Source organism: Aquarana catesbeiana, linkage group LG10, assembly GCF_042186555.1.
Source record: "Aquarana catesbeiana isolate 2022-GZ linkage group LG10, ASM4218655v1, whole genome shotgun sequence".
In the NCBI taxonomy this organism is placed as follows: domain Eukaryota; kingdom Metazoa; phylum Chordata; class Amphibia; order Anura; family Ranidae; genus Aquarana; species Aquarana catesbeiana.
The window spans coordinates 46,026,459-46,098,547 of record NC_133333.1 but is presented as its reverse complement, the minus strand read 5'-3'; the positions used below and the strand labels follow the sequence as shown (position 1 = coordinate 46,098,547).

At 42.5% G+C, this 72,089-nt stretch overlaps 1 protein-coding gene across 1 annotated transcript; it reads right to left on the bottom strand.

Moving 5' to 3' along the window:
- Positions 1–15,876: 15,876 nt before the first annotated feature.
- CBLC (Cbl proto-oncogene C) lies at positions 15,877–70,437 on the bottom strand. Its single transcript, XM_073602130.1, has 10 exons — positions 69,797–70,437; positions 56,784–56,930; positions 53,751–53,907; positions 50,854–50,975; positions 38,575–38,709; positions 37,083–37,170; positions 31,131–31,262; positions 28,470–28,559; positions 18,739–18,792; positions 15,877–18,572 (listed from the first exon to the last, which is right to left on the bottom strand). The coding sequence occupies exons 1-10, from the start codon at positions 70,081–70,083 to the stop codon at positions 18,348–18,350; spliced, it is 1,437 nt and encodes a 478-aa protein (XP_073458231.1). The 5' UTR covers positions 70,084–70,437; the 3' UTR covers positions 15,877–18,347.
- Between the last annotated feature and the right edge of the window lie 1,652 nt (positions 70,438–72,089).

Genomic DNA, 72,089 nt, shown 5'->3' with positions numbered 1-72,089 from the left:
CAGGCTGCCATTTTGCTGAAGCACAGAGCCCCTGAGCAGCAGTAAATCTTTAGGATGTCAGCAGATCGGCCTCTATTTTTCAGCACTGTCCCGAAAATGTAGAGAGCAACTAAGCATGTGCAGAGCAGGGTGACACAGTGTATTACATGTCATCTGCTTGTGTTGGTTGTTTTTTCAAGTCTAGCGCAGCCTCTACCAGGGAATTCTAGAGCACTTCATGCTTCCATCTGCTGACCAGCTTTATGGAGATGCTGATTTCATTTTCCAGCAAGACTTGGCACAGGCCGACACTGCCAAAAGTACCAATACCTGGTTTAATGATCATGGTATCACTGTGCTTGATTGGCCAGCAAACTCACCTGACCTAAACCCCATAGAGAATCTGTGGGCTATTATCAAGAGGAAGATGAGAGACACCAGACCCAACAATGCACACAAACTGAAGGCCGCTAATAAAGCAACCTGGGCTTCCATCACACCTCAGCAGTGCCACAGGCTGATCGCCTCCATGCCACACCACGTTGATGCAGTAATTCATGCAAAAGGATCCCCGACCAAGTATTGAGTGCATTCTATACTGTACATGGACATACTTTATATTAAGCCAACATTTCTGTAAAAAATCCTTTCTTTTTTTTATTGGTTTTATGTAATATTCTAATTTTCTGAGATACTGAATTTTGGGTTTTCACTAGCTGTAAGCCATAATCATCAAAATAAAAATAAAAAAATGCTTGAAAAATATCACTGTATGTAACTCATCTATATAAATATGAGTTTCACTTTTGAATTGAATTTACTGATATAAATTAACTTTTTGATGATATTAAAATTTTTTGAGATGCATCTGTAGTTCTTTTCATACAATGCACCCCATTGGTAAAGAAGTCTAATCATACATTTTTTTTTTTTTTTTTTTTTAGCAATGAAGCTTTTTCATCAGTGAGCTGTATAGTAAACACAACTCATTCAATGAGAAGATAAATTATAAACATGTTGGGTGATTCACCATTTTTATGCTAATTTCAGAGAACGGGTTTATTAATAAACAGCAAAACCTATTCATTCAGCTAAATCAATGTAAAAAAAATAGGGCTGCGAAAATTAACGATTAATTCCTCGATTAATCGTTAATTTTTTTTTTTGATTTTTTTGATGGATCAAAATTTTTTGGATCGGTAGGCTGCCTGCCCTGGGGCCGCTTTGGGCCAAGCTGTGGCTGCAGCGCTCCGCTCCCTCCTCCTCCACTATATGTCATACACAGTCTGAGGGCATCTCCCGCTGTGTCTCGGAGCTGAGTGAGAAAACTTTGGCCGCGCTGTGAGAAAAGTCCTCACGCAGTGTTCTGTCTATCACACGAGCTGATCTAGGAAGAGGGCGGTACTCACAGCGCGGCCAAAGTTTTCACACGCAGCTCAGAGATACACAGCGGGAGATGCCTGCAGACTGTGTAATCCAAGCACAGGCACTGACTACAGTGAGGCTGCGAATATGGGCATGGTGAGACAGCATTATGGGCATGTTGAGGCTACGATTATAGGCATGGCGAGGCTGCGATTATGGGCACGGCGAGGCTGCGATTATGGGCATGGCAAGGCTGCGATTATGGGCACGGCAAGGCTGCGATTATGGGCACGGCAAGGCTGCGATTATGGGCACGGCGAGGCTGCGATTATGGGCACGGCGAGGCTGCGATTATGGGCACGGCGAGGCTGCGATTATGGGCACAGTGAGACTGCATTATGGGAACGGTGAGGCTGCGATTATGGGCACGGTAAGGCTGAGATTATGACATGTGACGTCCTAGCCATTCCCCACTATGTCCGGCTTCGGCCATTGCCATAACAACGGTGCTACATCAGCTAAAAGTAGTTGGATCTGTATGTGCATTATAATTAATCGAAATTAGTCGATTAATCGATTAAAAAAAATTTGAATTAAAATTTTCGTGTTCGATTAATCAGTAACAGGCCTAAAAAAAAAAAAAATAGCAAAATACAACATATATATATATTTCTGTTTATTAGATAAGAGTAAAATGAAGTCCAAATAGAAAATTGAAAAATGTAGAGACGGCAACATAAGCATGCACCCATGCATATGCATGCTTAACAAAACTGTATAGATTGAAGCATGATGCTAAACAGATTGGAAAATGGATTTAGGGTTTACATACACTGGGTGTGCAGTTAATGGCCCAAAGTGGTACATACAAATCTCTTGTTTGCTGGTTTGATGTCACTAAGGTTCATGATGATCTCTTGTGGCGGGTTACAGAACTTTACACGTGCTGTTTTGCCCCTGCTTTGGTTTTTGAATAAGCCAGTAGCATGCTGTTCAGTGTAAGTAAAAGTCTGCACAAAGATGTGCATATAAACACCAGGATTTATTAAGTTAGTGGTGCAATAACATCGATATTACAAGACAGCAGCAAGCTAGGCCTGTCTTACTCTGCAGCTTATTTAAGCCTTGCAGTATTTAATCAATATACTGTAACAGGAAATTCCCGCTCTCCATCCATTCCTCTGGGATGGCGTCTATCTAATGTAAATATCTATAAACTAAACACGCACTCGCAGTCGTTGTTTTATCTAGCGCTAGCTACACATACATTTCTTGCATTTTTTTCTCACCTGATTTAACCATTTTAAAACCATAATGTTTTTTTTTTTTTTAATATAGTATACAGTGGCAGTAGTAAGCAATCAAAAAAGGGTTATTTTTCTAACCATTTTATGCAAAAGTGGAAGTAAACATTTAAATTCACAGCTGAATGATAGTGTATTTTTTTGGCAGGTAAAATACTTTTATTTTGTTCATCTGGTCTTCTAATTGTCAGGGATGGGCTCAGCCTTTCCTTCTCTGAGCTGGCTGCTCAGCTGTCGGTTGATTGTCAGCTTCAATCTCTCCACAGTTACTCAGTTGTTGATGATTTTCTGCTTGTCAGTCCTGCCTACTTAAGCCATCCAGTTCAGAGGATCTCTGCCTTTGTCAACATCACAGAAACTATCTCCTGTGTCCCTGTTCAAGACTTGCTTTGCTGACATCCCTTCTGGCTCCAGATCCTGCTTGCTGTTCCACTACATTGATCCCTGACTTCTGGCTTGGCTGACTATCTGTTCAGGTTACTGAACTTTGGCTATGTTTTGACTACGTTTGTTGTTTTTACTTTTATTATTAAACAAGTGTGATTTAACTGTACTTCTGTCTCAGCCTGATTGCATGGTTTCTGACACTAATCCAGATAGCACTGTCAGGTCGTGGCTCAACCTTTCTCTGCTGCCTGCAATTTTTAAGCAATCTAGCATGCTCAAGGACTGCTTCAGCCTGTGAATGGATAGTGAAGTAACAGAAACACACTGATAAAGTCATCCTGTACTCTCTCTGCCTATCAGCCAGCTGCAGTGGCGGCTGGTGCTCAAGCCGGTGGAGGGGGCAAACAAACCACCCGACCCCATGGGACTCCTCCCATGGCTGGGAGGAGAAGCAGGAAGACAATAGCTAATATTATTAAACAGGGTGTATATAGCGCCAACAGTTTGCGCAGCGCTTTACAACATGAGGGCAGACAGTACAATTACAATACAATTCAATACAGGGGGGATCAGAGGGCCCTGCTCTTTAGAGCTTGCAATCTAGAAGGGAGGGTCAAGTGGAACAAAAGGTAACAGCTGTAGATGATCAGATAGAGAAAATGAAAATACATTTGTTAGGTGGGGGTAGCAGAGGCTTCTCTGAAGAGAAGGGTTTTCAGGGATCGTCTAAAAGCTAATAGAGTAGGAGATAATCGGACAGATTGGGGTAGGGCATTCCATAGGATTGGAGAGGCTCTGGAAAAGTCCTGGAGGCGAGCATGGGAGGAGGTGACAAGGGAGCTAGAGAGAAGGAGGTCTTGAGACGAATGAAGAGAACAATTAGGATGGTATTTTGAGACTAGGTCAGTGATGTAGCTGGGGGCAGAGTTGTGGATGGCTTTGTAAGTAGTTGTTAGTATTTTGAATTCATTTCATTGGGTAAGCGGAAGACAGTGAAGGGATTGACAGAGAGGAGTAGCAGACACAAAGCGATTGGTAAGGCGGATGAGTCTGGCAATATTAATTTGCTATTGTCACACAACCCTTTTTTTAAGCCAAATAGAGCCTCAGGCTCTAATCATGTGCTTCAAAAAAAAAACCCCATTGGAATCCATGCATTCGGTGCCCTGCATGTAGATTAGGGGCCACGGGTGCATGTATTAGGGGGGGACGGCGCTCCTGCACCCCGAATGGAGCGGCCGCCACTGGCCAGCTCCCTGTGAACTGCGCATAGTAGTAAAGCCTGATCATTTCCCAGTCTGAATTTTGATTTTCATGGAACTACAAGAGGCATGTCTTAAAACATATTGATTTACTATATTAAAATACATTTGTGAATGATTTTAATAAATTATCTGCTCATTCTTTGAAGCAGGGGGTCTCCAAATTTTTCATGAGGGCCACATTGTATATTGATGATTTTTTGTGTAGCACTACCCCCTTGATGGCCGCTGGATTTTTTTGGGTTCCTGTAGTTTGCACAGCCAGGCAACACACATTTTTCACTCGCAGGCAGTGACCAGAAACAGCCCATGGGCTTGTGTGGTTTTTTTTTTTTTTTTTTTTAATGTATTAGGGAATTCAACTTGGATAGAGTAAAAGGGGGTTATAGGATGCCTACTTGACTTGAAGAACAACAAAATGAGGAAGACTTCCTTGTTTAGCACTCTGCAAACAATAGATATCTGACTGTGTTCCCTCTGGAACAGCAACAAGATTTATCAAGGGTAATCCCCTGCTAGAAGCTACAGTGCCTTGAAAAAGTATTCATACCCCTTGACATTTTCCACATTTTGTCATGTTACAACCAAAAACGTAAATGTATTTTATTGGGATTTTATGTGATCGACCAACACAAAGTGGCACATAATTGAGAAGTGGAAGGAAAATGATAAATGGTTTTCAAAGATTTTTTACAAATAAATATCTGAAAAGTGTGGTGTGCATTTGTATTCAGCCCCCCTGAGTCAATACTTTGCAGCGAAAGTAGGTTCTACAATCGTAGCTGCAAGGCTTTTTAGGTATGTTTCTACCAGCTTTGCATACCTGATATTTTTGTCCATTCTTCTTTGACAGAGCTTGAGCTATTTTGCAGATTGGATGGAGCGCATCTGGACATTGGGAGGAGCTCCCTCTACACAGCAGCACTTCAGCCATCCATCTTCCACTCAACTCTCCAACTGGTCAGGCTCAATACTTATGGGCTGGTTCAGCCACCTTGCCAGGCCTCCTGCCTGGGGATTGGCCAGATTCCAATAAATATTCAGATCAGCATCTCCTGGCCTCCGCCCACTAACTTCTAGAAACTTCTCCAAGCTTCTAGAACCAGGGGAAGGTATCACAGGCCTGACCTAAAGTAAACCCTCTCCTTCTAACAAGCCTCTATCTACACTACGCAACTATGTAGACAAGAGGGCGCTACAGTATTCTTTGCAAAGTGAAGAATTGTCTCATTAACTAAGCTCTGGAGCAGCAGCACTTGCAAAGTGCACAGTCTATTTGGCTTTAGTATATCCACCCCACTGTTGCATTGGCAATGGGCGCTGTTTTTGGGGTCACTATTGTTAAATATAATGAGCCATTTGTGGAAAGAATAAACAGGGTACGACCCATGTGAGGCACTCTTACCCAGAACATCGTAGTTCATCAGATCTAAAAAGTCTAATGTTCTGCTTCCACGATACAAATATTTTGTCTGCTAGTTACTGATCTGTTAATGCTTACAGACCAGCAACCAATTTACAGAGATTTACCTTCATAGCTATGAAACCCCTAATGCTGCCAAGGCAGAGTATGTGGGTGTAAAGCAAATCATTGAGGAGAGCTCTCATAGCCACAAATATCATTCATCTTCAACATTTTCCACACCTGCTGCTATAAAGAAATGTAGCGCTAACATGATGTATGCTCTGTGATAAGTGCAAAGGGAAAAAGGAAAACAAATGCGGGGAATAGACCCAAATGGAGACAATTGATCCCAAAGTGAAAAGTCCAAGATAGGTGAATAAATGAACAAAGTCCAAAGGAAGAGCGTGATGATGAAGGGTCAATCTTCTATCGTGCAAATGACCTTATGGGACTTCAACGGTGGTGGATCCAAGAGATGAAAAAGATGAGGTACTCTTACCATTTTTCCACACCTGCATAAAACTTTTGCACAGTACTGTTTATTGAGATTGCTTTCAGAAATAGAAGTGTTAATAGTTTATTTTTATCAGTTAACAAAATGGACAGTAAATGAACAGAAGATAAATACAAATCAAATCTATCTTTGGGGTGACCACCCTTTGCCTTCAAAATGGCATCAAATCTAGGTAAACTTGCACACAGATTTTGAGGGAACCCAGCGGTTGGTTGTTCCAAACACCTTGAAGAACGAATCACAGATCTGTGGATGTAGGTTGCCTAAAATCCTTCTGTCTTTTCATGTAATCCCAGACAGACTCCATGATGATGAGATCAGGGCTCTGTGGGGGGCTAAACCATCACTTCCAGGACTACTTGTTCTCCTTTACACTGAAGATAGTTCTTAATAACGTTGGCTGCATGTTTGGGGTCAATCACACTCCTCCCTGATGGTATGACATAATGGATAAATATCTGCCTATATTTCTCAGCATTGAGGACACCATTGATCTTGACCAAATCTCCAACTCAATTTGCAGAAATGCAGCCCCAGATTTGCAAGGAACCTCCACCATGCTTCACTGTTGCCTGCAGACACTCATTATTGTACCGCCCTTTACCAAACAAACTGCCTTCTTCTATGGCCAAATATTTGGCACTTTCATTAGCCCAGAGCACCTGATGCCAGTCAATTTCCTGTACCTCAGTTCTTATGTTTTCGTGCACAGGACGTGGAAAAAGGGCAAAGCTCCTCAACCATGCATGAAAACATGGGCACTAAAGCCCCATACACACTTTTAGATTTTCTGCATATTTTTGTCTTCAGAATTACCAAAACCATATAATATGAGGTCAAACCTTAATGCCGCGTACACACGATCGGACCTCTCGTCAGAAAAAAAGATATGATGGCTTTTCTGACGGGATTCCGCTCAAGCTTGCCTTGCATACACACGGTCACACAAAAGTTCGCTGAATTTCCGACCGTCAAGAATGTGGTGACGTACAACACTATGACGAGCCAAGACAATGAAGTTCAATGCTTCCGAGCATGCGTCGAATTGTTTCTGAGCATGCGTAGGAATTTTGCGCGTCGGAATTGCTACAGACAATCACATTTTCGGATAGAAACTTTTTCCGACCGAAAAATTGAGAACATGTGCTCAATCTTTTGCTGGCTGGAATTCGGCCAGCAAAAGTCCGATGGAGTATACACACGGTCGCATTTTCCAACAAAAAGCTCTCATCGGTCTTTTGCTGGCTGAATTTCCGATCGTGTGTACGCGGCATTAGAGTTTCAATTTGTATTCAATCAGGCAAATTTTTTTTTTTATGCATCATAGGATAATGCCCAACTTGGCAGGAATTACTCTGCTACCCCTTTGAAGCCCCCCCCCCATACTTACCTGAGCCTCGATCCAGCTATGTTGCAGGAGAGTCTCGGTTGCCCGGAACTCTCCCTCCTCATTGATTGACAGCAGCAGGAGCCAATGGCGCTGTGCTGCTATCTCAGCCAAAGTTAGTGAGCCAATGAGGAGAGAGATGGAGCTGGGCCAAACCCCGGCTCCGTGTCTGAATGGACACATAGAGCAGCGGCTCGGCTCAGGTGCCCCCAATAGCAAGCTGCTTGCTGTGGGGGCACTTGGCAGGAGGGAGGGGCCTGGAGTGCCGGCAGGGAATCGAGACGAGGACGATCTGGGCTGCTCCGTGCAAAACCACTGCTCAGAACATGTAAGAATATGTTTGTTATTTTTAAGTGATACTAAAGCAGTGGTTCTCAACCTGGGGGTTGAATGACCATTTGCCAGGGGTCACCGAATCCTGGGCTGTTCCTGAAGCCTACACCACTCTCCCAGACTTTTCGCGGCCGCCCAGCTGGGCTGTTCCTGGAGCCCGTGGTCGCCCACCCAGCCTCTTCGCAGCCGCCCATTCAGTTCGCGGCATGGCTGGGAGTCAGAGACTAGAAGTCAGCTGACTGGTGAAGAATGTGAAGTGGGAGGGGCTGGAGGAGACCCTATCTCCTGATTTCGGCATAGGTGTCACTGCTGCGAGACACCACAGAGACGCAGTGAGTAACACTACCTGTGAATATAGTTGCCATTAAAAGTCCCCACTACAGTTCTCAGATCAGCAGATGACCTTGATCAGGAGCACCTAAGTTGGATGACTCCCCCGAGCACTGCCACTGATCCCAACTCCACACCCGCATTGCCACTGATCCCAACTCCACACCCGCATTGCCACTCATCCCAACTCCACACCAGCACTGCCACTCATCCCAACTCCACACCAGCACTGCCACTCATCCCAACTCCCCCCACCAAGGAGTAAGAGAAGGAATAAAAATATAGAATGCATGGAAGGGAGCGTAAAAGAGGGGGAGGAACGAAGAGAAAGAATCAGAGATAGAACAAGAAAGAAGGCTAGAGAGAGAGAGATGGGGGGGGGGGGAATTAGGATAGTGAGGGATACAAGGAAAAGAAAGAGAACAAAGAGAAAGAGTGGTACATCCTAAAATGTACCATAAGGGGTTTTAATACTGTACGAGTGGTAGGGAATCAGGGAGCGCTAAATGTCCATGGGTTAGGGGCCCAAATTACTTGTCTTGCCTTGGTTGCTGACACACCCACACTACGAAAATAATTTTACTGTTAGGGGTCCCCACAACTTGGGAAATTTTATCCAGGGGTCATGACACTAGTAAGGTTGAGAACCACTGTACTAAAGTGACAGTTTTTTTTTAATTTAATCTGCCCTGTTTTAGATGGGCTTTGGTGGAGGACAAGTGGGTGAGTTAGTCATGTTTTGGGCCCCACCAACAAGTTAGCCTTAGACAGTACAACATTAGAGTCCTTCAATTAATTTCTGGTAAGACTACTACCAATACAGAGTTTGTATTATCCACTTATTTGCATGTTTTTTCTCACACAAACCAAATATATACTAGAAATGTTATTGACCCCAAAATGTGGACAAATATGTATGACTGCGGTAAGGACATTATTAGTCCCTGCCCCAACCGCGCTTACGGTCTGACGGGAATAATCCAGTGTGTTTTCTGTAAAGTGTGGTGGAAATAGTCAGCACTTAGAAATTGTAATAAACAGTTTTACTCATTTTTAATTTTAGCTACCAACGTATCTTACTATTTGCCGCAGTGGACTTATTGATCGTTAATGCACAGCCATGTTTCCTGCCTCAGCAGGCATAGCTTCCAGCTAATGGCTGTACAAAATGAGCCGTGTCAGAAAACAACATGCTCAGGTAACTAGAAAAGCTTTTAATATACACACTTGTTCTACAGTGCCGCAAATAAAAGACATTTAATCTTACTCAGCTATTTAATGCTATCTTCAAACAATATAAAAGTCTGACATCTGTTGTGTTGTCAGTGACTATAAATTAACAAATGAGCTGTATGGCATGCCATGAAGTCATAGTGACTAATACCTGGCTTGTGAGTTCACAGGCCGGTAACCTTTGGAAAGAAAGTTTAAAGTAGAATTATGGGCAAAACGTTTTTTTTCATTTTGGATAGAGCAAGGGAGGGTTATAACCCCCGTTAGTTAATGTTTTGCCATCTGTGCCCCTTTGGAGAGATTTGCCTTCACTTCCTGTCCCATCGCCAAAACAGGAAGTGAGAAGAAATCCCTGCAAATTAAGGGAATACTTCAGGGACCCACAGGTCACCAGAACTAGTGTCCCCATTGGAAGATTTTTCCTCTATTACTTTTCTTTGGACAACCCAAAATTTTGGATTTTCTTCTCTTCACCATTCGCATTGGAAGTAAGACAAATAAAGAGGATGAATCTCCCTAACATGGGGGCACAGATCGTAATAAAAACTGACAGGTGTTTTAACCCCTTTCCACTCTGTCCAACATTAAAGAAATTGTTTTGCCTTTAGTTATACTTAGCCTTGCTCTCTGGGATGCACAAATCCATCACAGAGAAAAGCTAAACTTGCCAAGAATTTGTGGCAGTGTTGAATTGTAAGTCTGTTAACTTGCTTCACATTTTCACTGGCAAGTTGTACACTTGCAGAGCACATGAAGCACAAGTTCTAGTTGACACTTTTCCAATTTGTAGCAGATTTGCGTGGCAAGTCCTAGCAAGAGCAAAGTTGCAGTGGTGAGTCTACAGTAAGATTTCTGCAAGTCTACAGCATGAAAATTCAGTCACAGTGACCCCCTGTGGTGGGATGACTATTACACAACATAACTGAACCAGAACTTGCAGCAGACTTGCAGAATGTTTGCAAAGAAAGTTAATCTGGAGTCATGCAATTGTGCAACAAACTTGTGAAGCCTGGCAAGTCTAGCAATAGCTTAGCAAGTCATTTTTAAACTTGAAGCACAATTGCTTACTATCTGGGATATTTAGAATGTAGATTTTGATGCTCAGATCTGGCAATCATAAGCCTGCAGGTTCACATATTTGGCACTGGATGTTGCCAGAATGGAAGATTTTAAACAGCATAAAGGATGTGTAATTGGCTGAATGATCAGACAGAGGATAGCTATAACTTCACATTTACTAAATTGGTACATATTAGGAAGCCGTCCCCGCCGGCAGAAGACAATGGCCCAATGTCTGTGTTAATGGTGGAATCAAGCAAATTTCTTTCCTGCAACCTGTGGTTGCAGGAAAGAAATTTGCTCCGTGTATAGCCTGCCTAAGTCTCTGTTATTCTAGAGCTCCATAGAGACTGTGCTGTGCTGGAACGTAATGCCTTGAAGGAGCCACAAAAATCTGGCTTTGATGCACAGCCTTTATAATTGGTATAACATTGCTCTGTACTGGATGCATATTCTTTGTCTTTCAGACCCTCTTTGCATTGTTAATCCTAATCTGCACAAATTTAGTCATTATCTCTTGCGGCTTTAGCAGTCGCTTGTGATAAACGCAAGAAAACTGGGCAGGCTCGTTTACCCAAGTTGATTGATCGACCCACTGGGTACATTCAGTCTGCCTATTAATGGTTGGAATCTCCGCCGATTTTAACCATGTATGGCCAGCCTAAAAGAAAACCACTACTTACATTAACAGTACAGTTCATAAAAAACTACTTGCACTTATCCTCACAGACAGTATCCTACACAGTAAAGTCCATGTTAGGTCTAGCAACACAGGGGAGCACCTGGAAGGGTCTCAGGGCTGGTAACACAGGAGAATGGCTGTAGGATTCTCTGGGATGGTAACACGCAAGCAACTTGAGGAGTCTTCGCATACCTCCTAACTTTTCTGAGATGGGAAAGAGGGACACCCTTTAGCACAAAGCGTGTGTAAAAATGACAAACCCTCTGCTATGCCTTCAGTAATGTGGCCCATGAAGAATTAATAAGCAAAGAATAACTTGCTAAATAGAAAACAGCTTTTTTTATTATCACATTGTTGCTTTAAAAAGCCAGTATAAAGGAAACATGGTAATAAAAAGGTTTGTATGAAAGATTTAGTGTAGTGTAACATGTTTTGGAAGTAAATGTTTTTTAGGGCTGGTAACACAGTGGCTGGAAGTGTCTCAAGGCTGGTACCACAGATGGACGGCTGGAGATGCAGGGCCATTGCATTTGAAGCAAAGTACTGTGGTAGCATTGAGAGCAGTGCCCCCCTCAATAACTGAGGCTGGGTTCACACTGTTGTGAATTGGATGTTGGTTTCCCTGCATCCAATTTGCATAGCAGGAGATTGTGACCGGCTCTCAATGAAGCCAGTTCACACATCTTTGCAGCGGGTCCGGTGTGAATTGCGCAGGAGCCCTGTGCGTCTTTTGGTCCATTTCAGATCTGAATTCAGCCAAATATTAGGGCTGAAATCGGACCTGAAACAGTGAATGGAGACGCACTGGACTCCTGCTGTGAGCTACTGCGTTCTCCAGTGTGAACCCAGCCTTAGTCTTCCATAGTAGCTGTGAACCCAGCCTTAGTCTTCCATAGAAGCTGTATGCTATTGGGCTCCTGCCTGGCTTCCCACACACCAGCACTAAGAGCAAAGGACCATATACATGGCTGTGGATTGCATGCCCAGCTGCTTGTGCCTAACCAGGTGCAGTCTTTCTGAGCACCCAAGGATGGGGAACAGTAGAGGGGAACTCTACTATAACAATAATGTGGCTTGTTGTAGAGAGGCAATGTCAAGATAAAAAACTGAGCTCAGCCATCTAGGGATTTTGTGTTTCTAAATCGCCTTTCAAGCCTTGAATATGCCAGTCAGTACTGTTTTCCAGAGCAGCCTGTATTTCTCCTGAGGTTACTTGTGGGTTTTTCTTTGTATCCCGAACAGTTCCTGTGGCAGTTGAGGCTGCAATCTTTCTTGGTCTACCTGACCTTGGCTTTGTATCAAAAGAGCCCCTAATTTTCCACTTCTTAATAAGTGATTAAACAGTACTGACTGGCATGTTCAAGGCTTTGGATATCTTTTTATATTCTTTTCCATCTTTGTAAAGTTTCATTACCTTGTTACGCAGGTATTTTGACTGTTCTTTTCTACCTCCTCATGGCTCAGTGTCTGGCCTGCTTAGTGTATCCATGTGAGAGCTAACAAACACATTGACTATTTGTATACAGACACTAATTGTGATTTAAAAAGCCACAAATGTGGGAAATTAACCTTTTAATTGCCATTTTAACTTGTGTGCGCCACCAGAATCCACCAGAATTGTGCGCCACCACAATCCAGGGTATGTAAACTTTTGATCAGGGCCATTTGGGTGATTTCTGTTTATTATTATGATTTTAAAAAGTATCCAAAAAACTATATAATAATAAATGGCTTCATGTAGTTGCTATCCTTAAATAAAAGACTGATATATATCAGTTTTTTTGGCATGATCAGATACTTTTGGCATTCAACTGTAATATATATACATACAGTATCTCACAAAATTGAGTACACCCCTTACATTTTTGTAAATATTTTATTATATCTTTTCATGCGACAACACTTAAGAAATGACACTTTGCTACAATGTAAAGTACTGAGTGTGCAGCTTGTATAACAGTGTAAATTTGCTGTCCCCTCAAAATAACTCAACACACAGCCATTATTGTCTATACCGCTGGCAACAAAAGTGAGTACACCCCTAAGTGAAAATGTCCAAATTGGGCCCAATTAGCCATTTTCCCTTCCTGGTGTCATGTGACTCGTTAGTGTTACAAGGTCTCAGGTGTGTTAAATTTGGTGTTATCACTCTCTCTCTGTCATACTAGTCACTGGAAGTTCAACATGGCACCTCATGGCAAAGAACTCTCTGAGGATCTGAAAAAAAAATGTTGCTCTTCATAAAGATGGCCTAGGCTATAAGAAGATTGCCAAGACCCTGAAACTGAGATGCAGCACAACCATACAGCGGTTTAACAGGACAGGTTCCACTCAACAGGTCTCACCATGGTCGACCAAAGAATTTGAGTGCACAAGCTCAGCGTCATATCCAGAGGTTGTCTTTGGAAAATAGACATATGAGTGCCATCAGCATTGCTGCAGAGGTTGAAGGGGTGAGGGGTTAGCCTGTCAGTGCTCAGACCACACGCCACATACTGCATCAAATTGGCCTGCATGGCTGTCATCCCAGAAAGAAGCCTCTTCTAAAGATGATGCTAAGGAAAGCCTGCAAACAGTTTGCTGAAGAAAAGCAGACTAAGGACATGGATTACTGGAACCATGTCCTGTGGTCTGATGAGACCAAAATAAACTTATTTGGTTCAGATGGTGCCAAGCGTGTGTGGCGGCAACCAGGTGAGGAGTACAAAAACCAGTGTGTCTTGCCTACAGTCAAGCATGGTGGTGGGAGTATCATGGTCTGGGACTGCATGAGTGCTGCCGGCACTGGGGAGCTACAGTTCATTGAGTGAACCATGAATGCCAACATGTACTGTGACATACTGAAGCAGAGCATGATGCCCTCCCTTCAGAGACTGGGCCGCAAGGCAGTATTCCAACATAACAACCCCAAACACACCTCCAAGACAACCACTGCCTTGCTAAAGAAGCTGAGTGTAAAGGAGATGGACTGGTCAAGCATGTCTTCAGACCTAAACTCTATTGAGCATCTGTGGGGCATCCTCAAATGGAAGGTGGAGGAGCGCAAGGTCTCTAAGATCCTCCAGCTCCATGATGTTGTCATGGAGGAATGGAAAAGGACTCCAGTGGCAACCTGTGAAGCTCTGGTGAACTCCATGCCCAAGAGGGTTAAGGTAGTGCTGGAAAATAATGGTGGCCACACAAAATATTGACACTTTGGGCCCATTTTGGACATTTTCACTTAGGAGTGTACTCACTTTTGTTGCCAGCAGTTTAGACATTAATGGCTATGTGTTGAGTTATTTTGAGGGAACAGCAAATTTACATTGCTACAATATAAAGTAGTGAGTGTACAGCTTGTATAACAAAGTGTAATTTCTTCAGTGTTGTCACATGAAAAGATATAATCAAATATTTACATAAATGTGAGGGGTGTACTCACTTTTGTGAGATACCGTATATATACATACAGTATATACACACACATTAGATAACATGCCTTTTACTACACCTCCCTCTGGTGGTACATGTAGAATATTGCAGCATTGCAGTTTGCAATGGTTAATGACTTATCAGATTTGGCTCATTCACAGCTTTGTCATTTCCTGCATGTGGAAACCTTAGTGAGTGCAATAGCCCGTTGTCAGGAAGTTTATTCTCCACATTTATACATACAATATAAATGCATTACATCACTCCATAATGCATAAAGAAAGCAGATCCACCTACATCTGTCCTTTCCCCCAAAACAGTGTACAATCTAATGCCCCTACCTGATTCATTCAAACACATGGCCAGTTTTACAAGACACCAGTTAAGTAACAATATTTCATGAGTAAAATGAGTTATGGAATGAAAACTGATCAAAAATAATGATTACATACATGCAGATAGTATGCCTGGTATGATTCAGCTTTAATTCCAGCACTTGCAAGGCAAAAATCCAAAAACGGAGTCTATGCAATTACTATTTTGGTATAATCTTAAAAACAAAAGGTCACTGAATTTTAACCTTTCCAAGTACCCCCAATGCCACTAGAGTGGTACATGTGGCTGGCGTCAATTTTGTTTGTTGGGAAGTTGTTTGGAGCTTATTAAGTGGCTTATGAAATATGGGGTAGAATAATAGGGATAAAACTTTTTTGTGTAAGGGAGTTTAACAAGACTCATGGCCACTCATTAAAATTAGAAGAAAAGAAATTTAACCTTAAACTACATAGAGGGTTCTTTACTGTTAGAGCGGCAAGGATGTGAAATTCCCTTCCACAGGTGGTGGTCTCAGCAGGGGGGCATCGATAGTTTCAAGAAACTATTAGATAAGCACCTGAACGACTGAAACATACAGGGATATACACTGAAATACTGACATATAATCACACACAGGTTGGACTTGATGGACTTGTGACTTTTTTCGACCTCGCCTACTATGTAACTAAGAAGCACTGGCGATACCATGGGGAGATTTATTCCTGATTACAGCCCATAATGACCCCAGTGAATTCTGCTTCTTCAACATGATTGCTGTCATTCCTGATCCGTATTTGTTATGGTGAGTGCAGAAGTGGCCACAATTTGCTAGCTCTTGATTTTGAGCCATGGCATTTATTGTGTTACCAGACACATTTTTTTTTGACAAACAGATTCTAAAGCACAGCGATGAGTAGACACAACAGTATTTATTATCTATATGTCATTAGACTTACAAAAAACAAACAAGGAACTTTTTTTAAAATGAGCATCCAATTGACAGCTGCCCTTGAAGTTTATGCTACTTGTGGAGCGATCCATTTTGACGGAAGAAATACTCTCACTGGCAAAACTGGGTGGGCATGCGAGGTTGGATTGTTCCTGGATGTAGCACTTCCTTTAGTTTGTAAAGATTAATGATGGCCCCAAGGTAAAATGTATTCCTTATTCTTGTGTTCTCTTTTTTCCTTCTACCTTCTAGCAGTTTTTAGTGCAAATTTATTGTGTGTAGATAACACAAAAAAGTGACTGTTATAAAAAAAAGTTTGGGTAATACATTCTTTTTTGTTATGCGGAAGTTTTTTGTCATATCATATGATCACAATGAAGTTCACAGTTTGACTCTGGTTTACATTAAAGGGTAAGACCAGTTAAACAAGAAAATATATATATAGAAACGACTATACCTGCCAAAAGGTTTGTAGGGTAATTTACATATCCTTGCTGTGCTAAGCATAAGGATCATAATAATACTTTTCAGAGCCTGTAGATCTGCAGACTGCCACTGCTCTACCACCTGCAGACTGTGCCACTGCTCTACCAACTGCAGACTGTGCCACTGCTCTACCAACTGCAGACTGTGCCACTGCTCTACCAACTGCAGACTGTGCCACTGCTCTACCACCTGCAGACTGTGAAACTGCTCTACCGACTGCAGACTGTGCCACTGCTCTACCAACTGCAGACTGTGCCACTGCTCTACCACCTGCAGACTTTGAAACTGCTCTACCGACTGCAGACTGTGCCACTGCTCTACCGACTGCAGACTGTGCCACTGCTCTACCGACTGCAGACTGTGCCACTGCTCTACCGACTGCAGACTGTGCCACTGCTCTACCGACTGCAGACTGTGCCACTGCTCTACCGACTGCGGACTGTGCCACTGCTCTACCGACTGCAGACTGTGAAACTGCTCTGCCTTCTGCAGATTTTGTGCTACTGCTGTACCTCCTGCCTGTTTTTTTTGCTCGTTACTTGCCCTACTCCAACTCAGCTTATAAAGAATCCACCTCTGAAAAATGTAATGACACTGCTTCTAAGGAAATAAAAATAGTTCTGAATGAATATTCGAACACAACCAGCACATGAAGCTTATATCCAAAAGTCTAAATTTTTCTTTTTATTTCATCAATAACATGCATTGTTCCATCTTTATTCTATGTCTCAGGTCACCATCCTTTGTTACACATGAAGATGGAGTAAAGTAGTATGCCACATGTTCTGCCTGGTCATAATTATGCAATGAGTAGGGAGAGAGGGGCGCCCGGTGTTCTGAATAAGGAAACTCTTAGGTCCCTTTCACACTGACGGACCGATCGGGTCCACCTGTCCATTTGGCAAGCAGACCAGATCTGACCGTCCATTGCTCTCTATGGAGCAGTGGATTTTTAATGGATATGCGTCTGTTCACACCTGCCGGCATCCGATCGGATCCTGTCTGCTAAAAATAGACTAATGGGAATTTCCCATCCATCTGGTGGATCAGATGAGAATAAGATAGCCCACTGTTGGAAATGGACAGATAGTCCATAGCCATCTGTGTCCACGTCTGCTCTGCATCAGTGGAGCGGACATGGACCTGTCATCTGCCTGGTCAGTGGGGATCAACAGGGAGATCCCCTGCTGAGTGGGCAGATCCGCTGGTGGACTCCGCCAGTGTGAAAGGGTGAAAAGAAGGAAAATATGTATATGTTTTGCTTGCAATAAACAATTATATTCTTCATTAAGAGTTTCCTTATTCTGGACACCGAACGCTCCTCTCGCCCTATACACTAAATATGCTCCTTCCTTAATGCGTTCCTCTCTCCCTACTCAAGTATCTCTTCAGCTGAAGCAACAGCTCTGTTGCACCACTAAGGTAGCAGCCCACATCTCCAAAGAGAGATCATCACCATCATTCACCCGTGTAACCACCCAATATCTATCAAGAACCGTTCTACTGGTCCAAGCATGGTCTCTAGCTCTAACTAATAATGATGTAATAGAAAAGTTTTTTTTAGACTTTTGGATACTTGTGCTGGTTACTATTGCATAGAGAAAAATGATGGAGAAACCCTTCTTATAGTGAGACTGATAGTTTTAAAGAATACACAAGTGAACTAAACTGTAATATTTGATTGTATTAGAAATGAGCGGATCTTGTTTAGAATGTGGGCCCTGTAGCTTTTATCATAACCCCTTCTTACAGCTAGTATCATTGAAAACCTCTCTAAGTGTAGGAATAATATGCAAAGGCTGAATATTTCATAACTAAAGCTGTGCTGTTTGGTGTCATATTGACATTGTCTCTTTGGGGATTGATTCAACAGGAACACTCCTGATTTTCAAACATATTCTCAAAAAAAAAGCATATTCTGTAGATTCACACCATCCATGATTGGGTTAATTATGGCTTCCATTGATAACATCTCTTGCATTAATCCTCCGAGACATTTGAAGTAAAGGGGGAAGAGGTGGCAAAGGAGGCGCTGATGGATTTGTAGAATGGCGGAAGGATGGAGGTGCAGGAGGTGGAGGGAGTGGTCGGTTTCTAATCCAGTCCACTTCTTCTTCATCGATGAAGGATTCAGATATTGTGCTGGCCAAGTCAGCAGAGGCAGCACACTCCTAACACAAGACAACGTCACATTATAATGCCATATATGGAGTCACCAGTTCACACATAAGGAAGGACAGTCTTCTATGTGGTCAGACAACAGGACACAGCACTGCAGAGACAGGACAAAGAAAGACAGCCGAACAACGGACGCGAGTCACAGTGATCATTACTCACTTCATGAGGTGGTGGCTTCTGAAGGGTCTGGGGGCTTGAGGTCTGCGTTTGATGCTGAAAGGTAAATAGAGTGGCATGAGGAAAATCAGATCTATAATAGCTTACAGTGTACGGCAGAGAATATTCCCAAGCAGGTTTTTCAGGTGAAATTTCTAAAAACAGCCCAACACTGGTTCAAAGCCAGCCAAACCTGCTCTAGCAAAAGCATTTGACACAGTTCCCCATAAACGTTTACTGTACAAAATAAGGATCTGTTGGCATGGACCATAGAGTGAGTATATAGATTGGACTCACCCTTGTAGCCAGTTTTCAGAGGGTGGTGATAAATGGGGAGTACTCGGAATGGTCAGAGGCGGGTAGTGGGGTCCCCCAGGGTTCTGTGCTGGGACCAATCCTACAGTGGGGACAGAAAGTATTCCGACCCCCTTAAATTTTTCACTCTTTGTTATATTGCAGCTATTTGATAAAACCATTTAAGTTAATTTGTCTCTCCAGAGATGCTCAATTGGGTTTAAGTCAGGGCTCTGGCTGGACCATTCAAGAACAGTCACGGAGTTGTTGTGAAGCCACTCCTTCATTATTTTAGCTGTGTTCTTAAGGTCATTGTTTTGTTGGAGGGTAAACTTTCGGCCCAGTCTGAGGTCCTGAGCACTCTGGAGAAGGTTTTCGTCCAGGATATCCCTGTACTTGGCCGCATTCATCTTTCCCTCGATTGCAACCAGTCGTCCTGTCCCTGCAGCTGAAAAACACCCCCACAGTATGATGCTTCCATCACCATGCTTCACTGTTGGGACTGTATTGGACAGGTGATGAGCAGTGCCTGGTTTTCTCCAGAATACCGCTTAGAATTAGGGCCAAAAAGTTCTATCTTGGTCTCATCAGACCAGAGAATCTTATTTCTCACCGTCTTCAGGTGTTTTTTTTAGCAAACTCCATGCGGGCTTTCATGTGTCTCATGTGTCTTGCACTGAGGGAGAGGCTTCCGTCGGGCCACTTTGCCATAAAGCCCCGACTGGTGGAGGGCTGCAGTGATGGTTGACTTTCTACAACTTTCTCCCATCAACCGACTGCATCTCTGATCTTTGGGTTCTTCTTTACCTCCCTCACCAAGGCTCTTCTCCCCTGATAGCTCAATTTGGGACGACCAGAACCCTCCCTAGAGCTGGCCGTCCGGCCAAACATCTTCCATTTAAGGATTATGGAGGCCACTGTGCTCTTAGGAACCTTAAGTGCAGCAGAAATTTTTTTGTAACATTGGCCAGATCTGTGCCTTGCCACAATTCTGTCTCTGAGCTCTTCAGGTAGTTCCTTTGACCTCATGATTCTCATTTGCTCTGACATGCACTGTGAGCTGTAAGGTCTTATATAGACAGGTGTGTGGCTTTCCTAATCAAGTCCAATCAGTATAATCAAATACAGCTGGACTCAAATGAAGGTGTAGAACCATCTCAAGGATGATCAGAAGAAATGGACAGCTCCTGAGTTAAATATATGAGTGTCACAGCAAAGGGTCTGAACACTTAGAATTGTTGATATTTTTGCAGATTTATCAAAAAAGAAAAACTGAAATATCACATGATCCTGTTTTTTTCTGTCAATATGGGGTGCTGTGTGTACATTGAGGAAAAAATGAACAAATGATTTTAGCAAATGGCTGCAATATAACAAAGAGTGAAAAATGTAAGGGGGTCTCAATACTTTCCGTCCCCATTGTATTTATTTTGTTCATAAACGACCTGGAGGATGCATTTGCAGATGATACTAAGCTAAGCAGGGCAATAAGTTCTCTGCAGGATGTGGAAACCTTTCAAGAAGATCTGAACAAATTAATAGGGTGGGCAACTACATTTGCAAATGAGGTTTAATGTAGAAAAATGTAAAATAATGCATTTGGGAGGCAAAAATATGAATGCAATCTATTCACTGGGGGGAGAACCTCTGGGGGAATCTAGGATGGAAAAGGACCTGGGGGTCCTAGTAGATGATAGGCTCAGCAATGGCATGCAATGCCAAGCTGCTGCTAACAAAGCAAACAGAATATTGGCATGCATTAAAAAGGGATCAACTCCAGAGATAAAACGATAATTCTCCCGCTCTACAAGACTCTGGTCCGCCCGCACCTGGAGTATGCTGTCCGGTTCTGGGCACCAGTCCTCAGGAAGGATGTACTGGAAATGGAGCGAGTACAAAGAAGGGCAACTAAGCTAATAAAGGGTCTGGAGAATATTCGTTATGAGGAAAGGTTGCGAGCACTGATTTTATTCTCTCTGGAGAAGAGACGCTTGAGAGGGGATATGATTTCAATTTATAAATACCATACTGGTGACTCACAATAGAGATAAAACTTTTTCGCGGAAGTGAGATTAACAAGACTCATGGCCACTCATTAAAATTAGAAGAAAAGAGGTTTAACCTTAAACTACGTAGATTGTTCTTTACTGTAAGAGCGGCAAGGATGTGGAATTCCCTTCCATAGGCGGTGGTCTCACCGGGGAGCATCGATGGTTTCAAAAACTATTGGATAAGCACCTGAACGACCGCAATATATGGGGATATACAATGTAATACTGACATATAATCACACACATAGGTTGGACTTGTATAAAAATCCAAAAAGAAAGCGCCTCTTAGGTATAAAGGATTTATTCACATGCTAAAAACATAGTAAACACTTACATTGAGGTGGATAATGTGCTGCTTCCATAAAGAACTTGTCCCGGTGTCTCTCAATAATTCCTAGTGATCAGGGGGAGCCTAGATGGACGCCGTGCGGGTGGCCGCGGACCTCCGCTCGGAAGCACCGGCTGTATGAGCGGTGTAGTGGAGAAGTCACTTCCGCGTTCCAGCAGATCACATGGGAGATGACGTCACTCGGGCAGTTCAGATTAGCTGGGGACCACTACGCGTTTCTGAGCATGCGCGAAGCTCGTAACGGGCATGCGCGCTCCTTTTTCAAGTGTATTGTGGGAGAAGCTAACCAGGAAGCTAAATAACTCTAGGGTAATGATAAGAGCCAATCATGACCAAGGAGGTGAGGGGATAACAGTATTAGGAACGAATTCTCTATGGATTACAAACTTAATGAGTAAATTGATAATGTTGATAGAGTATTTTGACAAAACAAAAATATGAAATCAGAATATTAGATAATCCAAAGTAATTATATATTATGATAATAGGTGAAGATCATAATTGAAAAATATGACTAAAAATAAAAATAAGAATAAAATTCATAAAAATAATAATATGTGGATAAAATAATATAGATGATAAATAAAATAATAATGTATATAAATATGATCCGGCATGAAGGAAATTCTTGTCTAAAATGGGCTAGGATACTGAATACAAAAATTATATGTATGTCCCTATATATATCATTATTATTGGGACTAAAAGTGTAAATACAAGTGTATACAATACAAGAAGTAACAAATGTGCATATATGTATACACACATAACACACATGTATACACACACATGCACATACATATACGTACGTACATGCTTATACGCATGCGCACATATATAAGGGAAAGGGCCTCAGTATGTTAATAGGCTGATAACAACAAATATATATTAGTAACAATATAATAGGCAGCAGGACACTCTTAATTCTTATTATATTTATAACAGTAATGTGAGAAAAGAGGACCTCAGTATGTTGATGGGTTAATAGCAATAAAATAATAAACAGTAATAAATACTGTTGATAAATATGTAAAAGAAAAGATCTCCCCTAGAGGTCTTAGAATTCTCAAAACTTGTTCCTTTTTAGACACCGCTCATACCAAAGAATGGGAAAATTTAGCAGAATTTTGCACCACTAAATGGCTAGGAATTATTATCAGTCAGAGGAATTTAAAATATAACGAGATAGTACATCAGATACAGATGCTGACATCAGAAATCTCCTCTTTTAATCTCAAAATCCCTCCTACCTGGTTAGAGACACTCAAAAAGAACACCAAAAATAAAGAAAACAACTTGTTAAAGACTAAGATAGGTAAATTTCGTAGGGATCTAGATGACTATAGATTAAATAAAATATTCTCTTGGAAACAAAATGACAATATACCCGCCTTGATGTCTTTAATACCTCATCCTACTAAAGTGTTTCCCAACACTATAGGCGACACTGGTTCTTATTCACCTTACAAGGCGCCCCCAGCCAGAGGCACTCAGCATAATAATATTAATGGTAATAAGAATAACTATAACAATAATAAAAAAATGTTCACTTCACGCAAACCTTCCCACCCCAATGTAGGTTCTACACATGACCCTAAACGTAAACCTTCCCACCCCAATGTAGGTTCTACACATGACCCTAAACTTTTACCTAAACCCCCTAGATTGTCAGAACATGATACTTCTCATGTACCATCAGCAGTTAAAAGGGGTATCTCTTCTATTACCTCTCAGTCTTCAACATCTTTGATAACATCACCTCTGGTTTCAGCTTCTATACCCACCGAGAATAAAAATCCTGTCAAACATGCTACGTCTACATTATCTACCATTAAGACAACCAGCCCTTCTTCCACTAAAATTGATTTTGCGCATACATCCTCCATCCCTGATGCCCACACTACCAGCTCCAATAAATCTAGTCTCCTATTAGGAGATTTTCAGAGGGGTGAAATAGCCTCACATTCTAAAGCTATTACTTTCGCTTCTCCTTTTTTAGAGAAAGGCCCATATCAAAAACAACGTCAAAAAAGAAAATACACAGACGAGGATGTAGAGGAGGACGCAATAAATCCAAAATCCCACACAAAACAACAGAAACGATAAAACTTTTTAACTTATCGTCACATACATTATCCTCTGACGAAATTTCCTTACTCAGTAAAGGGCTCACTTTTTCACCTACTACACCTCCCAACTCTTTTCTTTTGTTCAAAGATCTGAACAAATTTGTAAGGAACCTCACTTTAAAAAGATATTTTAATATTCAATCTATCAAGAATGGACCTGTTGAAAGTACCGTTCCCACTAATACATCTGCAGCTACCTCTGGTGATAATATGGTTAACACATCTGATAGTTCCATTAGCATCTATGATTCTGACTTAGAATTAGACCCTATGGCCAGTGGTTTAGACCTTGAATTACTCACTCAACACTTTGATTGTTCACCTCCTGTTAAACATACCAATTTTAAACCTAAATCTGCTTTTTATCCCATGAGATCTAAAGGACCCTATATTGAGACTTTTTATAAAGTTGTATACTCTGATCTACAGAAATTATGTGAACATAATGAGAATACATACAAATATCGCCCTCACAATCTCACTCCCGGAGAGAAGGCCGCACTCCACTCTCTGTCTAATAATCCCGATGTCATTATCAAAACGGCCGATAAGGGAGGGGGAATCGTTATTATAGATCGGACGTCCTATATTATGGAGGCATCTAGGTTACTGTCAGACTGCATTACATACAAGAAACTTACTTCCGATCCTTTACCCCAGTTCAAAGTTGAAGCAGATATCTTAGTTCACTCTGCATTATCAGATGGTATTATCACTAAACTTGAAGCCTCTTTTCTAAGAAAAGATTTTTATAATACACCTTATTTTTATTATTTACCTAAAGTGCATAAAAATCCCCTTAATCCTCCCGGTAGACCCATTGTTGCCTCCATGGATAGCATTACTAGCGGCTTTTCCCAATATGTAGATTTATTTCTGCAGCCTCTAGCACAGAATCTCCCTTCATATATTCGAGATTCAATACACCTCATGGAATTGTTGGCACCCTACAGCTGGCAAGATAGTTACTTTTGGCTCTCTTTGGATGTTAATTCCTTATACACGTCCATTCCTCACCAGATAGGCTTAATGGCGGTACAACACTTTCTTTCTTTAGACTCCAACATCAACGGCAAACAAGCTGTATTTATCTCTGAAGCCACGTCATTTTGTTTAAGTCATAATTATTTTCATTTTAATGATGATTTCTACCTACAGACCCATGGCACAGCCATGGGCACTAATTTTGCCCCTTCTTACGCCAACCTTACCATGGGTCTGTGGGAAGAAAAATACATATGGAACAATAATCCCTTTGCTCGACACATTATATTTTTTGGCAGATTGATAGATGACATTATAGTCATTTGGGATGGCCCACCATCGTCTATGGAATGTTTCGTTTCGCATTGTAATACCAATGACTTTGGTCTTTCATTTACATTTGAATATAATAATGAAAGTCTCCCTTTCCTTGATTTAGAATTATTTCATGATGCCAATTCCATTTTTTCCCGCAATTATACGAAACCGACATCAGGTAATTCGTATCTGCATTTTACCAGCTGTCATCATCCACAGTGGATAAATAACATACCAAAGGGCCAATTTTGTAGATTGAGGCAGAACTGCACCAGGGAATCAGATTACATTGCACAGAGTATACATCTTAAAGATAAATTTTTAGAAAAGGGGTTTCCTGAAAAACTGGTTGACCAAGCTCATGCCATTTACCTCCCGGGAAAAAAACCCAAAACAACCAAACAGACTGATCAGGGTACGGTTCGCTTTATTACTAGGTATCACAATAAACATAGAAGAATGGAATCTATACTCCTTAAACATTGGGGTATTCTTAAACAGGACCCTTTTCTTCTTAACGACCTCGGTGATAAACTGACGGTTACCTATAGAAGGGCCCCAACATTAAAAAATAAATTAGCACCTAGTAAATTGAAAACCAACAAACCAGAGAGCCCACTCTGCCTGATTCCACTCACGGGTATGTATAGATGCAATAAGGCCTTATGTAAAACCTGTACTTTCGTTAGACATGGCCAACGAAGTTTCCAACATAAGGATAAAACATACCAACTAGAAGGCTTTTATAACTGCTCTACAGATTACGTTGTGTATTGTCTCACATGCCCCTGTAAATTACTGTACGTTGGACGCACTATTTGTCCTTTGCGACAACGGTTCGGCAAACATCGCCGTTTTATAGAACAAGGCTGTGATGAACACAGCGTTCCCAGACATTTCCTTGAATGTCACCAGAAATCCACTGTCGGCCTACAGGTTTGGGTAATTGAGTCTATTCCACGAAAATTATCCGAGGCTGAACGTTTTTCCAAACTTTGTGAGCGTGAAACTTTTTGGATTTTTATTTTAGATACTTTAGCACCTAACGGGTTAAATGAGGAACTGGAGGTCAACACCATCTTATAGAACGTATCCTTTTATCTAAATATACTTACTAAAATTACCTTTATCAGGCCATCAAAATATAATATATTTTAATTTAGGGTGTTCTGCGGCATATTATACGGAATGGAATGTTAATATTAATTTTTATTTATTACTGTTTATTATTTTATTGCTATTAACCCATCAACATACTGAGGTCCTCTTTTCTCACATTACTGTTTTAATTCTTATTATATTTATGAGTGTCCTGCTGCCTATTATATTGTTACTAATATATATTTGTTGTTATCAGCCTATTAACATACTGAGGCCCTTTCCCTTATATATGTGCGCATGCGTATACGCATGTACGTACGTATATGTGTGTGTATACATGTGTGTTATGTGTGTATACATATATGCACATTTGTTACTTCTTGTATTGTATACACTTGTATTTACACTTTTAGTCCCAATAATAATGATATATATAGGGACATACATATAATTTTTGTATTCGGTATCCTAGCCCATTTTAGACAAGAATTTCCTTCATGCCGGATCATATTTATATACATTATTATTTTATTTATCATCATCTATATTATTTTATCCACATATTATTATTTTTATGAATTTTATTCTTCTTTTTATATTTAGTCATATTTTTCAATTATGATCTTCACCTATTATCATAATATATAATTACTTTGTATTATCTAATATTCTGATTTCATATTTTTGTTTTGTCAAAATACTCTATCAACATTATCAATTTACTCATTAAGTTTGTAATCCATAGAGAATTCGTTCCTAATACTGTTATCCCCTCCCCTCCTTGGTCATGATTGGCTCTTATCATTACCCTAGAGTTATTTAGCTTCCTGGTTAGCTTCTCCCACAATACACTTGAAAAAGGAGCGCGCATGCCCGTTACGAGCTTCGCGCATGCTCAGAAACGCGTAGTGGTCCCCAGCTAATCTGAACTGCCCGAGTGACGTCATCTCCCATGTGATCCGCTGGAACGCGGAAGTGACTTCTCCACTACACCGCTCATACAGCCGGTGCTTCCGAGCGGAGGTCCGCGGCCACCCGCATGGCGTCCATCTAGGCTCCCCCTGATCACTAGGAATTATTGAGAGACACTGGGACAAGTTCTTTATGGAAGCAGCACATTATCCACCTCAATGTAAGTGTTTACTATGTTTTTAGCATGTGAATAAATCCTTTATACCTAAGAGGCGCTTTCTTTTTGGTTTTTTATGCATATATGGAGGATCGACTTCACTCAACAGGAAGCAGCCCTTGGTATCCTGGAGAAATAGATTTCCCTGATTTTTATTGATTCACGGATTACAGACTTTACTGTGGAACTATTTATTGACTATTTCTGTTATTTTATATTCACGGACTTTAGCGCGATTACATCATATGTTTTACTATAGGTTGGACTTGTGTCTCTTTTCAACCTCGCCTACTAGAAAATATGCGTTTAAATTTCTAGGTAAAGGATTGCTCAATAAGACCTCTGTTAGCTTGTGTAAGGTTGCAATCTTTACCAGGTCAAAAGCAGAAGTAGGCTGCTTTCTCTTTTATGTTGCTGTGTATACCAACTACCATTAGAAACCACATAAAAGTTTTTCTATCTCTTGATCTTTTTCAGTTCCCCACTCTTAAAATTAACACTTGTAACAACATTTTTGTTGACTAAATTAATACTGTCGACTATTTTAGTTGACTAAAATACGACTAAAACTAAAACAAATGAGATGACTAAAATACGGCTTTTGACTAAAATGCCATTTTAGTTTTAGAGTATGACTAAAACTAAATTGAAATTTGACGTCAAAATTAACACTGGTCTGTAGTGCATATTCAAACCTTAATACCATAAATAACAGATTTTTCACTCCAGCAGTATGATGAATTTGGAAATCGTAGAAAAATGCTTAAATGATGCATTACAATTTAACCACATCCATTCGATTTTAGACCACTAAAATTAGTTTTAGTCAACTAAATACGACTAAAACTAAAACAATTGCAGAAGACTAAAATGGGACTAAAACTAATTTTAGTTTTAGTCCCATTTTAGTCTAATGCCCCATACACACGATCAGAATTTCCGTCGGAAAAACCTTGGATGGTTTTTCCAACGGAATTCCAGTCAAGCTTGCTTTGCATACACACGGTCACACAAAAGTTCTCTGAAATTTCGACAATCAAGAATGCGGTGACGTACAACACTACGACGAGCCGAGAACATGAAGTTCAATGCTTTCGAGCATGCGTAAAAATTTTGTGTGTCGGAATTGCTACAAACGATCGGAATTTCCGATAGGAACTTTGTCCGTTGGAAAAATAGAGAACCTGCTCTCAATCTTTTGCTGGCAGAAATCCCCCAGCAAAAGTCAGATGGAGCATACAAAAGGTCAGAATTTCCCACCAAAAGCTCACATCGCACTTTTGCTGGCGGAATTTCCGATCGTGTGTACGGGGCATTAGACTTTTGACTAAAATGGCAATTGAGATTTGCTGCCAAAATTAACACTGCTTGTTACCCACCTCTTCTTCTGGCTTTGGTCGTGACGCAATGTGGACCTTCTCTTTGCCTGTGATTTGACAACGGCAGAATGGACATGTGTTTTCATTTTTCTGCAGAGAATAAAATACTGTTAGGGAATGGTGGGAAATAAAATTCCAGAACTTTGTATCATGGGCGTACAGGTGTCCTGTGCCATTTAGAACCCTGGCAAAGTTGCACAGTGGCATGGTGAACAACTTCTAGTATTAATGTCCACCCTCACCTAGTACCTGGAGTATTGCTCACTCCTAGGTGAAGAGAGATAGGCTATTTGTCTGACTTTTGGAGTATTGCAGCAGACAGAAAACTTCTGGTATAAAATTTGGTCTACATTAGGGGTTGAGCAGCACACAAAGCTGTCTGTGAGTTTCTAAGGCCAGTATTGAAGGGTTTTTGATCACTTCAGAATTGCATCTCTTCCAGGTCAATGCATCACTGTTAATTTAAAATCATGGAGGGCAAGAAACCACTTGGTGATCCTTTGAGTTTGTATCCTTATTTTGTGGCATTTAGCTAAAGGGGGCATTTTCTTAATGGGCCTGCCCTTTAAGCTCAAGTAAGTAATATCTGAGCCCCTCCAATGCCCACTTTGTTCTTTTGTAGAAAGAGTGTCTTGCAAAAGTTTCCCCAGCTAGCTGACACAAGACCACACCCAGGCCTACTTTCAAAGCAGCTGTTTGCACCACAAAATCTTCACGAAAGCCTGGTGCTATTACTACTGGTTCCTGGGGAAAAGCATGCTTGAACTGGCAGACTGCTGCTTCTGTCTCAGGATACTAGGGTTTTGCAGATGAGGTTTTTTCCATTTGTGAGAACTGCCAAGGGGGTGGTTAAGCTAGTAAAGATGGGAATAAACCTCCTGCGCAATAAACCTTCCTCCCAAAGAAGGAGTGTAACTTTTTTGTGAGTGGACAGAGCCTTTTTTGGATGATTTTCATCTATTTTAGCTAGGGTCTTATGGTGCATTTGCCTACCACATACCTCAAACAGTGGGTTTCTTCCAGTCCACTCACACTTTTCTAACGGTTTACCATGAACCCTGCCTTTTATTGGGGAACCGGAACTATTTAAACGTTTTTTAATAGGCTTTCCCAGTCTTGGCTAAAAAATGATGGCATCTAGATTAGCCCCTTAAAATGTCTTATAGGAATCTCAGGGCACTTTTTCTTTAGCCTTTTTGGAGAGTGCAATTTGTCAGGGAGCCTTTGTAAAATTAGGAGTGGTGATATATCCGGCCAGACCTAACCTTTCAATTAATTTGTCCACCCAGGGTATTGAATATACTCTATATTCAACTTGGAGACTTAGTTATTTTCTTTAAAATCTTTACAGAATCGCCAGATTCCATTTAGCTTGGGGACTGGCACTATAAGGCTTAACCATCCACTGGAGGTCTCCTCAATGATCCCAAGATCTAACATATTTTTAATCTCTGATGCTATGATTTCCTGGTGGGCTTACAGAATTTGTTAAGGCTTGATGTTGACACACGTGTTAGAGTCTATAAGAATATCATGCTCAGTTACATTGGTTGGCAAACTTGAATAATTCCTGATTTTTCTGCAAAAATTCCAGGAACTGTTTGTGAGTGGGAGAGAGTCTTTGCTATTGTCAGTTGTTTTTCTGTGTGTTGAGATGCTCCTGAACTGTCCTGCCCACTGTCAAAGCCTTTGCTTCCATGGTTTGATCAGGTTAACGTAATAGGCTTGGTAGGGCTTTCTCTTCATGGGCTGGTAGACCTTATAGTTAACACTTCCTACCTTTTCAACTCATAGTGTCCCTGCCATTTTGGTGTAAACTTGCTCCCAACAGTTTTAACCTATTAATCAAAGTTCTTGTATTGGTGCAAACTATCTGACCCCGGAGGATTGGTTGTACAATCAGCTTTGAGTCGCTTGCATAACCCACAAATGCTCCCCGAGTATGGGCATAAATTGTGTAATATTTTTCACTATGCTCCGATAGGGCATTATCTCTTGTTTCTGTGGTACTTTTACCACAATCAGTAATCCATGAGGGTGTCACCCAAAAACCAAAGTGAGAACTCCATGTACACCTGGGGAACCTCCTGTACGGCAAATGAAAAATGAGGCAGTAAACCATCCCAGTTATCACCATCTTTCAATCACAGTATTGGGCATCCTCTTTGTGGTTGAACCTTTCAACAAACCCATCAGTTTGGAGATGATATACCAAGGTCTGCAACTGCCTAATTTTATATAATTTGCACAGTTCTTTCATACCCTTGGACATAATTGGGGTCCCTTGATAAGTCAGAATTTGAGGTGGGAGCCCTGTTCTCATGAACATTTGAAACAACCCTGGTGAAAATACTTGGAGGCAGTTCCTTTAAAAAATACTTCATCCAAGGTTCTAAGTGGCATAGTCAAGAACTACTAAAATATATTGCTATCCCCAGAGGCTATGGGATCATATGGTTCTCTTATAGTCTGAATCAGTATCAGCAGACTCCGTATATGTGGTGTCAGGTTTGCTATTTGACAGGTTGAAACAGACTCACAGAAGGCCTTGATCCTCTTCTACCACCTCAGGCCAGTAAACATGTTGCAAAACCCATTCCTTAGTTTTAGCAACCCCAAGATGACCCCAAGCACATGAGCATGAGATTGTGGTTGCATTACCTGCCAGGACGTTAGACACTTGTCACACAGTAAGTGGCCACAAGGCTCTATCCGCATATTCTTTTCATTGTCCGCACAGATTTTGCACTGTTCGAAGGTGGAATCCATGTCTGAATACAATTCCCACTGTTCCTGCATGGACAGCACAGAAAGCTTTTACATTTCAGTTGGCTTGCTGAATTTAATGTGTAGGAAAGAACTCAGTATAAGGTTAAAGGCTTAAAGCAGTGTTATACGTATATAATGCAACTAAAAAAAAGTTTTTCATTTTTTTAGCCAGGTGAATATGTAATATATATATATATATATATATATATATATATATATATATATATATCAAATCCCTATTTCCGCCAGGGATTTGGATTTCCTAACTATTTCACACTTAAAGCGGATGTAAACCCTCACATATACCCAGTGAAGTGAACAGCTTCAGATGATACACAGGGATGAAACAAATCTCCCTACCTAAGCTTTACATGTATGTCTGCTGTCTTCAGCTTTATTTATCCTTTAGAAAGTGCAAATCGGTTTACAGATTTTCTCTTCCTGTTCAACACTACTGTGAAGTCTGGGCACACAGCCAAGACAGCTGGATGAGCTCAGACATGTTCGCAAGTCCATGTGCCCGCGTCCGCCAGGAAGCTGACATAGCACAACGCTAATCGCAGGCAGTCGCAGATTGGGAAATGCCTCACTGCTTCGTATTAGCGCTGCGAAATGTCAGCTTCTTGGCGGACGCGGGCACGTGGACTTGCGAACGCGCCTGAGCTCATCCTTAATTGGAGGAAAGGCACACGCTCCCAAAACACATTGCCTTCTCACAGCAGAGCTCTGCACATTCCTTCCTTTCTTTGCCAAACTGTCTGCTAATCTATTTAAAGCAACCTCACACAACACACATTTCAGGCTGGTTTTATCTCCTGTGTTGGAGAACTTGTTAGAAGTTATCAGGCTGATTACAGAGCAAGAGAAAGCCACGGGACTCTGTGCTTTAGGGAGAGATAAGAAAACACTACAGATATATGTGCCCAGCTCAAATTTCATGAATCAGGGTTTACATCCACTTTAAAGTCTTACTAAACCCAGGAACCTGCATTCACTATATCTGGTCTCCCACAGTACACAGAACATGGGAATGCAATTATTTTAGTAAATATACACATGCACCCTCCCCAAAAAAACTCTCAAGCAATACACACCAAATTGAGCATGTGCAGAGTGCCTCCAAGGCGTAGTAATATCAGGAGATAGATTGAGGACTGTGTAAAAAAGGGAGGATCAGAGAAGACAGGATCAAACAGCCGTTTTGCACAATGCGAAGGATTAACCCCTTAGGTTCCACAGGGAGTATAACAAGCATGCTTTACTGCATATACAGACTGATTTTACTGTTGTGGGTTTAGTAACAATTTTTAAGCTAAATGTAACTGCTTTGCCTAAAAAGACTATGTAATATAATCTTCAGCTACTGAACACTTCAAAAACAAACAGCTGAATGACCCAAAGGAGTTACTAGTCCTCCATCCTCCTCCCTGTCCCGCATGATGTTTAAATTTTGTTAACAACTTTTCCTGTGCCCTCTCTTAGGAAGCCTATGGTACTCTTTGACATCAGAATCATGAGTGTACCTCGTATTATACGCTTATTTATATGTTCTATGAATAGCAAAAGAAAAAATAATAAATTTGAGCATATACTGTCTATATATGCAGTAAAGCATGCTGGTTATACGCACTGTGGAACCTAAGGGGTTAATCCTCTGCTTTGTGTATAAAGGCTGCGTGATCCTATCTTCTCTGATCCCCCTCTTCTTCCACTGACAATTTTCTGATAGAACAGAGCATTAGGGGACAAACTCTAGCAATACACACCAAACTGAGCATGTGCAGAGTGCATGTGATCAGCACAGGGCCAATCAGCACTGTCCAGACAGAGGGTCAGGGAAAAATGAAAAGTACTCCTACAAGCTTTAACCAGACACTGATACAAGTCACAAGACTGCTATATACTGCTGATGAGAAAAAGATATATAGCAGTTTATATTTACGCAAATAATTGCATTTCCATGATGGGTGGGAGACCAGATATAGTGAATGCAGGGTCCTGGATTTAGTAACACTTTAAATGCAACAAATTGCTTGTTTCTTTTTGTATGTCATCCCTTTAAACCCAAACACCTTTGAATTACACAGGTTTTGAGGCTAATTAAATGCAGATAAACTCACTTGGTGCCTTAATTACCACATTAATCAGCCACAGAACCTGTGTAATTAATATGTGTTTTGGGTTTAAAGGGATGCAGTGGCAACCATAGGGACAAGGGAGGCTTGGGGGAAATTAAATGTAAGCCCCAAGATAACGTTCAAACAGCAACCACTATCAAAGAGTAAAATCAATCAGTGATCAGCTAATGCTACTTGAGAGGATGGCTGAGATATCATTACCTTTGCAGTATTTTCTATGTTTTGCTTTAAAGCAGTGATCCTCAAACTACGGCCCTCCAGCTGTTGCAGAACTACACGTCCCATGAGGCATTGTAAAACTCTGACATTCACAGACATGACTAGGCATGATGGGAATTGTAGTTCCTGAACAACTGGAGGGCCGAAGTTTGAAGACCCCTGCTTTAAAGTAGTGGGAAACCAGGTACAACAGATGAACACCAGGCTGAAAATAATAGCCATCTATTGAGTAGGTTGTGTCCACTGAACCAGGCCGAATGCAAACGTTATACATTTGATTGAGTCTTACCTTTAAAAAGTGTTTCTAAGCTCAGGTTCACACTGATAGCGGGATTGAAATCGTGTAAGTTCAGCTGAACTCGCACGATTTCATACCCACATGTCAGTCCCGACTTCGGGTGGCAATTTCAGAGACATCTGTGCGGGTTGCTGCACAGATGTCTATACAAATCGCACTCCGAAGTCAACAAAAGTAGTACAGAAACTACTTTTGGTAATCGGTGCGTTGCCGCAAAGTCGGCATCACACTGATTCGGACAGTGCTATTGCCCGCAATAGCCGCCGATTTGGCATGCGTTTTGACATGCCAAATCGCTGCAGTGTGAACCTAGGCTTAACTTAAAGTGGAGTTCTGCTTAAAAAAAAAAAAAAAAAAAAAAATTAAAAGTCAGCAGCTACAAATACTACAAAAAGTGTAGATGCTGACTATAAATCGGACATTTACCTGTCCCAGGGTCCAGCGATGCGAGGGAACAAAGCCTCGCTCGTCTCCCCCTCCTCTCCGCGGTGCTGGCATTTTAACTGTGGGCGCCCAGCTGTGGCTTCACAGCCGGGCACCCACTGTGCAAGCGCGAGTGGCGTCGCATGCCGTGACTGGCCAAGCAATCGTCTGGGACCTGTGACTTGTCCCAGATGATTACCGAGAGGGAGGGGGAGAGGTGCCGCGGTGCGCCCGGAGGAAGTGGGAGCTGGGACCCTCTAAAAAGAGGGTATCCGCTCCCCCCCAACAAAAATGACATGCCAAGTGTGGCATGTCAGGGGGTCACCTCCCTTAAAGCGGAAGTTCCATTTTTGGGTGGAACTCCGCTTTAAGATCAAAGATTTAATTTATTGCAGCTTACAATTCCATAGTTGTGGTGACTGCATTCGATTTTTTTTTTTTTTTTTTTTTTTTTTACTTTACCCTTTGTATCATTTGTTGATCCTATCAGATAATCCTATCATCTGCCCTAGGGTGACAATGCTCCTTCACCGTACTGTATAGAAGAAGTAGCTTTGTTCTCTTAGGTCAGGACTACAAGGAACTACAGGTGGTTGTTTGTTTTCCTTTGCTCTTACCAAACAGATCCAACAAAATGCATTCAATTGTATACCGGTATTAAACAGACCAAAGGAGCACAGACAGAAGTTCATTGTAAAGCACACAGCGGGCTGAACAAAAAGAAAAACATACAGATTCCATCATCTATCTACAAAAACAAGGTAAATGGAGCAATCTACCTCCCCAACGTCGGGAACCACGTCTGTCAGATTACACTGATTGATGAAAATTTTTCCCAACATGTTCCATCAATAGAAGGTTAAACAATTGTCATTTGTTGAGAGGGAAACAACCATGCGGATCAAAAGTCACACGTTCCCTGTTGGAATGCCCAAATTAGCACCTGGCCAGTTTTAGGTTTTATATACCTTTTAAGCTGGGTTTACACCTACTGTATGCGAATTGGATGCAGGTTTCTCCCCATCCAATTTGCATAGCACGAGACTGTGGCCGGATCTCTTTGGAGCTGGTTCACACATCTCCGCAACGAGTCCTGTACGTCTTTAGGTCCGTTTTAGGTCCGAATTCAGCCCAAAATTTGGGCTGAAATTGGACCTGAAACGGTGAATGGAAACACACCGGACTCCTGCTGTGAGCCACTGCGTGTTCTAGTGTGAACCCAGCCTTAAAGCGCTTACTTAAAGCAAAACTCCAGTTTCAGACCGCATTCACACTTCAGCGGCAACCCACTTTGCGGGAAGCATGGCGCTCAAAAGTAGTGCCTGAACTTTTTTGGGGCGGTATGCTTGCCGAGATTGCAGCGCCACACAGCGATTTGAGGCGTCATTCAAATTTATTTATTTCAGGTACTTATATAGCGCCATCGATTTACGCAGCGCTTTACATATACATTGTACATTCACATCAGTCCCTACCCTCAAGGAGCTTACAATCTAAGGTCCCTAACTCACATTCATACATACTAGGGACAATTTAGACCGGATCCAATTAACCTACCAGCATGTCTTTGGAGTCAAATGAATGGCATCTCAATTGCGAGTCCCACGATTTATCATTCACACATCGGAGCTTTTAAATCGCGATCAGATTTGCAGCAAATCTGCCCACGATTCAAAACGCTGAGGCTGGGTTCACACTGGATGCCGATGTGGCTCCCAGCAGGGGGTCCTGTGCGTCCTCGTTCATAGGTTCAGGTCCGATTTCAGCCCTTTCAGACTTTTGGGTTAACTTCAGACCTGAAACGGACCAAAAGACGCACAGGGCTCCTGTGCAAATTCGTGCCGGAGCCGCATCGGAGATATGTGAACCAGCTCCGTAGAGAGACGGTCACATTTGCAATAGTTTAAACCCGGCCTGAAGTGTGAATGCAGCCTTATAGAGAAACAAAATCTCCCCAGGTAAACTAAACGCTTTACAAAAATATAATTAAAAACCCGTACCTGCCTCTGTTTTGTGTGCGCTGAGATAAGTTCCTATGATGCTCTTACTGAAAATAGGGGTGCCTAATACACCAGTAGAACGTCAATCGAACGTTCATATGGAAATTCCAATTTTTTCTTTTTATCAGAGCACTTGATCTTGCCATCTTTGTTTCAACTAATTTTGTTCGAAGTCCCTAAAATTTCACCCAGATCTGCAACTTGAATGGAATCCCATCCATATTAAACAGATTTCTTTTGTGCCTAGAACATGCATAACTACATAATTACAACATGTGTGATTTTTTTTTTTTTTTCCCCAATGAAAATAACATTCACAGTTAGAATTTTGAGAAAATTTTTCCATCCTAATCCTTTCAATTTTCTCTTCACTAGGGTCAAAAACAATTGTCAACTCATTTGCCTTCACTAACCGTTAGAAAATTGAACAAACATTCCAGAAACAAAGATTTTTTTATTTGAATTGAAATTCTAGTATGTGGCCAATTTTAGTGTTGTAATACGGAATATTGTACCCCTTACATATCTCTTGTGCAGCACCCTTGGCACACCTGTGAAAACGCCTCTGCAGTGGAAAGTCATCAAAAAACCCCATTCCTTTTAATCTTCTCTAAAAATAAAAACATTTGCGAACAGCTCCCACCACTTAGAATTGAAGCCTAGCTGGAAGTTTGTTTTAGTTTAGTAACTCTTCGGTCTCAACATGTTATACTTCCTACATCATACCCTTTACCAGGAAAATATTTTCAGTGTACACTTGACATACCTGAGTCACTTGAATCGTCATGTTTGGATTTGGTTTGGGGACAGATGATACATTATGTTTGCAGTTCAACCCGTTTGGATAGAGATATCTGCTTGATACATCACATACATGTTAAATACATAAATACTTGTTAAATACAAAAATAAATAAACAAATACATATTAAAAGTATACTCAGGGTACATTAATCAAGTATCACATACCGTATATAAACATGTCTGTGTTGCACATGGCAACCAATCAGATTCTTTTAGTTTTTAACATCGTGTAAAAGTGGACATAGCTTGTCACTTCATTGGTGACTTTTGAGATTGGCCAAGCTCATAGTCCGCCATCGGAAATTACACAGTCAGCCGCCCAAAATCACACTTTAACTGGTTTATTTAATCACTGTCACTGACTGATCCTTGGTGCCTGCCTAGTCCCCTTTTTCACAGCTCCTGACCCATTTTCTTACTCTAACAAACATTTGTCCGTTCCTTAATTTGGACCAGTCCTGATCAACCCTCGCTCTCACAACGCCCTTACACAGGCTGAACAGCCTTCATAGACCTCTGATCAGCCCTCATCCTGATAAACTTTTGACCAACCACCACCCTCACAGTCTCCTGACTAGCTCTCACAGACCTCTCATCAGCCCTCATCCTGATAGACCCTTGACTGGCCATCACCCTCACAGCGTCCTGACTAGCTCTCACCCTTATAGCCCCCCTTAGCAGCTCTCAACCCCAGCCTCCAGAATAGTTTTCACCATCACAGACCCTGACTATTCCTCTTCCTTATAGCCCCCTGGCCAGCCCTTACCCTCACCTCAGAGATCCTTGACTAGCTCTCACCTTCACAAACCCTTGACTATATCTCATCCTCAAAGCCCACTGACCAGCCATCAAGCTCAGTCTACTGATAAGCCATCACCTTCACAGTATTATGACCAACCAACCATTACCCCCACAGACCCCAGACCAGCCATCACGGTCAGTCTCCTGACAAGCCATCACCCTTACAACCTTCTGTCCAGTCATTACATTTACAGCCTTCTGACCAGCCATCACCCTCACAGTATTCTGACCAGCCATCACCCCTACAACCTTCAGCCTCACAGATCCCCGATCCCCGATCAGCCATCATGCTCATTCTCCTGACCAATCATCATCCTCAAGGCCTTCTGACCAGCAGTCATCCTCACAGTACCTGACAAGTCATCACCATTATAGCTTCCCTCACAGCCTCTGACCAGCTCTCACACTCACCAGACTAGCCCTCATCATCAAATCCTCATGTGAACAACCAATTTCCAACCATCACCATCATAACCTCGGATCAGTCCTCACCCTCACATCCCCTGAACATCTCTCGCTCTTACAGCCTTTAATCAGCCCTTTCCCTCACATCCTTTGACCAACACTGACTCTTACAGCCCCCCGAACCACCTTCTGAGTTCTTTGCGTCCCCCACAGACCCCCATAAAACCCCAAGATGCATTTCTGACTCACAGGCCCTCTTTCTCTCCTTCATTCAGGGCTTCATATAAAGACTTGTGAGGGATGGTCTGCAGGATACCACCAGTAGATGTCACATAGCCAATGGCCCACTGTCCGAGATGTGTGCAGCTTAACCGGAAGATATAACTATGAGAAAACAGAGGCAAAGTATTAATTAAAGTCTGTATATGTTCATCTTGAAAGTTCTGTTATTAGACAGCTACCTGTGCTGACATTGCCACCTGCGTCTAAAAATTAGAATTGCCTGGCCCACATTCTGATCCTCTAGATCAGGGGTGTCAAACTCAATTTTATCTTGGGCTGCATCAGCATTAAGATTGTTCTCACAAGGGCTGGTTGTATCTGTAAGATTAGATGTCCAGCGTATCCCCTCCCCTTACATTAGATGTCAAGAGCCACCCCACCATCAGAAGTTAAGTCCCCTACTCTCCCTAACATCACAGTGCACCCCCTTTCCTTATGCTGCTGCTGGGAAGAAGCTGGATGCATTGCTTGAAAGCAGAAAGTAGGGATCTAGAAGAGGACCAGAGGAGAGCTGCAGGAGAGGTGTAAGGGCCACATGAAATGGCCTGGAGGGCCGGATTCGGCCCGCGGGCCTTGTGTTTGACACCTGTGCTCTAGATTAAATATTTTGTAAGTCACTGACTGGGAACAAGTATGCAACTGAAGGGTTCAGAGCATTCAGTCTGCATACTCTGCATCCTGGCTTGATTTCTCCTTTATTTTGTTTTGCCAACGCTTTTTAGAATCAATTTGAGGGTTTTTTTATTTTTTTAATATTTGCATGTCTTGTCTAACCATCGAAAGCACCAGGAACCAGGTAAAAACAATATGATTGTAAAATACGTCCTTGTTAAAACACTTAATTAATAACTCTAACCATATCCAAACAAGTTTTATTGCTATCTGTATCCACGCTGAGGTGTTTCACAGTTCCTATTTGTCCTGGTAACCATGGCCACAATAAAAAAGTGATAGGATATCCAAAAGGTTATGATTATCACTGTAAATAAAGGTGAGAGGAAATATTCTAATGGAGACACCTGTTTTGATGATGTCTGTGTCAGAGAACACTTCCCTTCCTTTTGTAGGGGTTTTCTTTCCAAACAGGAACCAAAGAGGGTTTTAACCATCCCCCACTATATCCCAAAAGTTTTGGCTTCAGATTTACTGTAATAGTAAATCCCCTAAAGCTGAACCTACCCATTACCACTATGGATGAGGCTCATAATTACTGTTACTCTGCATGTTCGCGGGTCCCAAAAAAAGATGGTAAAATTATTCTGTTGTGTACACCAAAGCACACATATTTATCCCATCTATTTCTGTAACTGACATTAAATTTAGGCACTCCCTTTTATTTGAAGAAAACAAATACAGGCAGGCCTAAAGTGAAAAACATTCTGCATACAGAAGTAGTAGGGGACATGCAGGTTCTGCGGGACAAAGAAGTAGTTGGTCCACAACATTTAAAAGCAGGGCATGTCTGCCTTTTTTCTTTCAAATAGGTTGTGTTATACAGCCGGAGGTAGCAGGAGGTAGTTGAGTGGCATTCCTCCTCTTCCTTCTCCCAGGACCAGAACAGCAACCTGCACCCACTTCTTCCTCATCTTCTGTCAATCCCGACATAGTCACACCAAATGGCAATAAGGATTTTTTTATTAGCGATCATAGACTTGCTGTAGGAAGATGATCTTGGTCATAAACAAGCATTCCTTTTTTTTTTTTTTCTTTTTTAGATATTGAGGTTGAGAGAAACATGACCATAAAGAGAGTGAACCTAAGTAAGGGAGCAGCAAAAGGCAGTGAGCTTCCAGTAGCTGGAGTTTAATTACAACAAGGGCCCCAGCGATGAGCTTGGGGTGAATAATGAGGTGGCAGACCATCTGTGGGTGCCACCAATTGGTGAGAAGGAAAGTTCTGAAGGAGAGGCAGAACATCAGGGGGGCAGATTTTGTCCAGGTGCAGCCTGCAGAGGACTGGAGGGAGCAGCCATCCTAATCCATGTTATAGTGCTGCTGCCCCACAAATACATGCCACTGCTATCCCTAAAGCCGACCCATGGAGCTATGCATTGTGGACCTTTTTAACCATATCTACTGCCAACAGCATTATTTTGTGCTCCAATTTCTGCCTGCAGCATGGCAGCCATGGTAAACATACAGGCCATTTTGGTCATACATTAAGAAACACATGACTTATACACCTTAGAGCTCAGTGTGAGTGGGAGTAACACCTCAAGGAAACAAATCAGCAGCAAAAGGCCCACACTCCTACTTCTCTTTCCTCACTTTCTACATCTTCTCCCCTCCAAAAAAATATGCTTCTGCATCCCCTGCAACATCTGTAATCTCTAGTGAAAGAGAGGAAACTTTCACAGGGTTTTTAAAGGCTTTAAATATACCACATCAAGTGGAGAAAAGGGTCATGGGGCCACGTTGCGGGGGGGGGGGGGTTAAGCAAATAACCTCAACACATTTCTCTGACACCCAAGCCGTCATCTTCATCAGCATCTATTCCGGGGCAGGTGTCTCTTTTCCAGTTGCTGAAACTGAAGAAAAAATGTTCTCCAATCACCCCCCATACCCAACATCCTAATACCAGAATGGACAAAACTGCTTGCTTTGCAGCTGCACTGTTCTGGTTTGTGGAATCAGCACCCTCCATGAATTTATGGCCTGTGCTACACTATAGTGGGAGGTAAACAGCCCCCATTTTTTTGCTCAGAAGGCCATCACTAGCATGTAGAATATAATGTGTCTGTGTCATTGGACCATTGGGTGAATATGTTAGAGGCAAAGTACACATGTGGTCCAATAAGCATGGGCTGGAATGCTAGATATCCTTCATGGCACACTGGGTAAATCTTGTGGCGGTTGGTAAGGATGCAGGGAAGGACACATCCCTGGTGGTACCATTACTTGTTTTCTTATGAAGGTGACAAAACCCAGGCTGAGAGGTGGCTGACCCCACATCACCTTCAGTTCTACTCTACTTATGCCTTTCAATCCCCATGCTTATTTGGTATGACAAAACCTCATGTGGTTTGCTCTCCACAGCTCAGTATTATTTGTGTATTTGTTTAATAAATATAAAACCCCAGAGTACTATGTATGATGGTTTATATGATTATGTATGCTGGCAATTGGCTTATTTGAAATTTAAAACTTAATGGAAGTTGTTTGCGATTAATACAGTTCATATTCTTTCTGAATAATAATAAAAATAAACTGTATTATTTGAGAGGCAATATTCACAAATATTGTTCGTTCACTGGACACTATAATTTCTATTTCAAGATAAAACCTGCCTTATCTCTCCCTCTTATATTGTGGCTTAACCACGCTGCTTAAATACTGCCCAGCCACTGAACAGTATTGGTGGCTACTGCCTTTCAAATAATACACTTTGATTTTTATTGCAAAATAAAACCTGCTTTATCTCTATTGCTTATTCAAGTGCTTGTTGTCAGGGCTGGGCCCAGCCCTTCCTTCTCTAAGCTGGCCGCTCAGCTGTTGGCTAATTGCCAGCTCCTATCTCTCCACAGTGACTCACCTGTTGAAGATCCTGCTCATTGGTCCTGCCTACTTAAGCCGTCCAGTCCAGATGATCTCTGCCTTCACCTTGCTCACATCTCTAGAGACGCTCTCCTGTGTTCCTGTTAAAGACTTGCTTGGCTGACATTCCTTCTGGCTCCCTGACATTTTGGCTTGTCTGACTATCCGTTCTGGTTGCTGAACTCTGGCTATGTTTTTACTACGTTTTACTCTGTTTACCTTTTTTATATTATTATTAAACAAGTGTGATTTAACTGTACTTCTGTCTCAGTCGGATTCATGGTTTCTGACCCCTGTGTACTTTTCTTTCCATACCTGAAACCTATATTTGGAATAAGACAATAAAGTCTGGTACTGCAAAAAAAGATATACTTTTAAACCATTTTTGCAACTGGCCAATTTGTATGAAGCTTTTTTTTTTAAGGAGCAAACTTCACTAAACTTTTAGATTGGTTTGGTCTGCTACTTCCACCAGTCAATTTAGGCCAGGGGTTAGCAACCTGTAGATCGCGATCTACCAACCACCTGTCCGCGATCCACTGGTAGATCTCGGTCTGGGTATGCTGACCTGCCATTCAAGAGCATCAAACAGAGTGAAATGCAGAGGGAATACTTGTAAAGTTGGAGCTGTTGTAGGGAGCAAGAGTGTTATAAGCCGATGCCACCTCTCTAGTGCCGGCTTATGTCCTATGCGGAGTGATACCAACTGCACTCCACCTCTTATCCCGGCTAGCTGTCTCCAGAGTAGTGCCAGCAGCAGGAAAGAAGAGATCTTTAGGTCAGTGTGAAGCAAATACACTGGGCATAAATAGTATAGGGCTGCTTTCACACTGATGTGCTGCAGTTTACCCACACCGTGGGTGTAGTGTACCTTCAGCTTTCCTGCGGGTTTGCTGCACTTAGTTATAGACTTCCATTAAATCCTGAGCTTTTACTACCCCCTAACTTTACGTGTGAATGAGCACAAGTGCTCTGAAAAGCAATCCGAATGTGTGAGTTGATAGATGGTGAGGGGGTGATATGTTGTCTTCTCAACATCTGATTTAAACCCATGGTTGCCGTGCAATGCTCGCATTTGTGACATGGTAGTGATGCAATTAGAGGATTGAATCAGTTGTGAGGAGGCGACACTTTGACTAGTGATCTTTGACTTCTCCTGTGCTGTTCAGGTAGATCTCCACCTCTGTATGTTGCCTACCCCTGATTTAGGCCAATTACTGCTTGCTCAAAAAACTGGTTTTGCAGCCAATACTACCTAAAAAAAAAAAAGCCTCTAAGTTGAAATAATTTAGCTAGTTATACTGCTGTTCTGTTTTATCCATACTAATGTAAAAGTTGCAAAAAATTAATTTTTAAAGAATATGTGATGCCAGAACAAGGTGTCGTGGATGCTGTCTGCAAGAATCATACTGTTCTTTAACATCACATGTAGATTAAATGCATCTCCTATGCAACTTATTTAAAGGATTTGCGTTTTTTTTTTTATATTGCCCTTGAAATTGAAGCAAATGACTCTCTACTCATTCTATGGCATTTGCTTTGTTAAATGTCCCTCATGACAGTGCCAAGCTCTCTTTTTTTCACAGTAGTTTGCAAAACTTAGTACTGAATCCTATTGAATTTTGGCCATTTTCAATGCAAATAAGCAAAGTTCAGAGAGAAGTCAATGAACCTGCAAGTCAAATCAAAGTAGATTTCCCTATCTTTAGTTGCCAATAGGGTTTTATGAATACCTATAATTATCTGAATAAACATACCCAATCAAATCAGTATCAGTTATTAATACTGGATGTTGGCCAAAAACATCCAGCACTGAAATTTTTGCACTGAATAGAGCTGACCATACAGTAATGTTTGAAGTGCATTTAATGATTGTAATTTTTTGCCAAACGCAAACTAATATCACTTTCATAAAATGCAAGGTACATACTGTATGTACACTCAGTACAGGTGTTCTGCCCTTGTTACTTCCAGGCACTAATGTCACTTCCAGAAATAAGCAGGTGAACCTGGGGCAAAGAGTAATCAGGGAAGTATTCAAATTAAAGTTTAAAGTCCATCAACAGTGATAATTTGTATCCTGGTGAGAGTTTTATCACCATCATGTTTAATGCAATTTTGACATGAAGCATAATCCCTGTCTCATAAACCGTTGATTGAAAGTGAGGTTCTTTACTCATGGGTCACATTAGATCAATGACATCACTCATCATAAATCTGAATAAGATTTGCTCCACTCTTTGAAGTGGTTTTTATGCAGCTTGTTGGTTGTGCAATCACAGGCCGCTGAGACAGGTGATTTGCTTTGTGACAGACGTCCAACGTCATGATGATACCAGAAAATCATCACATTTTTCTTTCTTGCAACCGTACCCTCTAAATGCCTAGAATCCTCTTCTCCTTGCTTCTGTAACTCACTCATGGTTCATTCCAGAAGAATAAGCAACAACAAAGAATTATTGTATGAGTACATATAAAGCACAAAGTATTTGGATGTGCTGCTAGCACCTGACCTGACCATGTAGCCAAACACATGTGGACAACACTCCAAGCTTGGGGGTTTCATATGTAGGGAACAGCTAATGCTACCGCATACAAAGACAATTAAGCTGGCCATACATGGATCAAAATTTAGCTGGTTCAGCAGGGACCCGGACGAATTTCGATCCATGTGTGGCCACTGTGGTTGAACAGAAGCCAATCTACCGATATCCAGCGAGTGTCAGTTGTGTGGATGAAAATGCCTTGTTGATGTCAAAGGTCAGAGGAGGTTTTAGATGATAGAAGCCAACAGTAACTCAAATAACCACTCGTTACAACCAAGGTATGCAGAATACCATCTCGAAACAAACAACACATGGAACCTTGAAACAGATGGGCTACAGCAGAAGATGATCACACCAGGTGCCAATCCTGTCAACTAAGAACAGGAAACTGAGGCTACAATTCGCACAGGCTCACCAAAATTGGACAATAGAAGATTGGAAAAACCTTGCGTGGTCTGATGAGTCTCGATTTCAGCTGCGACATTCAGATGGTAGGGTCAGAATTTGGCGTAAACTACATGAAAGCATGGATCTATCCTGCCTTGTGTCAATGGCTCAGGCTGGTGGTGGTGCTGTAATGGTGTGGGGGGTATTTTCTTGGCACACTTTGGGCCCCTTAGTATTGAGCATTGTTAAAGCCCACCATGGGCTACGTGAGTATTGTTGCCTAGAATCCTCACTTCCTTGCTTCTGTAACTCACTCATGGTTCATTCCAGGAGAATAAGCAACAACAAAGAATTATTGTGAGTACATATAAAGCACAAAGTATTTGGGTGTGTTGTGCAATTACATTCCTGACCATCCCACCTGACCTGATCATATAGCCAAACATAAGTGGACAACCCTCCAAGCTTCGGGGGTCCATATGTAGGGTACAGCTAATGCTACCGCATACAAAGACATTTTAGACAATGAAGCTGGCCATACATGGATCAAAATTTTAGCCGATTCAGCAGGGACTGGACGCATTTCAATCCATGTGTGGCCACTGTGGTTGAACAGAATCTGGTCTGTCCAACTGCACTGTCACAAATTTTCGTTTGATCTGTGCCGCAGGCAATAGGCTGCAGCGCTGATCTGTGTACACTGATGGAGGGAGGTCTCAGCGCTGTCAGAATGCAATGACACAGTGGGGAGGATTCCCCCATCTACAATGAATGAAATCGAGTCAGTTTTTTTAATTCAACTTGCTATGCTGACCCTTGTATGGCCAGCATATAGTCTGGCCCCCTTTATTGGAATCACAAGTATTTCTATGTACATTTCACAAGCAACATTGTCCTTCTTTAGGTGGAAGATCTGATCAAAGAAGAAGTTACGTCCAAATATTCAAAAATTCTGCTTGTTCTTTTCCTAAAACTCTTAAAATCATGAATCTGCTTTTTCCAATTTCAGTAGCAACTTCAAGAACTATTCAAAGTTGTGAAAAAGATAAAGTTGAAGTGAAGTCAAAATACAGGAAATGTTCCTAAATTTTGTCCATATGAAAATGTAATCTTAGCAATTAAACATTTAACATCAAAAGTTTCCTACAGTGATTGTAAACTCTTACATATAATCACTGAAGTGACAAGCCTCAGGTGCTATATAGAGATGAAACAAATCCTCCTACAAAAGTTGAACCTGTTTATCTGTAGCCCTCTCTTTTCTACAGTCTTCTAAAACACACAGATCAAAAGCTATTTCTCAGCTTTAGCAGGCAGTGGGCAAGGGATTTGGTATCACACACTGCATAGCATAATGAGGAGAGCTAGGTGTAATTGGAGACCTGAGTGGAGGGAAAAACCCTCCCCCCCCGCCAAACACACACACAGTCTTATTGAGAAATATGCAAAGCAGGGGCTGTCAATCACCATCTGTGCGCTGGAGGGGGGACAGGCCATCACCCGAGATTCTGCGGGCAGGACCTGTCAGAAATGAGTCATGCAGATAGCAGTGGGATGACAGAAATCACACTAGGGGGGGGTTATTTACTAAAGGTAAAATCCACTTTGCACTGCAAGTGCACTTGGAAGTAAAGTCGCTCTAGATGCAAGGAAGATAAAAAAAAGAGCATTTTAGCTTGCACATGATTGGATGATAAAATCAGCAGAGCTTCCACTCATTTCAGATCTACCCCTTAGATTTAGAGGGACTGCACTTCCAAGTGCACTTGCAGTGCAAAGTAGATTTGCCTTTCGTAAATAACCCCCCATGTGCTTTAGGTTAAAGCAAGTACACACTATAGAGGGATAATTTCTGTTTATTTTCAGAGATTTGCAACAATGGGACTAGTTAAACGACTAGAGTTAAGTGTAAAGATCACACTTTAGCATTTGTGGTTTTAAAAGAATTCAGTAAGTAAACTGGAATAGCTTGTCTAAAAAAACACATGCAAGTAAAATTGACCATAAAAAATTTCAGGAGGGGCTTTCCTAACGGCATGACTGCTGAATAAATTCCATAGAAAGAAAGGGATTCCCCTGGGGTAGGACTTTAGCGGCACTTAGATAAAGGTCACAAATTCATAAATGGATTATGGATCTGTGACCTTTTATCTAAGTGCCGCTAAAGTCCTACTCCAAGGGGAATCCTTTTCTTTCTATATCCTTTTATTTGAATGTTGGCACTGTGAAACAATCACTGCTACCCTCTTATTGCTGAATCAATGCCCTACAGTTATAGGGTAAAGGAAACAGAAGTGCACATTATAAAATGTTCATGTGGTTGAGAACTTGAGATCTCTACCTATACCTTTCCAACAAGTCTACATACATAAAAATATCAATCAGAAATACGAAGACTGCAAAATGTAAGACCCATATAAGGCAGCTTCTCAGATTTCCTGAGAAACCAACCAACTATGCACCCTTAGGCTTGAGAAAAACAATTTAGCGTAAAGCCCAACACTGGGCATACAGCCAAATACACAGTTGAAATATGTAAAACTTGCTAAAGGACTGTAATTCTGTCCAGCCAGTCTTGTGAACCAAGAGACCCACAGTTCAATCAGCAGACAATTTGTTTCTTAATTGCAGTAAAAAAAAGTGAAGTTACTGTCACCAAGCTAGAACGGTAGTACTGCAACAGTATTCTTTTGGCTCACAGTGCTTACCCTTCCTTTTCAAACCTGAGCCTGGCTGCAGGACCAAAGAAAGCTAATCTGAAACTAGATTCTGGTACTTATATTAGCATTATTTATAAATGTTTTTAGTTATTTTCATTGTGCAAAAACCAAAACCCAAGTGAACAAAAAAGTGCACGTGAAACACACACACAGAAAGTGCACTTAAGAGTGTGCATTTGGTACACCCCCCGAAGGGGTAGGACCTTACCCTGACCTCCCGGGGGACAAGGGTCCTGACAGGGGCAAGGTTTGAACAGGGTCCACCTAGCCAAAGGACCTGGCAGACCCCTCTCAGCCGAAGCCAAAAAACGTACTAGCTGAGGGGCTTTCCCGAAAAGAGACTCCCCTGTTCATGGGAGAAAGGAACCTAATAGCCACACATCATCGCCCTAGACTTCAGGGTAGGCCCGAAAACCCACACCCTCCATCCAAGTAAAAAAGACATTGTCACTTTGCACTTTTGTCTAACGTGAGAAAAAAAAAAAATACATATAGTGCCCGTGCTAGTGAGTAGGCTATGCCCTGAGGCCTGGTAGCTAAAAAAATTGCCCTGTACTTGTCCTCTTTGGGCTAGGCCTTTTGGCTAAGTGCAGAAAAAAAGCAAGAAAAAGTGATCACATGGTCACGGCACATATGCTATTTTCTGCAGCACTTCTCTCTATGCTCCAGCAGTGAACTGTCCCTCAGCGTCCTCATGTTGAGCGCACGGTAATGGGCTCTGCCTTGGTCTGCAACCGCCGGAGAATAGAGGAAAAGAGGATGTGGGAATTGGTATACCAGCTTGGTAGAGCCTGCAAGAGCGATGATCAGGTAAGCAAAACTGCCGTACCTGGTCCCTTAGACAGAAATGAGTAGTTGATAACCCTTGCGGTGCAGGCGCAGCCCCACTGCAAGGGAGAACTTTTCGTTTTCTCAGAGTTCAGCTTTAATACTGTAATATTTTTAGGTTTAATCTGTTCATTAAGGTTTCAGAACATACAGGTCAAAGACAGCATTTGTATACAATACAACCAAGTATACAATACAACCGAACAAGCATGAAAATGTAAAAGTATATTAGTACAGCACATATCCAATAATTCCAAATAGCACATTAGAATCATGAGATAGATATTCAAGATCATTCAAAAAAACCACAACGTTTTATCTAATAAGTGGTAGCCCAGTATTGCATCAAAAACAAGTGTAAACAAGGGGAGACCCCTTCTCAAAAAATTTCTCCTGAGTAGTGTGGGCATAATGGGGCAGTCGTCACGTTGACCGATGAGGGGGAAGAAGCATGGATAGATATGGAAGGCAAGGGGAAGAAAAGAAGACGAGGAAAGAAAACAAAAAAGGGGGGGGGATGAAGGAAAGAAAAAGAGGGATTCGAACATGGAGATCCAGGAAGTAGCCAAACACTCAAGCCCTGCCTGATTTAAAGAATGTAAAATTAGAGGAATAGCGAAAATGGGACCATACTATCTATGAGCCGGTATGACTCTTCTGTCTTCCTCTCAGGCTATCATGTGTTCCAGGTGGTCAATTCTGTCTATTCCAGAAGCTCAATTAGCCAGCGATGGTGGTTCGGTTTGTCCCCAATGTCTGGCTATTACAGATCGAGCAGCAGAAAGGAAATGTCTAATCAAGCTCTTTTTGATTTGTTTATAGGAACCTGGCAGCATAGACAGCACAGTAATTGGGGGCAAGTTGGGAAATTGATCACCCACAAGCCTGTCATATAGTTGGCCGTGGATCAACCTCTTTTAGGATGATGTACTGCAAGTGCCCCAAATGTGGGTCATAGTGCCAGGGGCCTGCAAACATCGCCAGCAAGTATTTGTAATATTTTTATAATTTGAAAGACAACTGTACATTATTTTTAAAAACAGTCACCTAGCATCAGGGAGCCATAGACTGTCCATGCAGGTCAACAAAAAAACGCCTTTGAGCAATTTTTAAAATGTAACCACTTGCCGCTTGCCATATAGCAAAATGACGGTGGCAAAGTGGTTTCAATATCCTGACCGGATGTCATATGACGTCATCGCGGCGAATGTTGTTGCGGTGTGTCAGTCTGACACACCGCAACACCGATCTAGGTAAAGAATCTCTGACGGAGACTCTTTACCACGTGATCAGCCGTGTTCAATCACGGCTGATCACAGTGTAAACAGGAAAAGTCGTTGATTGGCTTTTCCTCACTCGCGTCTGTCAGACGTAAGTAGAGGAGAGCCGATTGGCTGCTCTTCTGACAGGGGGGGTCTGTGCTGATTGATTATTCAGCGCAGCCCCCCCCCCCCCCCGAGGATGCCCACACTGGACCACCAGGGATGCCACTAGGACCACCAAGGATGCCAATCAGTGCCCACAATGGGCATCACTGATTGGCAGGCATTATTGTTTGGCACTGATTGGCATCCATTCGTACCATCAATTAGTGTACATCAGTGCCACCTATCAATGCCCATCCAGGCCCATCTGTGCCGCCTATCAGTGCCCATCTGTGCTGCATTTCAGTGCCCATCATTGCCACCTATGTGTATCAATCAGTGCTGCACATCAGTGCCACCTATCAGTGCTCCATCAGTGCCACATATTAATGCCCATCATCAGTGCCACCTCATTGGTGCCACCTCATCAGTGCCTGTCAGTGCAGCCCCATCAGTGAAGGAGAAAACTTACTTAGTTACAAAGTTTTGAAACAGAAACAAAACAAAAAAAACTTTTTTTTTTCAAAATTTTCGGTATTTTTTTATTGGTTTAGCAGAAAATAAAAATCCCAGAGGTGATCAAATACCACCAAAAGAAAGCTCTATTTGTGGGAACAAAATGCAAAAAATTTAGTTTGGGTACAGTGTAGCATGACCGCGCAATTGTCATTCAAAATGCGGCAGAGCTGAAAGCTGAAAATTGGTCTGGGCAGGAAGGTGTATAAGTGCCTGGTATTGAAGTGGTTAAGATTCAGCTGTCCTTGTAGAAAAAAAAATGCCCTGCTTCCTTAGATGAATATAATATTTTCCAAAACTGCAGGTGCCCATTAATAGATTAATATTAATAAAAGTGCAGAGGGTGCCATACCTGCCAGGCTTGTGTGTGTGGCCCTGTAGAAGCTCTTTAACTTCATCATAGGTGAGAAATGCCATGTAACCAGGATGGGTGACGGCAAGCAGCATCCAGTTCTGCAACAGGGTCTCCCAGGGCTGTTGGATGATAGACAAAAGAGCTAAAATGTAATTGGATAAGTTGGACTCATTCTGTTTCCTAAAATGATTTCTGTCATTTTTCTAGAACAAAGGGTAGGGGCTAGAACTTTACATAATGTCTCATCTCATTTAAAAAAAAAGAAAATGATTAGTGGAGCTCAGTGGCTCCAACTAGGCAGCTCTGGAGCCCCACAAGGGAGCCCTGGGTGGAATCTAGAGCTTAGGAAAGCAATGAGAGCATTGTAGCAGTGTCCAGAAAAATGTATTGCTTCATGATTGGAATAACACAAAAGAAATCTGCCAAAGTGTTATGCCCCGTACACACGGTCGGATTTTCCGACGGAAAATGTGTGATAGGACCTTGTTGTCGGAAATTCCGACCGTGTGTAGGCTCCATCACACATTTTCCATCGGAATTTCCGACACACAAAGTTTGAGAGCAGGCTATAAAATTTTCCGACAACAAAATCCGTCAGATTTGTGTAAACACGAAGTGCCACGCATGCTCAGAATAAATTAAGAGACGAAAGCTATTGGCTACTGCCCCGTTTATAGTCCTGACGTACGTGTTTTACGTCACCGCGTTCAGAACGATCAGATTTTCCGACAACTTTGTGTGACCGTGTGTATGCAAGACAAGTTTGAACCAACATCCGTCGGAAAAAATCCTAGGATTTTGTTGTCGGAATGTCCGATCCATGTCCGACCGTGTGTACGGGGCATTACAGGGTATACACCAGACTTCCTTTTTCAGGGCTACAAACAATAAACAAGAACAAGAAAAACTATTTTTTTAAGACAAGCTAAAAAAATGGTTTCAATGAAGCATGCCCAATAGTTTCCTTTATTGGTGAAATGTATTATATATTTTCATTATAAGAAAGCCTACCAAAAGTAATGCAGAAGTGGCTTTTTTTTTTAACTTGCATGCTTGTTCACATTTCACATGTTAGTAGTAAGGTTGGCTATAAATTATGCAATTTTCTTACTTTCAACCACGGGTTGAAGGGTAGAATATCACTCGATTCCCTCATCATCAACACAGTCAGTGTTGATAGGGGAATTCCTCCTGCTATTCTAGTGTATTCTGACAGTGTGAGGTTTCCCCGCTATCAGAATACAATGATTACTGCTGGCGGCTATAGCCGTCGGCAGTGATCGTATGAAAAAAAAAAAAATTACAGGCTGGTTGTATTGAAGTGGAACCAGCCTGTCCATAGATAGATCGAATTTCAATCTGTCTATGATCAGCTTTACTCATTCTCCATAGTAACCCTTCTTGCTTCTGCTTGGAATACATTATTTACCTGAAATGAAAAAGAAGATGTCAAAAGACAGGAGTCTGACATTCACAGAAGGCTACAGAATGTTTATGGAGATGACACCATTGACGGGGCAATGCCTTGTCATTAGTGACTCTGGTCAATGCTATCATCTCCATAAACTTTCTGTAGTCTTCTGTTGGTGTTGGACAGCCTGCACCCCTTCTTCATCAAGAACTCCATGACGGCATGTTTCTTCTGTTAGGAATCCAATATATACATGCAACCAAAAAGAAGAAGAAGAAGTAGGAAGCTACAGGTGGCTCAAGTATCTAAGATGACCTGGCCGTGGTAAGAAAAACCGGCTGCAGGAAGACGGTGCTGGCCTCCAGGCACTGGTAATTACCACATTTTAAAAGTCAGCAGCTACAGTATTTTAGCTGCTGACTTTAAAGCTTTAAACCCTTTAAGCACTTTCAGCAGCTGATTTAATCACAAAGTATTATGCAGCTTCTTTATCTTTTAATCCTTGGCTATGTTCCTGTTTCAGCTGGTGCCATGACTGCTGCCCCAAGTTTCCAGTTTCAGGGGTGGCTCCTTTCTCTTGTAGGATCCTATGAAGACACTCTTGCAGGCAGATACTAAAGCTGTGTCTCCCTAAACAGTGTACATCAATAGATACCACTCTGTAGCCTAGTTTAGCAAGGCACTCCCCTGCCCCTCCCCCTCTCTTCTCCAAGCTAACAGACTGACTCCAGACTGCATTGTCCACTGTTAAAGGAGTTTTAAAGGCAGAAGGTTTTTTTGTTATCTTAATGCATTCTATGCATTAAGGTAATACACCTTCTGTGTGTAGCAGCCCCCCTAATACTTACCTGAGCCCCTGAGCCCCATTTCTCTCCAACGATGTCTGCAAGCGTCTTAGTCAATCAGGAGGAGAGTCCCGGATGGCTGAGTCACAGCAGTGGCGTCATTGGCTCCCGCGGTTGTCAAAGTAAGTTAGCCAATCAGGAGTGAGAGGGGACAGGGCCGAACAGCAGCTACGTCTCTGAATGGACACACAGAGCTGCAGCTCGGGTCAGGTGCCCCCATAGCAAGCCGCTTGCTGTGGGGGCACTCGACAGAAGGGAGGGGCCAGGAACACAGAAGAGGAACCCGAAAAGAGGATACAGGCTGCCCTGTGCAAAACCACTGCATAGAGAAGGTAAGCATACATTGTTTGTAGTCTTGTTTTAAAAAAATAAATAAAAAAGAGCAATCTCTTTCTTGTGATAACCGGAAGGTCAGGGAAGCAACACCAAGAAAGTATGAGCCAGCAGTGTTGAAAGTTAACTGCAAGTTCTGGGGTAAGAAGTTTACCAAGTAGTTTACTGGGGAGCTTTTTCTCTTATGTGCTCAGTGTGTTATGCTAAAACGCACTAAGGGTTTAATACTACTAGTAATAAAATGTAAACTTTTGCAAAGCATTATATCAATTACTTGATAACATACTGTACATATAATTAGGTACCTGGAAAAGACGTGTGAAAATGTCGAACTCAAACACTGAGATGTGATCATTGCATGTTAAATCCATCGTACTGCGCAGTGCAGATTCCAAAGGCCCCGCCTCTATGTTGTGCACAGGATGCAGTCCATCCCTAAACTCCTCCCACTTCACCAGACACCTGTATAACATAAAAAAAAAAATGGCATTTTGATGAGTAACGGATTAAACTTAGCTTTCATTGTGTTGTTGCATCACCTCTATGTGGACCTCTACTATCAAGTGCCAGTTAGCAACGGATGGACATTGTAAAGAGGGAAAGAATGTGATCTCTCATAAATTGCAACAAGGACATACAAAGACAAGCTTCTAATTAACCATTCATAACCAGGGTTTCGTGGAGGTTGCTAGGTGTGCATAGTTAGTGCATGAAGTTAGTGGCATGTCTCCAATGGTCTTTTTGACTGTGTGTATGGGTGGCATTTTTCTTATTGACCACCAATGTAAGGGAATCTGTTTAATTTCTGGCCATTATTACACTGCCACATGGACATAAAAGACTAAGCTTCTAAATCAATCTTTTTAATTTAGGACATTTTAGTGATAAAATGATCCAACATGAATGTAAAATACTCTAGTAGGGATGAGCTTGATGTTCAAGTCGAACTTACGTCCAACTCAAACATCGGGTGCTCGCCCGTTTGCCAAAGAGCGAACATTATGGGGCGTTCGCGGCAAATTCAAAACGGCCCTGTGTAGTATTGTTGGTGTGGATGGAGAGATAGCTTGATTTAGATTAAGCAGGCAGGTTATTCAGTTAGTGGCAGTGTATTTGAGATTTTTTATATATATATATATATATATATATATATATATATATATATATATATACTCTGCATCCAGTGTAGCCTATATCTACAGTGCATTCTGTGGTGTACTGTTTCTAATACACTTCAGGCGGTGTACACAGTATAAAATACAGTGCATCCGTAGTACAGTTGCTAATACAGTGCAGGCGGTGGTGTACACAGTATCTAATACAGTGTGTAGAAGTTCTACTACACTTTTGGTGGTGTACACAGTATCTAATACACTGTAGTGTGGTGTTGCAAAACAAAATATACATCATGTCCGGAAGGACACCAAGAAGAGGCAGACGCTCTCAGGCCACTAAAAGAGGGCAAGCAGCCCCTGTGTTACAGTCAACAGTGCTGGTCATGGACATGGTGCATCCTCTGCAGGTGGCCGTGGGGCTTGCTTGTCCTTTTTTTCTGCTGCTGGCCGTGTTATTGAGCCAGAACATGCAGAAGAGTTGGTGGAGTGGATAACAAAGCCGTCCTCGTCCTCCTCATCCTTTGTCAACCAGGCTCAGAGTAGTTTGGCAGCTGCATTGGCAGGCAAAGTGACCTATTCCACCGGCTCCTTGTCCACAGTCACTCCTTCCTGTAGCCCCACCATCATGCACAGAGGAATCCCCAGAACTAGTCGACCACAGTGTCGGGTACATGCTGCTGGAGGATGCGCAGCGATTTAAACGCTCCGATGTTGGTTCACAGGTTGAGGAAGAAGGTAACGTGAGCCTAGATAGAGGGGGTGCCCAAGAAGGACAGCAATCTGGCAGTCATGTTCCCCCAGCTGCAGCGTACTGTCAAGTTTGCTCCAGTGATGAGGAGGGATCGACCCCTTACTCCGATCTGTGATCACCCGAGTCTCATTGACTCGGTGATCACAGCGCAGGGGGCGCGCGGGGAGCATGCAAAGGGGAGGCCGTCTATTGACGGCCTCCAGGCAAAGTAGGTCCACGCTGTAGCCGTCATTCGGCTATGGCGCGGATCTGAAGGAGCTAAAGGAATATTTCATTTTTATTGTTTCACTTTAAGCATTATTAAAATCACTGCACCCAAAAAAAATGGCCGTTTTTTTTTTGCATTGATACATGTCCTCTGGGGCAGGACCCGGATCCCCAAACACTTTCTATGTCAATAACCTGCATATAAGCTTTTAAAATTAGCACTTTTGATTTTTCACGTTCGTGTCCCATAGACTTTAACGGTGTTCCTGTGTTCGAACGAATTTTCTGCCTGTTTGCATGTTCTGCTGCAAACCGAACCGGGGGCTGTTCCGTTCATCCCTATACTCTAGGTAGGCCACATTCTTTATTCAGGAATAACTTAGTATACAGCTCACTTATCAGTGGTTCCCTAAGACCCATGCATTATTTCAAGGGTTTCTCTAGGGTAGAAAAAAAAAATTAAAAAAAAGCTTTAGGAAAGCCTGTTCTAAATGGCTAAATAAGCTAAAATGGTGTTGCTTTAGTTTAATCATTGGGTTGGGTGATGGTCATCTATTTTCTATGAACATATCTATGACTTGCTATTTCAGACTGAAATCCTAAGGTCCAATTCAGGCTAAACACATTTTCATGCACTTTTATATAATTTACCATTAAAATGTATTACTTTGTGTAAGCTTTGTTCTCACTACCATGGACCTGTTCAAGCCAGTGGAATGGAATCATTTAAAACCACAGTGCAATGCCTGAGAACACATGGCTTGTTAACCCAATGTGCCACATGACCCCTAATGCCGTGTACACATGGGCGGACTTTTCGGCATCAAAGGTCCGACGGACTTTCGACGGATTTTTGACAGACTTCCGAACGAACGGACTTGCCTACACACGATCACACCAAAGTCCGATGGATTCGTACGTGATAACGTACACCGGACTAAAAAAAGGAAGTTCATAGCCAGTAGCCAATAGCTGCCCTAGCGTTGGTTTTCGTCCGTCGGACTAGCATACAGACGAGCGGATTTTTTGACCGGACTCGAGTCCATCGGAAAGATTTGAAACATGTTCCAAATCTAAAGTCCATCTGATTTTCGACCGAAAAAGTCCGCTGCAGGTCCGATGAAGCCCACACACGGCCGGATTGTCCGACGGATTCGTCCCGTCGGACCAGTCCGGTCGAAAAAGTCCACCCGTGTGTACGCGGCATTAGAGTACAGCAAGTAATAGACCTCAGCATGCTTCGAACAACATTCTAACATAATTACCTAGTTCCAAAGGCTTGTGACCAGAAGTTGGATGCCTCCAGTTTTGTGATACGATATGCGTTCCCTTGATACCGTCCACCTGGGCACAAAGCGCGAAGTTCACACAGAATGTGACTGAAGATTAGTGAAAGCTTGGTCAGAGTTCGCCTGAAAAATTGAAAAATGGGTCAGTCAATAAATGGACACAATGGTGTAGCAACAGTCCAAAATGACAGTTGTAGATGTAATGGAATCTGTTCCTTTGTGTGGAATGCAGATGTTAGCTGATAATCTGACCATTTTGGAAGAAATGCCCTAAAGTAGACACTGCCACATAACAGTCAGTTTGAGAAAAGTACCAATACCTCAATAACAAAAAAGTTGAAAATATTAATGCCGCGTACACACGGTCGGACTTTTCGTCTACAAAAGTCCGACAGCCTGTCCGACAGACTTCCGGCGGACTTTCGGCGGACTTGCAGCAGACTTTCTAACGAACGGACTTGCCTACACACGACCACACAAAAGTCCGACGGATTCGTACGTGATGACGTACACCGGACTAAAATAAGGAAGTTCATAGCCAGTAGCCAATAGCTGCCCTAGCATGGGTTTTTGTCCGTCGGACTAGCACACTGACGAGCGGATTTCGGGGTCTGTCGTAGTTACGACGTAAAGATTTGAAGCATGTTTCAAATCTAAAGTCCGTCGGATTTGAGGCTGAAAAAGTCTGCTGAAAGTCCGGAGAAGCCCACACACGATCGGATTACCAGCCAGCTTTAGTCCGTCGGCGTCCGTTGGACTTTTGTAGACGAAAAGTCCGACCGTGTGTACGCGGCATTATAGTGTCTGCAAAACCTTTGCAGTGCATATAGTTGACCTGGAAAAGTTTTTTTTTTTTTTTTTTCAATAACATTTTTTTATTGTAAAGTCGAAAATGTAGCAGGTGTACAATCGTAATAACATTTTGTACACAGGGCTTGAAATTCAACGGAAAAGATTATTTTATAAATGACTTTATTTTTCTTTTTTTATTTTCATCTACAGAATGATCAGTAAGAAAGGTCAAAGACTCGTATATCTTTCTAGCTGTCTCGTGGATGAGATACAGTATTTGCTCTTTTAGAACCATTGCAGTCTGAATAGTTTACCTGGAGAGGATTCATTTCCATTTTTTTTTCTACAGAATAATAGGTAGGAAAGGTTACTTTTTAAAAGATATTTACGTTAATAAGCTGATATAGACATTAGTTCTTGGTGCTGGTAGTTTGAGATACAGCTGTGCTCATAAGTTTACCTGCCAGAATTTTGGTCATTATTCAGAGTGATATGATATCAGAAAAACTTTTCTTTCACTCATGGTTAGTGTTTGGCCGAAGCCATTAATTACCAATCAACTGTGTTACTCTTTTTAAATCTTGATCAGGGTCATTTGGGTAGTCTGTTGTAATTATGATTTAAAAAGAGTAAATTGATAATAAATGGCTTCGGCCAAACACTAACCATGAGTGAAAGAAAAGTTTTTGTGTTATCATTCATATTCTCTGAATAATGGCCAAGAAATCATAAATTCTGCCAGGGTATGTAAACTTATGAGCACAACTGTAAATTAAATTAGTATAGTAGAATAGTAAATATGAAATATGACAAAAGCATCTCCACACTAAACGGTAATGCTATTTTACCAAAACTCTTAGAAACTTGTTTTTGAGGTTTGGTTAGGCTAGCACATAACCCATTCCAACTCTATAAGTTAAGTGTGTAGAGTTGTGTTTGTAATTTGTTCCCTAGGGCCTGTGTCTATATAGGCAAATGCAGTAGATCTTCTTCTGACCTGCAGTAGACCTACACACTTAACGTATAGTCCAGGGGTCTCCAAACTTTCTAAACAAAGTGCCATTTCACTGTCCTTTAGACCTTAGGGGGCCAGACTATGCCCAGTCGGACTAAACAATTCCCCATCTTTGGTATTAGGAGGAGAAATAGTTGGTGTCAGTGAAATTAATCAAGCCACATCGCTGGTGTCAGTATGAGAAGCAGTACCCTACTGTGTTTGCCAGTGGGAGGAATAATGCCTCAAGGGTCGGATAAAGGCAAGCAAAGGACCACATCTGCACCCCCCCCCCCCACCCCAGTCTGCAGTTTGGAGACCACTGCTATAGTCTGTTCCCTGGGTTGATGTGAAAATGCAGTAAGCCTTCTTCTGACCTGCAGTAGATCTACACACTCATCTCTACACACTTAACCTACAATCTGTTCTGCAGGGCTTGTGTTGATGGGCAAATGTTGTAGACCTTCTGACCTGCAGTAGATCTCCTTCTGTTATGTCTCTTTAAAAGCACAATAAATATCGGATTTTCCTGCCTAACCTCCTGTAACAGGCTGACAACATTGATACTACTTTACTATGATGGGTCAATAGAGAGGTGTGGAAGGCAACAGAGAGCAAGCAAGCCTCATCACTACTAGAAAGTGTAAAAGCCAGTGGCGGCCCGTGCATTGTGGGTGCATGGGCGCCGCCCTCCCTATTCATGTGCCCCTCTCAGAACGCCGGACACATGAAATACTATGGCAGGGAGTTTGTATTTTGAAGCACGTGATTAGAGCCAGAGGCTCTAATAGGCTTCAAAATAGGGTGGGCTCTGGGTGCAGAGCACTGCATCCCGATCCCACCCTGTTGTGTGGCAGGCAGATCAGTGAGACCTGTCCCCCGATTGGCCAAAGCATTAGGCATCCAATAAGATCACCTAACGCTTTGGTGGAAGAGGAGACACGGCGGAGGAAGCCTGTGGAGCCGAGCGGACACAGGAGCCACAGCCACTGCTTCCCACCACTACAGAGGAGGAGGAGGAGAGCCCCATCACTCCAGGAGAGGAGCAGAGCCCTGCCACACGAGCAGTAAGTGCTGCCAGACCGTCCCCGGGGGGGGTTCGTGAAGTGACAGCCTAGCTGGGTGACGTGCCTGGCTGCATTTAATGGGCACAAGTGGCTGCATATGATGGGCACAAGTGGCTGCATATGATGAGCACAAGTGGCTGCATTTGATTGGCACAAATGGCTGCATTTGACGGCCACAAATGGCTGCATATGATGGGCACAGTGGCTGCATTTGATGGGCACAAGTGGCTGCATTTGATTGGCACAAGTGGCTGCATATGATGGGCACAGTGGCTGCATTTGATGGGCACAATGGCTGCATTTGATTGGCACAAGTGGCTGCATATGATGGGCACAGTGAGGCTGCAATTGATGGGGGGATTTCAGTATTTTTCAGTTTGTTTGCGCCCCCTCAAAACATTTTGAGCACCAGCCGCCACTGGTTGAAGCTTTGGTCATCAGAACAGCCCAGGATTCAAGGAAGAAGCTTGGAGACCGCTGTAGCTGTTTATGAGCACTTCTGGGTTCCTGCTCTTTATACTTAACTGCAATTTTTTTGTTATTATTTACGATTTTTGGGAGTGACGCGGTTGTTTTAACCCCTGAAACCCTGAATTTCTAAATATAACACTAACCTAACCGTTAAGCAAAGTCATCACACTAATTAACCCCTGTTCTGATTCATATTCACCTCAACTTGTGTCAGAGGCCTCAGCAGAAATATCACATAGGTTAAGGATCTAAACCATGGAGTGTGATTCTAGAACCAGCATAACCTGTTTCAGTATTCTATGTGATTTGTTTTGGCATTCTTTGTTTGCATAATTTCATTATTTTACAAACATTTAATATAGGGTGACCCATGCTTTAGTTTTTAGTGCTTTTCATGTCTAATATGAAAGCCCAGCACTAGGTCTACTCTTATTAAAGCAGAACGAAACGTATTCTACCCAAAAAAATGACCTGCAGGCAATTTTTTTTTATATTATTATAAGTATTTTGCAGCACTTTACATACTGTACATTCACATCAGGCCTTGCCCTAAAGGAGCTTACAGTTTTAAGGTCCCTATGTCATATGTTTGCATATATATATATATATATATATATATATATATATACACAAGTACCTACTTGGAAAGGAGCCTATTAACCCAATACCATGTTTTGGAGTGTGGGAGGAAACCTTCCGAAGGTAGAATATGCAAACTCCATGCAGATAGTGTCCTGAACAGGATTTAAAGCGGGGTTCCACCCAAATTTTGAACATTATCTCTATGCATTCTCTTCCTTGCCTAGATGCTGACATGCTGTGTAAAAAAATTTAAATCGCTGTAATTACCTTTTTTTTTTCTAATCTTCTTAGCACTTCCTGGTTTTCCTCCCATGGGAGTAGGCGTGTTTCTAGCCTCTCCCAGACCTCCCACAGTCCCCTGGGAGCTAGTCTCAGGCTTCCGAGCATGCATTGTGCAACAGCGTCATCACAACATCTCGGTGAATGCTGGGAGCACAGCATTAAACTCGGGACTCCAGCAAGGCAGAAGAACTAACCATTAAGCCACTTTGCAAAACGTCTTTTCTACCAATTTCTTATGCACTCTGTAGTATTATCAGCCCTTTTCAGTACTCTATAACCTAAGGAGGACGTGTTCTGTGGTTCACAAAGATGTTCTGTAATTCCAATGTACTTCCTTTGTAACACGGCTACTCCATAGGTAATGAATGCTGTCATCCTAGGACAGGACGTCTGTTAATGGCAGGATCTGCTGTCTAAGCTGTATTGCTTGTTACATGTATTCTCATTAATTACTTCTAAGAGCAGGGCGGGTGCAAGGATTTTTGACACCCTAGGCGAAAACTCATTTTGCCGCTCCACCCCTGACCCTCCCCTTTGCCCTACCCATGTATATACCACCTCTTTAATGAAGTGTCCATCAAATGCAGCCCACCAGTGCCCATCAAATGCAGCCCACCAGTGCCCATCAAATGCAGCCTCACCAGCGCCCATCAAATGCAGCCTCACCAGCGCCCATCAAATGCAGCCTCACCAGCGCCCATCAAATGCAGCCTCACCAGCGCCCATCAAATGCAGCCTCACCAGCGCCCATCAAATGCAGCCTCACCAGCGCCCATCAAATGCAGCCTCACCAGCGCCCATCAATGCAGCCTACCAGCACTCATCAATGCAGCCTCACCAGCGGCCATCATTGCAGCCTCACCAGTGCCCATCAAATGCAGCCTACCAGTGCCCATCAATGAATGTTTGTTTGCTTGCTTCCATTCATTCGGGAGTTGGGACACAGACAGTCCCCCGCCGCGCTCTGACATGTGCGAACGGAGCGGTGGCTGCCTGCTGATGCTGAGACTTAGTTGTTTGCTGCAGAGAGAAGAGTAGAAACACCTGTGGCCGAGCTCCCTAGGCAGCAGTGCACCCTAGACGGCTGCCTAGTTTGCCTAGTGGTAGCACCGGCTCTAAGAGACTGCTGCAGTCCCTTAAAGCTGAACTTCAGGATTAGCAAATATTGTCTTAATACAAGAGTCATGTGTACTGTATTCTTCCTTGAATCTCAGTGTGCTCTGTGTATTTCTTCTAGGTCTGTGTAGTAATCCAGTCCAAAACTTTACCTCTGTGCAGGAGCTTCCTGTAATAAAGACTAATTACTGCTGCTCTCTCTCCAGGGTGACTGGTCTTGTCTCCGTCCCCTCCTGTAGTTTTCAGCAGGCAGCCTGTAGTGGGTGGAGCCTGCTGGTTCCCTCCCACCACTCTGCTCTCCGCACAAGCTACAGTGCCTTGAAAAAGTATTCATACCCCTTAACATTTTCCACCTTTTGTCATGGTTGTAACCAAAAACGTAAATTTATTTTATTGGGAATTTATGTGACAGACCAACACAAAATGGCACATAATTGTGAAGTAGAAGGAAAATGATGAATGGTTTTCAAAACGGTTTACGAATAAATATCTGAAAAGTGTGACGTGCGTTTGTATTCAGCCCCCTTTACTCTCATACCCCTAACTAAAATCTAGTGGAACCAATTGCCTTCCGAAGTCACCTAATTAGTAAATAGAGTCCACCTGTGTGTAATTTAATCTCAGAATAAATACAGATGTTCTGTGAAGCCATCAGAGGTTTGTTAGAGAACCTTAGTGAACAAATAGAATCATGAAGGCCAAGGAACACACCAGACAGGTCAGGGATAAAGTTGTGGAGAAGTTTAAAGCAGGGTTAGGTTATAAAAAATATCCCAGGCTTTGAACATGTCACAGAGCACTGTTCAATCCATCATCCGAAAATGGAAAGAGTATGTCACAACTGCAAACCTACGAAGACATGACTGTCCACCCAAACTGACAGGCCGGGCAAGGAGAGCATCAATCAGAGAAGCAGCCAAGAGTAACCAAGCCATAGTAACTCTGGAGGAGCTGCAGAGATCCACAGCTCAGGTGGGAGAATCTGTCCACAGCACACCTATAGGTCGTGCACTCCACAAATCTGGTCTTTATGGAAGAGTGGCAAGAAGAAAAGCATTGTTGAAAGAAAGTCATAAGAAGTCCTGTTTGCAGTTTGCGAGAAGCCATGTGGGGGACACAGCAAACATGTGGGAGAAGGTGCTTTCGTCAGATGAGACCAAAATTGAACTTTTTGGCCTAAAAGCAAAACGCTACGTGTGGCAGAAAAACTAACACTGCACAATACCCTGAACACACATCCCCACCGTGAAACATGGTGGTGGCAGCATCATGTTGTGGGGAAGCTTTTCTTCAGCAGGGACAGGGAAGCTGGTCAGAGTTGATGGGAGAATGTATGGAGCCAAATACAGGGCAATCTTAGACCTTTTAGGTAGGTGGCGCTAATTGTTTTTTTATACACGTTAGAAGAAAACCTGTTAGAGTCTGCAAAAGACTTGAGACTGTTGGTGGAGGTTCACCTTCCAGCAGGACAACGACCCTAAACATACAGCCAGAGCTACAATAGAATGGTTTAGATCAAAGCATATTCATGTGTTAGAATGGGCCAGTCAAAGTCCAGACCTAAATCTAATTGAGAATCTGTGACAATTCTTGAAAATTGCTGTTAACAGACACTCTCCATCCAATCTGACAGAGCTTAAACTATTTCCCAAAAAAGAATGGGCATAAATGTCACTCTCTAGATGTGCAAAGCTGGAAGAGACATCCTCAAAAAGACTTGCAGCTGTAATTGCAGAGAAAGGTGGTTCTACAAAGTATTGACTCAGGGGGGCTGAATACAAAATGTACACCACACTTTTCACATATTTATTTGTAAAATATTTTGAAAACCATTTATCATTTTCCTTCCACTTCACAACAGTGGCGTCTCCAGCTTTCATATTTTGGGGGGGGGGCACATGGGGGGACAGGGACAAACTATAAACTATATAGGCAACTATAAAATGCTATATATATATATATATATATCCTGGGGCCATTTACTACAATCCCACAATGGGCCCTTTCACATGTTCTGCAGTGAGCTCCCTTCCTACTTTATTCTGCCACCCCCAGGGTGGCAGAAAACAAGATATATATGTCATCAGCATACCAAGAAAATATAAGGGTCCAAAGCAGTGGGAGAACTATCAGGGTTTCAAAGGTTGTCTTGCCTCCGGGCCCTGGTGTTCTGTCACTGTGGGGTTCCCCAGCCTCCTCTTCCTGTCCTGCCCCTGCTATTGACAGCGCTGGTCTGGCATCTCTTGGAATTTACAGGCTGGTTCTCCTGTCCCAAGGACGGGAGAAATCAGTCTGTTTTTTCAGTAACTGAGAGTCCTGGTGGAGTCCTTCCTGCAACTCGCTCTTCTCCCTGCCAATGAGGATGCAGGGGAAGGAGCAGGTCGGGCGGCCGTTGGTTGTGTGAGCGCTCGCATTATGCAGTGTCAGCGAGCAGAGGGAGGGGGGAGGAATCACCCGCAGGAGCTCACTGGGGACGCTCTCCCTCTCAATAGAGACTGTGTTACTCCAGCGGTGGCCGGAGTAAGATGTGGCGCATCCGCTACGCATGCAAACAAAAAGACATTGCCTTTTTGTAAAAAAAAAAAAATTGAGTGGGTACATGGTGGGGCACAGCATAATGTTGGGGGGGTCAGCCCCCTCTGCCCCCCCCCCCCCCCCAGGGACGCCATTGCTTCACAATTATGTGCCACTTTTATTGGGATTTTATGTGATAAACCAACACAAATACATTTTATGTTTTTGGTTGTAACATGACGAAAAATATTAATACCCCTTGAAATTTTTCAAATTTTAAGGCTGTGTATGTACAGCACAGTGATAATATCACGGCCACTTTTACAAAGTAGTATCTAGATTTCCAAAGAGATTTGGTGCACACAGAGTGGATTTATATTCTTTGTGACTATTGAGAATTCAAGTGTAAAGCTGAGCCCCAGCCATATCTTTAGTTTTGAAAATAACAGAAAAGACATAGAACTCCTATCAATTGTTTGTACTGTGGACTGTGACCCTGTTATGATAGAAACTGATAGAAATCCTCCACAGATTGCAACAATTGCTTTTTTCAGTAGAACTGAGAAGGGTTAGAAACTGTTATAATTACTTTCAGTATCTTCTGACCACTTTGACAACTTCTCCTTTCACTTTCTGACTTGCTGTTATGGGACACCACAGGGGCAGGAAGTGAGGAGTAATCTCCCCAACGGGGGGGGGGGGGTAGTCATAAGAATGTGATCAATGATTCACTTTTTACAAGTCTATTCAATACTTTTTGGAAGTCCATTCAATTTTTTAGTTTAGTTTTTCTTTCCCTTAAAATAATTACGTTCCTTTTTTATGTACAGCTTCTGTCTTGATATCAGCCTCCTGTCATCCCTCAGACTAGAAGAGGGAGGGGCAGTACAAGGAGCCAATCAGGCTCTGCTGCATGCACATATGGTGAAAGTGTTATTTTGATAGGAGGAGAAAGCAGAGTGAGCAGAGGAGATGGCTTATCAGTGTGCTGCTGCTCCTCCATCATCCAATCAGCAGGCTGTGAGCCGTAGCTGACACCACTGTTTTCCTTAACAGCTTCAGCCCCAGAAGATTTTACCCCCTTTCTGACCAGAGCAGAGTTTTAAATCACCACCAACCATGCCATTCCCCCCTGGGATAGGGGAACTCTGAACCTGAACCCACTCAATATAGACTGAGGATATGACCTTCTATCCTTCTATCCTATTCTATCCTGATGTGCTTTCTTAAATGGGGAAATCCAGCAATCACAGATTGGGCAGGCAACATAGAGAACACCTTAACCGCTTCAGCCCCGGAAGATTTTACCCCCTTCCTGACCAGAGCACTTTTTGCGATTCGGCACTGCGTCGCTTTAACTGACAATTGCGCGGTCGTGCAACGTTGTACCCAAACAAAATTGACGTCCTTTTTTCCCCACAAATAGAGCTTTCTTTTGGTGGTATTTGATCACCTCTGCGGTTTTTATTTTTTGCACTATAAACAAAAAAAAGCAACAATTTTGAAAAAGAACGCATTATTTTTTACTTTTTGCTATAATAAATATCCCCCCAAAATATATATAAAACCATTTTTTTCCTCAGTTTAGGCCGATATGTATTCTTCTACATAGTTTTGGTTAAAAAAAAAAAAAAAAAAATCGCAATAAGCGTATATTGATTGGTTTGCGCAAAAGTTATAGTGTCTACAAAATAGGGGATAGCTTGATGGCATTTTTATTATTATTATTTTTTTTAATAGTAATGGTGGCGATCTGTGATTTTTATCAGGACTGCGACATTATGGCGGACACATCGGAGACTTTTGACACATTTTTGGGACCATTGTCATTTATACAGCGATCAGTGCTATAAAAATGCACTGATTGCTGTAAAAAATGTCACTGGCAGGGAAGGGGTTAACACCAGGGGGCGATCAAGGGGTTAATTGTGTTCCCTCTCTGTGCTCTAACTGAAGGGGGGGAGGGGACTGTCTAGGGGAGATGACAGATCGCTGTTCATACTTTGTATGAACAGACGATCAGTCACTTTTCCGCTCAGAGAACCAGAAACTGTTTACACACGCAGATCCCGGTTCTTGGTGTGTCAGCAGCGATCACCGGAGCCCAGTGGTGATCGCGACCGCCGGGCACTCACATCGGCTCCAGGGGCGAGCGCCCCTAGTGGCCACAGGGCGAAGCGATGTTGCATAACGTTGTTTCGCCCAGCTGTGCCATTCTGCTGCAGTAAAACTGCGGCGGCTGGTTGGCAAGTGGTTAAAGTGGTTGTAAACTTCAGACATGAAATATGTACAAAGTATATCCCTCTATAATGCAGTGTCATTTCTGTCTGCTGCCTCGTTCCTCTGCTAGCTACACTTCTGACAAGTTTTTCCTGACACCAGGGGAAAAAGGTGACGGGGAGGGAGCTCCAGCACACAGCCTGTGATTGACAGCCTTGGCTCTGTTCCTGTGTGCTGTGTAAAGAGGGGTGTATCCCTTCCCTCAATCAGCTCTCAGAGCTCTCCTCACTGAGCTCTGCAGAGTGTAACTTCAGCTCTCCACCTCTTTTTTTTCTGACAGCTCAGACAAGTTTGATAAAATCTGGACTTTAAACAGATATAGAGAAGAGAAGACAATAGATAAACAGGTACAACTTATGTAGGAGGATTTATTTCATCTCTGTGTATCACCTGGGGGTAGTCACTTCATAATGTATATGTAAGGGTTTAACAACCGCTTTAATTACTAATATTTTTTCTTTGAAGAAAGGTGACACTTTTTTTTTTGAGAGTTAATCAACTTACAGGGCACAGTAGCCTCCATTGCCAAGCTTTAGTGACAATTTGGCACACAGAGGGTCCCAGCGCAGAGTGGTAAGTCTACACGTTGTCAATGGTGGAGCAGAAAATCATTCCCCACGGCAGGAACATTGCTCCACAATGGCACGGCACTGTACTATATGTCCGTATACTAAAGTATATGTAAACCCTGACAGTGAGCTTCTTGTATTTTGGTCAAGTAAATAAAACGAAGGCTGACACAACATTTAAAGTGGACTTTTACTTAAAAAAAAAAAAATCACATCATCAGGCACAGGTGAATGTGTTGTCTGCATTTGTTTTTGTCCTATTTTCTATTGCTTACCTTTACTGTATTCCCACTTCCTGGTTTCTCTAAGGCACTGGTGACAAAGGTACGTCACCAGTGCCTTCCAGGAAGATCTCAAGTCCTAACTGTGAGATCGCGTGAGATGTGGGAGCAGTGGTGGCCCGTCCATATGGGGCGCAGGGGCCCCCCTAATCCATGGGTTTGGCCCCTAATCTTCATGCAGGACGCCAGACACATGGATTCCAATGGGTTTATTTTTTATTTTATTTAGAAGCACGTGATAAGAGCCCGAGGCTCTAATCGGCTTAAAAAAGTGTGGACCGCAGCCTTCCCGTCCGTCGCCCCACAAGATGAGGCACATGACATCATCCGCGGGCGGCTTCTTCATTTTTTGCCTACCTACTGAAGACCTCGTGCCACATGACATTACAATCAGCTGTTTTTTTTTAAAAAAAGGCTTTCACCGGAGATCTCATGAGATTTCGGGTGAAGCTTTTTTTCCCCAAGCAGTGTAATGTGGTATGGCACATGCGCACGATGAAGTGCATGATGTCATCAGTGGTCGCTTTCTATCTTCTCTGCTAGGCTACCGATGACATCATGTGCCTCATTTCGCCCATGCTCTGTAAGGGGTTTGGGCTTCCGACCGATTGGGGACACAGAGCGCTGAGACTAGTATTACCTTTTACTTAGGCAAATGTATTTTGGTAGTTAGGGGTTTATCAGGTTGTGGAGGGGGGGGGGGTCTGCTTTATGGATTGAGGGCTGCTCTTGCATTTGTATACTCTTTAATGTATCATCACATATACCCCCTGGAGCCCTGGCAGAGATACCAGGGCAATGTTATATGACTTGCCCACATTAGCAGTGGATCCCAGCCTTAGGTGCCAAGCAACAGGTTGAAGCAGATCGGGGGTCTCCAAACTTTCTAAACAAAGGGCCAATTTGCTGTCCTTCAAACTGTGAGTAAACAATGCCTCATCTTTGGTATTAGGGGGAGGAATAATGCCACATCGTTGGTGTCAGTGGGAGGAATGGTGCCCCATCATTGGTGTCAGTGGGAAGAATAGTGTCCCATCATTGGTGTCAATGGGAGGAATAGTGTCCCATCGTTGGTGTCGGTGGGAGAAGTAGTGCCCCATTGTTGGTGTCAGTGGGAGGAATAGTGCTCCATCATTGCTGTCAGTGGGAGGAATAGTGCTCCATCATTGGTGTCAGTGGGAGGAATAGTGCACCGTCATTGGTGTCAGTGGGAGGAATAGTGCCACATCGTTCATGTCAGTGGGAGGAACAGTGCCCCATCATTGGTGTCAATGGGAGGAACAGTGCCCCATCGTTGGTGTCAGTGGGAGGAATAGTGTCCCATCATTGGTGTCAGTGGGAGGAATAGTGTCCCATCATTGGTGTCAGTGGGAGGAATAGTGTCCCATCATTGGTGTCAGTGGGAGGAATGGTGCCCCATCATTGGTGTCAGTGGGAAGAATAGTGTCCCATCATTGGTGTCAATGGGAGGAATAGTGTCCCATCGTTGGTGTCGGTGGGAGAAGTAGTGCCCCATTGTTGGTGTCAGTGGGAGGAATAGTGCTCCATCATTGCTGTCAGTGGGAGGAATAGTGCTCCATCATTGGTGTCAGTGGGAGGAATAGTGCACCGTCATTGGTGTCAGTGGGAGGAATAGTGCCACATCGTTCATGTCAGTGGGAGGAACAGTGCCCCATCATTGGTGTCAATGGGAGGAACAGTGCCCCATCGTTGGTGTCAGTGGGAGGAATAGTGTCCCATCATTGGTGTCAGTGGGAGGAATAGTACCCCATCATTGGTGTCAGTGGGAGGAAAAGGGCCACATTGTTGGTGTCAGTGGGAGGAATAGTACCCCATCATTGGTGTCAGTGGGAGGAATGGTGCCTCATCGTTAGTGTCAGTGGCAAGAACTATGCTCCACTGTTGCTGACAGTGGGGGGAATAATGTCCCAGGGGCCAAATAAAAACAAGCAAGGGGGCCGCAGTTTGGAGACCACTGTAGTCGATGTAGCATTGCGTACAGTGAATTACAGTTTACACAATACAGGTATGTTGCACTTACCTGCCAAGAGCATCCCATCTGTTCAGCACTTGTATGCATTGGTCGGTCTTGTTGAGTAGGCTGTAAACTGTCACCTGCAGGTACTGGTTATGTCCCAGGTCCGAGCTCTTGTCTAAGATCTGACGCAGGTGCTCCTTGGTGTCCCGAGCGATGTCCGGAAGGTAAGGGTGACCCCTCTGGAAATAAGATGACCCGCTATACCCCAACAAAACCTCCAACCTCTGTATGACCTTCTCCACCGTCTTCTTGTCCAGGTGGACACTGCGCCCTCCATGCATCCCGTGCATGGGGACGAAATCAGCAGCCAACAAGTAGAGAAGGCTGATCAGCGGCAGAGAACTGAGTGTGTAAAGGTCGGTGGATCGGATCTTCACACTGAGAGCAAACAAGGAAATAGGATTGAATATAAGGAAACTATAGTCAGAAAAATAAATTGTGGTTAGAAAAGAGATGGAGGCAGCTGCAGAGATTGTAGACTGTGATTAAACAGAGGAGGGTTAGTAAATAGCCAGAATAGAGAATGAAGGGTCTAGTGTAGGACAGGATGAGTCCTCTGTGAGCTGATACCAGAGAAAGTACACACCAGCCGTGTTATCTCTTCCTGTATGAGATGACACACCCACTACACGTGAGCTACACCTGAAATACAGGTACTCAAATGCTTGCAAGAGTTTCATAGGTACTTTGACACTGTGTCAGATGTGATCAATGTGAGAAGAATCCGACCGCAGAGCTGGTATCACATACTGACCAGAGGGAGGGCATTGTAACTTTAAAGGGCTGGCATCCCTAGGAAAGAAATAACAGAGCAACGTGCATTTGGTTGTCATCAACTGCTTCAATACCGGGCACTTGTCTGTCGCACTTAGAATGACAAATGCGCAGTCATGCAACACTCTACCCATATGACATTTTTAGCATTTTCATCCTACAAATAGAGCTTTCTTTTGGTGATATTTAATCTCAGCTGGCTTTTTAAATTTTTTGCTAAACAAATTGCTAAAAAAAGTAAAAATCCTGAAAATAAAAAAAATAAAAAAATAAACAAAAAAAACCTAAAAAAAATGAAAAGTCAGTAAATTTTGTAAATAAGTAATTTTTATCCTTCATTGATGGGCGCTGATAGGTGGCACCGATAGGCTGCACTGATGAGGCGGCACTAATATGCCGCACTGGTGGGCACTGATAGGTTGGCACTGGTGGGCAATGATAGGCAGCAGGGCCATCTTAATGCAAGGGCGCTCCTGGGCACTGCCCAGGGGCCCCAGATACATGGGGGCCCCACAATAATCTTGCATTGCATCATACTTGCCAACAGTCCCGGATTTGCTGGGACAGTCATGTATTTGACTAAACTGTCCCGATATGGTCATGTTCCGGGAAGCATCCCAGAACCTATACTGTGCCCTCCTGATCCCAGTATTGTGCCCTCCTGACCCCCCCCCCCCTTTGTACTGTGCCCTTCTGCTTCCACCCTGTACTGTGCCCTTTGTGTTGACTAGTCTTTGATTTATGGAATGTTTTCCTTTTTGTAAATCCTGGGGGTTCGCAGCCGCTGCGGCTTGGGCAGTGAGACTGCATTTGTGATTTGTCTGGGTATGTGTTCTCATTATGTATTTGCATTTCCAAATAGTGTTCTTAATGTTGAGCAATTATGATATATATTTATGCAACAAACCTTTGATATACTTTTTTCCAACCCAATAGTGTGATTCTTCTCCACAAATTACCCCTGACGAAGGGACAACTTACAGAGTCCCGAAACGCGTAGGGCTGTGTGGAAGACTCCAGTGACTATTTCACACCATTGCTTTTAGTGGTTTGAATATCACATGCTTTTCTATATGATATATTTGTATTTTGTATTGATTTTTGTATATATGTGTTTTTGTATTTAATAAAACTGTCTTTTTATTACTTGGTTGCCTTTAAAATCCCATATTCGCTGTTGGGGGTATTTTTTATTCCTTGATTTATGGAATGTTTTCCTTTTTGTAAAATCAATTTTATTGAAAAACATATATTCATTAGTACTACTTCTATCAACTATTTATACTTTATTTCTTGAAAGTAGGTGTGTATATTGGGGCAAGCTGGTAGGGGCCCCAGAGCATGACAGTTGGATACCAGATGTTACTCTAACCATCTCTATACCCCCCTTTGATCTTAAACCCCTTATAATTAAGACCACACCATTCGTTGGGGTATAAAAGGCCGTAGCAGCCAACTTTATTTATATAAAAATACTTTTTCAAAAATAACTTATGGAAAAATTATCCATCAATAACCAAAA

Bases quoted from the DNA above. Each gene is read 5' to 3' on its own strand.
- CBLC (XM_073602130.1), bottom strand. From the start codon at position 70,083: ATGCACGGGATGCATGGAGGGCGCAGTGTCCACCTGGACAAGAAGACG. The intron at 53,908-56,783 runs GTAATTATGTTA...TATGTTATACAG, and splicing joins TCACAAGCCTTTGGAACTAG to GTGTCTGGTGAAGTGGGAGG. The intron at 38,710-50,853 runs GTATGGCACCCT...GTTTTCTCATAG, and splicing joins CACACACACAAGCCTGGCAG to TTATATCTTCCGGTTAAGCT.